General features: G+C 37.7%; 1 protein-coding gene across 1 annotated transcript; it reads right to left on the reverse strand.

Moving 5' to 3' along the window:
* Positions 1 to 19,366: 19,366 nt before the first annotated feature.
* GC (GC vitamin D binding protein) lies at positions 19,367 to 60,378 on the reverse strand. Its single transcript, XM_024754134.1, has 13 exons — positions 60,232 to 60,378; positions 41,724 to 41,793; positions 41,011 to 41,143; positions 38,708 to 38,919; positions 37,442 to 37,574; positions 37,046 to 37,140; positions 33,526 to 33,655; positions 32,302 to 32,504; positions 31,240 to 31,369; positions 30,715 to 30,812; positions 29,075 to 29,207; positions 23,738 to 23,793; positions 19,367 to 19,546 (listed from the first exon to the last, which is right to left on the reverse strand). Exons 1-12 carry the CDS (start codon positions 60,287 to 60,289, stop codon positions 23,761 to 23,763), a joined length of 1,428 nt encoding a protein of 475 aa, XP_024609902.1. The 5' UTR covers positions 60,290 to 60,378; the 3' UTR covers positions 19,367 to 19,546; positions 23,738 to 23,760.
* Between the last annotated feature and the right edge of the window lie 1,540 nt (positions 60,379 to 61,918).

The raw sequence follows: 61,918 nt of genomic DNA on the forward strand, positions 1-61,918 counted from the left end.
TATACTGGCAGCCTTGAAGGCCACATATTAAATGATTGGAGTTCTTTTCAACTCGGGGACACAGTTTACCATAAGACTCAGTGTCACAAGAGTGCCAACTGAGCATCATAGAATTCCACCTCCATTGCCCTATTTTTCCAGTCACTGATGGCTTCATTTGTCACATTTGCTAATTTTGTCATCATTTTCATGTGACATCTGTAGTAACCTTGAAGACCATTGCTTATAACAGTTCTAGGATAAAGTATAAGGATGCCTATATTTTTATAGCTTCACTTTAAGGTATTCAAAAACAATTGTTTTAGGTTGTTAGTTAACAAATTCAGGAGCATGTTGAAATGGTGAGAGTTCACACTGCTCTAAAGCACACAGAAAGATGATTACATGTAATTTGCTGGAATCCTCCTTGTGTTTATGTCATCAGTAAATCTCCTGTAAGCAGTTTAGTTGTTCACACACTGAAAAGTATGTGGATTAGGGAGAGTAAAAGACTGTGTGGGAATTTATAAAGATCAGGAACATTGGCTCACCCTGCTGAATCCAATTTTCTCTTCTTCATGGTCAGCTCAGAATCAGAATAATATTGCTGAAATGGACTATTATTGCTGAAATTAGACCGTTAGTTTAACATATGAAAAAATCCAATTAAATGGCTTGCTCCAGGTTACACAGCTGGTAGATGCCAAGACCAGGCACGGGTTATAGATCTTCTGACTTCCTGCCAATTGTACCATGTTTATGAAGCAATTCTAAAGAACTCACCATTAGCGGGGATGGCATTCAGAGTGCCAGAGGCCATCAACTGTACTAGGCATGCAGGGAGTTTACATCCTTTGGAAGCCTAGATCCTGGCTTTAGTTCTTGTTTGGGGTGGTTGAATTCTTTTGTACGCTTATGTATACGTTCAGCTTAAAAGTCAGGAAAGGGCTAAAGATCAGGGAGTTTATGACTCTGCACTTTAGTGTCTCAACAGGACATTATCACAAGCTTTTGCTTTCAGTATATACTCGGTTGTATCATCCACAACAACAGTAATGAAGGCAAACATTCACTGAGAGCACAGGTATGCCAAGCACCAGATTAGTCACCAGTGATAAAGCAGGTAAGCCAGGTTCAGTCTTTACCCTCAATGAGCTCAGTGCGGTATGGTCTGCATCTGCAGAATTTTTCCTGAGCTAAAAAGTATAATTGGAGGCCAACCTTTTCTCTTCTTTGCCTCTTCTTCTATTTTGTATTCATTACTCTTTCTAAATGTGAGATATGCATTTAAGAAATGTTTAGTCTTGCTTGCCTTTTTTGAAGGCCCTGAGGAGTCTACAGTGAATAAAGAACCAGTGTTGGAAGCAGATAGATTCTTAATACTGCCTCATTTAAGGGGTAACCGCAGGGTTTTTTTTTTCTGGTTTCTTCATCACCCCTGGCAGCCTCAGATCTTGGAGTTCTCCTAAGTCTTACGTTCTTGTCTCATCCCTGCCAGTATCTAAAGGGTGCTAGATATTTCTAGACCCAGCTCATCTCTGGTTCTGCTTTCTCATCACCTGTTCTGATCTTGAGTGGCTGTGCTACATCCTCCATGGCATTTGCCCGGCTAGGCCATGTTCTCTGGTTCATCACTCTTTGTTGGCACTGATATCTTGACTGGACTCACCCTGTTACACAGAACAAGTTATCAGCATACACCTATGTTTCTGCTAAATAAAATATGTGCTAAACACTGAATTATTAAAAAAAAAAAAAAGAAGAAAGAAAGAAAACCAGAGAAATCTGTTGCAGGCTTCTTTGGAAAAAGAGGTGGAGTAGGTAAAGGGATGGTTCGTACTAGGAAATAGTTTTTTCTCTGCTTTGCACTTTAATTCTGCTAGGTTATAACATCCAATATTTTCAGAGTGATGATAGCTAATGAGGTCAAAGAAGCACAGTGGCTCCTAGGGATTTTATTTGTTTCCATTGACTCGATACCTTTGGCCTTTTCACGTATTTCATGTCTTCAAGAATTTAAGATGGTAACTCTTGTCACACAATATGTAATACAATATTTTTATTTAGAAGCAATATAATTGATGATTGTGGTAAATAATCATCAGAGCCAGTTCAAGAAGGAACCAGATACACTGGCTTCTGCAATCTAGGTTAGGCATCTTTCAGAGTTACTAGTCTTTGTAGTGCTTTGCTAAGATTGGAAGTCCACCATGTTTACCTGGAGGCCTTCAGGTTGAGTCCCCATTCTTTAAAGGGGAATCCAAAAGACTACAGGCTACAACTCCAGACCTGAGGGCTCTTTCAAGGAGTTTTAGTGAGGATTGATTAAGGCAAAACACCTAGATTTCTTCAGGACTTACAGATCCAAGGCCTAGAACTATTTGCAGCAACTTAGACTGAAGAGGATTCCATGAGGTATCTCTGGACCCATGTGCTGTTCTGTGTAGACTCTGAACCTATAAATAAGAGTCAGCCTAAAGTCACTGGCTTATACCTTCAAATATCAGGAGAGAGGGGTGGTAGGAATAATGGTCTGAGGGAGTCCAAATGCCATGGAACAAAATCATAATAATTTAAAACATAATAATTAATAAACAGTAATTGCTAAAAATGACTGACATTTAGTATCTGCTTCACTTGTCATATCTGTTTACTCATTACAATATCCCTTAGAGATACTATTATTTTCTCTATTTTACAGACAAGCAAACAAAAATATTGTTAATTGCCCAAGGTCTCATGGATAGAAAATGGAATTTTTCTTTGTGTCAAATGCAAACTGTTTGAATGGCTCAAGGTAGAAAAAGAGGACATCACTGTTTAACATTATCTTGTTCTTGCTATGGTAAGGATATTCACATCACAGTTTTAGATCTGGAAGATGCCCTTTGATTTAATGGTTCGTAGTCAGAAACCCCAAAAGGCCCATTTGGCCAAGATCATAGTAATAAATGGCAGAGCTGAATAAAACTCAGTTTTTTGATGACCAAGGCAAAGTTCTCCCATTAACTCTTTGATATTAGAATTCACGGTGTTATGAAGGTTGAATTGGCTGCTACAATCATACCAGGAATCTGCTACCATCTAGTGGGTCAACTGAGTAATTTTTTCAAAAAGTTTCAGTTGCTGGGCATAGAGCAGCAACAAACACATACACAGTATACTGTTGTCAGAGAATATGGGGTGAATAAAGAATTATAGAGATTATATAGTCCATTGTCAACATTTTACAGATGGGAGTTTCGGGAGACTGAATGAAATCTGCAAGGTCACACAATATGACGGTGGCAAAACTAGGATAAAGCTCTGGTCTCTTCGCTTTCAATTTAGTGTTCTTTTTCTCTGGTACTCCACCAATGGGAAAGAAGGATTCCTTTCAATTCACAGAATACAGAATGAAAGTACTTGCCTGAAGTATTGTGAGGCTTTAAGTGCATATAATGTCATTCAACTTCCCATTTTGGCAGTCAGTTCTTAGTTATATTAATAGAAGGAAAAACTGGTGTATGTAATATGGATATTCATCTATATCTCCATATCTGTATATTTTATGGCTATGTCTGTACCTCCATCTGTATCTATAATCTGTTTTCTAAGGTTAACATTAGAATAAGTTTCCATTTCTTGGGGCCTTGATAACTTATAATCGCCTAGAAGTACGCTGGATGGCAGTAGACTGCCTGGTCAGTATTTTTAAAAGTTACTAAAATAAAAAAATGTTTAGTAAAGTACACATAATAGAGTATACAGCATACATTATATAAAATACACTTTATGCTATTGTAGTCATAGCAGAGAAGAGTTATGTAATAAGTTTCAATGATGCTTATTTCAAAAGCAGATTTTTATTTCTACTTTTGATAACTTAATTTTGCGTGTCAGATAGCATACAAGATCTACCGTGATAAACGTAAATATTTAAGAACCGGTTTGTTGTCTCTATGTTTGAAATGGACAGTAACTTAAAATGGCGGATTCTTCTCTCTTCCTCACATTTGCTAGTTTGTTTCTTCAATTCCTTTACCTCAAACAATGTATTGACTATCTGGAGGAGTTAAGAACTGTTTATTTAGTGGTGTTCTTTTGAAACACAGTGGAGCTAGGAGAGAGAGAAACACAGACTTCTACCAGGAAAAAGCATTTCTTGTGTTTTGGGGGATGATCTTGTCTATATGTGAAATATTGGAGATTTGACAAAAATTTTTACTTCTTTTCTAACTTCTCCAAGCCGTTCTCATAGGTGGAAGCCATTATCAAATGTCTTATTTGTTATCACCTTCAATTTTGCAGTATGCCAGACACATTAATAAAAATTCCACCGCATTTTCAGCAATTTTATAACGACAGAAGAAAGAGAGAGAGAGAAGGGTGGGAGGGGAAGAGGGACAGAGGAAAGAGGGAGGGAAGGAAGGAAAGAAAGAAGAAAGAAAAACAAAAACCTTTGGATCCAGACAAAAATATATTAAATGAGCCTGGCTATTAGAATATATAGGTAGAAAATGCCTTTCTGACCAAACCATGAACAACTTCTTCTATCATACCTTTGGGCATAATGTAGAGAATTTGGTCTTCCTAAACTACCAGACCGAGGGGGCAGAGACAGGGGTGTACAAGTTGAGTACATGGGCTCTGAGTCATATTACCCAGCTTTGAATCCCAGCTCCACCACAACTTACTAATGGGTAGCCTTCACCTAGTCACTTAATCTCCCTATGTGTCAGTTTTCTGATTTATAAAATTGGCATAATTATTGAACCTATCTCGTAGAGGTTTCTGTGTTTGTTTTGTGTGAGTGTGTGAATATGAGATAGCACAGTTAAAGTGTTTTGAACAATGCCTGGCATATAGTAAACAATAATTTTCAGCTATTAAAATAATTCTTATTAATGGACTCTAGTTAGAGATCTTGAAGTAACCTAAGTCTAGCTTAGCTCAGTGGGGTCATGACTCACGTAACATTTCTCTTGAACTAACCCCCATTCTAACCATTTAGAACTAATTCTGTTCCTTGGAGAATAGTTCTTCAGTGTCTTGTAAAGAACAGGGTTTTCTGTGAATGTGTTAAATTTGACTCTGCTCTGTACTATGCGGGGGCTAGGCTACCACAGCAGGAGGCAAATTAGTCTAATGCTGGAATGATTATTTCTTTTTTTTCCTCTGTAATTGTTTGAATTGCTTGACATCACAAGAGTAAATGACAATGTAGGCTACTCTTCAACAGCATACAGACAATGCTAAGTTCTGGCCTAATTCTTGGCTAACTGGTCCCTGGGCAGGAGACTACAGGCACAACTGGTGCCTGGGAATGATGTCTTAATGACAGGTTGGGCCTGACCCAGAAGACCTGGACGATTTACATTGGAGAATTCCTTGGGATACCACATCATATCCTCCCCATCTCCCTCAACTATTGTTATAGACCATGGGAGAGGCCTTGGAAAAAGCCAAAGACAGTGTTGACCTGAACTATACATCGTGTGTAGGATTGACAAAGCCCTGGTATAAGATTTTGAGATTTCAGACCTCATTTCCATATCTGAGCTAGAATATTTTTTCTTTCTTGTTGGATCTCAAGTGCAGAAGGTTAGTTAATATTAATCATACTCCTCAGTTAAAGCATGTTCTCTTCTTTGGTTCATGTAAGGCCCAGCTCTTATTTAATTTATCCCCATGCCTCATACCACATGTCCCTTTGCCTATAAGTAACCATTCTGTGTGCTTCCTATGTATACTTTCATTGTGTCTGTTCTTGTTAAATACAAAATTTTGTTTTGCATGTATGCATTTTAAATTTATGCAGATGGTAATGTGTAAAAATGTCATTGCATTTCTTGTATTTTTTGTCAGCACTATGATTTTAAGATCCACGCACATTGCTATATGTACATCTTCTGATGTTTCTAACATCTGTGTAATATTCCATGGTGTGCATCCCTCATGTTCTACCTGTTTATTCTTCTAGGCTAGGGCTGGATATCCAGTTTTTTTTTTACTGTTTCCACAGCAGTATCCTTCTACATATTCTCTTAGGCACCCATGTGAGATCTATCTATCTATTTTCTGGAACAGAATATGGAGTCAGAGTTTGTACCTGTATGTAAGTGACTAATGGCCTCTTAGAACACATACACCAGGCTGCACTCCAACCAGCAGTGCCCTGAGGGTTCCTTTATCTGCAAATCTCCAAAGACTGCATTATCCAGTTTTCCAAGTTCATTCAGTCTCACAGAGGTAAAGTGATATCTCACTAATGTTTTGATTAACATTTCTTTGATAACTAATGAGTTTGACTATCTCTTTACATGCTTGCAAGCCTTTTGGGCTTCCTCACCAATAAACCACACTTTTATTAATAGGCTTTATTCTTTAGAAGAGTTTTAGATTTAGAGAAAAATTAGGCCGATAGTATAGAGTTTCCGTATTCCCTCCCCCACCCCCATAAGGTTTCCCCTAATAACATCTTACATTAGTATGTTACAATTGTTGCAATTAATGAACCATAGTTTATTCAGACTTCCTTAGTTTTCACCTAACATACTTTTCCTGGTCCAGGATCCCGTACAGGGCACCACGTTACACTCCGTCTTTGTATCTCCATAGGCTGTGATGGTTTCTCAGACTTTTCTTGTTTTTGATGACCTTGAAAATTCTGAGGAGTACCGGTCCAGGTATTTTGTAGAATGTCCCTTAATTGGGACTTGTTTGATGTTTTTCTCATTAATAAATTGAGTTTATGGATTTTTAAGAGGAAGACACCAGAGGTAAAGTTTCATTTTCATTCCATCACATCGAGGGTACACACTGTCTACACAGTTTATCACGGTTGATGTTGACTTTGATCTCCTGGCTGAAGAGTGTTTTTCAGACTTCTCCACTGTGAAGTTTATTTTTCCCCTTCTTTTTCCATATTGTACTTTTTGGAAGGAATTCACTATGCAAAGTCCGCACTTAAGGAAGGAGCATCTACATAACTTATTTGAAATGCTTTTGCAGGGGAGTTTTAATTCTTCTCTCTTATTTATTAATTTATGCAATCATTTATTTATATTAGTATGGACTAATTTATGGACACTTATTTTACACTTTGGGTTATAATCCAATACCATTATATCTATTTTGTTCCAGACTTCACCACTGTAAGCTCTTTACATTGGCTCCTGTGTCCCTTTGACTTACCCCAACCTTTGTGTTCTTTCTTTTTTCCTTTTTTTGAGCACTTTCATTCTTCCTAGCACTACAGGGGTCTCCAGGCTGATTTTTAATATTTCCTCACCAGTCCTAGAATAGCCAAGTTCTCCAAGAATTCTGAGATCCCCTTATTGGAGAAAGGCATTAGAAACAAAGATCTGGGTGCTAGGTGTGTTCATTGCTCCTGGACTGTTGTTTCCTTTAGGCCTTCTCAGGTGACAGAGCAAGCAAATATACGTGTGTAAACTAACCCCTGTATAGACACACATGTATAAATATTTCTGTGTGTGGCCATCTGTATCTGCCTTAAATTAAACATGAGTCTTACTTGTATCTTCAATTCTAATCCATTACCGCACTGATCATTTCTGCCTCCCCCCTCACTTATTTGTAAACTTCCTCTCCAACAGTGAGAGACCTAGCTCCTACTAACCTTCATCCACTTAATTGTTCACTTCCAGAATACATGTATAGCAGTATCAGAATTGTTAACTTGTATCCCCATGGGAAATAACTTTATCAACTGGAGTACAGTGTTTATGTGCAATTCCTTTTGCCTTTAGTCCTACAGACTTCATTCATTTCTCAAGTTATGTAGGTTGATACCTTCTCCCTCTATCCCTTCAGTGAAGTTGTTTCATACATGTGTAATACGGTTAGATTCTCTTGTCTTAGTCTGTATTCTTTCCTGGGATCCTCGACCTTCTAGGTGAAGATTTAGAATTGCATACATTAAGGTTCACTATTTGTGTTTTGTACATTTTTATGGGTTTTGAAAAATGTATGTCATTTATTCACCACTACAGTATCATACAGAATAGTTTCACCACCCTAAAAATTCCCTGTGCTTCACTTGTTCACTTGATTGATGCATTTTTATTCTTTTCTTTGTGGATTTTGTCATATTTTCTAAATTGTAATGCCTTGCTGGTTTTAGATTTGCAAATATATTCTTTATCTGCGTATGGCTGTGAAATTTACCGTGGTATCCTTTGTTGAACAGAACTCTGTAACATCAACATTTTGCCTATGATTTGTCTTTTTTGAATTTTTATTAGGTAGTTCCTGATTCCATGTTACAAATATATTTACCTACATTTTCTATGTAGGTAATTATGTAGGTATTATGTAGAGAATTATCTTTTACTTTAAAGTCTCTAGTCCATTTGCACGTAGTCTACTTTGCATGTGCTGTTTGATAGGGTTTCAATTCAATTTTTCTACATAATTAAAAAATTCTACACCATCCAAAATAATCCAACCTTTTCACATTGATTTCTGGTGCCATTACTATCGTGTTTTAAGTTTCCATGTACATCTGGATTTCTATTTTATTCTGTTTAACTCTTTGTATGTTATTATACTGTTCATTATTTGTATTATGTCCTAATATCTGGTTATGCACATTCCCACACATTACACTTTCTTTTTTAGGCTTCTTTGTTGTAGACTTTATATTTCTACACCCATTTTCAAATAAAGATTTTGAGTGACTGATAAAAAATTCATCTGGAATTTTAATGGTGATTGCATTTAATTTATAGATAAATGTGGAGAGAATTGATATTTTTATGATAGCAAGTCATTCACTGCAGGAGCATAGACTGTCTTTTCACTTACTCAGGCTATCTTTTATGATTTTATTAGAGTTTTAAACTTTTCTGAGTGCATGAGCAGATTTTAGAAGCTTTCCTCCAGCTTCCTCTGCCCAAGGATGAATCCACTACAATTCAATGCCCCTCTCCACTATGTTGTCAAGTTCAAGATAGCCTTTAGGGGATCCTCCAGCCTTCAGACTCTCCAAGGATTCTCATAATTATTATTATTATGGTTCTTAGTTCCTCAAATCATGTTCGTTTTCTTTCACAGTTTCCAGACTTGATTCTGGAGAGAAGGCCAGCAGCTGCTTTAAGTCACCATCGTGATAAGCCTGGGTGCAGTTTGTTGTTGTTAAGCCTGTTTGGATGAGGCCGCTGAGTGTTGCTTTTGTGTGGGGGGAGGAAGAGAAGAAGTCACTTACTTGGTTCATTTTAGTACCTGCAAAACACAGACCTGACCTGAAACTGCAGGCCCAGGTGTAAGAGTCCGAATGGAGGTCCACACTGCATATGTCGAAATATTTGAAAATTTGAAATCAAGCTGACAAGCTGTTAAATAAATAAAGTATGTTGTATCCTCCTCACTTGGCAAATATACCTTCATAACAACCTGAAAATCTAGGTTTAAGTTTAAAATCTTTAGATGCCTCCAAACTCTGTACTAGAATTTGGCAGAATGCAGAAAGCCAGCCTCCAGCCCATGGCCTGTCCCTGTTTGCTTCCCAGTTCGAATCTGTCCAGCTCTCTGATGATCTCATTTACACGCACGTGCAGACCTTGGCCCACGTGTCTAAACCATGTCCGCATCTTCTGCAAACAGCTGCCTCTTGGCCTGCTGACAGTGTGGTCTGCCTGGAGACCTGTGCAGGTGCTGGAATTCTGCAAGGAATTCTGGCATCCTGGGTCCTAGAGTGAGGTCTGGAAGGAGGAGAAATGGATTATTGGGTGGGCGTATCCCTTTGGCCCCTTGGATGCCTGGCTCCATGGGGAGGGTCCTGGCTGGACGAAGGCTAGAACAGGACACCTTAAGGTGTGATGCTCAGAGCTGGCGCTTTGTATACCAGGTCTAAGGGAGGTCCTGGTCAAGAACTAGTGTTGCTTTCAGGCTTTGAAGAAAAAAGTAGAATTCCTTTCATTTAAATTCTAAAGAGGCATAGTTGTTGCTTCACACGGTATAGGGTAGAGCTTTCTGTCTGAGGAGTAAAATGAACTGTGTATGTTGAGAAGAAAGACATCTCCCTGCAAATGCCTTTTCTTTCTGTTCCACTTGATAGTGCAGATAAGAATCACAAGTTCCCTCTTTCTCAGCCCAGCTATTAAATGAGAATGGAATGACTTAAAACAAGGCTGGGAAGTATGTGGATGATGGCTGGGGAAACAGGCCACCTATTAACAAAACCTCACTAAGTGTGGATAGTACAGTTGTTTTGAAGTTGTGTTATGACCAGTTTTAAAATCAAATGATGTGTTTACTTATGGAAAAAAGTGCTCAATTCTGAAAATTCCACATCACTGATGTTCTTAACATTTTATTACATGGGTAAGATGAATCTTTCATTAAGGAGGGGATGGTGAAGAGGGCAAGGTATAGACCTTGTTCCTATATTGTAAAGATTATGCTCTGAACCAGCAGTTGCACAAATCAACCTCTGATTGGGAGGGGTCAACAGTACCGTATTTCATATAAAGTAGCAGAAAAGGCTCAAATCTCATAGGTACGCAAGTCAGACAGAGTGGAGTTCAAATGACTGGTCATTTATCATCCTTCCTGTGCTCAAATGCTTGTGAAATAGATGAATGGTGACTAGTGATGGCCTCATTGCACTTGGAGCACAAACGAAGGCACGGAGATCTTGTGGGTAATGTGCTCTGATAGCCTGAGTTTCTGGGTAGAAGTCTGGTCCTTTGTCTGGTGTTTCCTTTATACAATCCATCAATTTAAGCAGAGGGGTGGAGGCAGGGACTGGTTTCACGGACAGGTGCTCCTGAGAGAACAGTCTCTTTTTCTTAGTTAAGTATTTAAACCATAGCACACCCTGGCTTCATGGTTGTTTTTCAAAATTAGCTAAGAAATAGAAGAAAGCTCTGGAAGATCTATTTTCAGGAACAGTGATCAATGCTAAATTTTTGGCAATAACGGTGCTGTTTTATTTATTTTTAAATTTTTAAAAATTAATTAATTTATTTATCTTTGGCTGCGTTGGGTCTTCGTTGCTGCATGCGAGCTTTCTCTAGTTGCAACGAGCGGGGTCTACTCTTCGTCGCGGTGCGTGGGCTTCTTATTGTGGTGGCTTCTCTTGTTGTGGAGCGCAAACTCTAGACGCACGGTCTTCAGTAGCTGTGGCATATGGGCTCAGTAGTTGTGGCACACGGGCTTAGTTGTTCCGCGGCATGTGGGGCCTTCCTCTACCAGGGATCGAACCCGTGTCCCCTGCATTGGCAGGTGGATTCTTAACCACTGCACCACCAAGGAAGTCCCAACAGTGCTATTTAAAACTTTTTAACGTGTCAGAAAAAATTTCCTCAATGTTTGCATTATATAACGATGGAAATGCTTACAGCAATAGCAATTTAAAAATGCAGCTGTGCTAATGAAAAATTATATAATTGACTTTATAGAATTGCCAGCTGATGAGAGTATTGATTTTATTTGAATCAAAATTAATCACAGGTTTCATCATTGCTGTCTTTTGAGTTAATAAACTGATGATCCTTCACAATTTAATTCTCTGCCTTTTATATAGAAACAATCCATTAGAATTAGAGTAGCAGCTGAGTATAATTGTCGATTTAGCTCGAGTATGTTAGGTATCATAACCGGGAACATATGAATGACAGTGAGCTGTATATATGATAGACCGGATGAGAAAAACTTATTAGAGATTAGAACTCATTTTTTTTCCTTCTATGTTAAGTTTCTAGCACTTTTGGCCTTACTCTGGTGTTAAGTTTCTAGCACTTTTGGCCTTACTCTGAGTTTATATTAACTTATTTTCATCTGACTAATTTTATAATATCTAAATTTATTCTATGAATGACTTCTCAGATTATTGATATTGAAATTAATTTATTAAAATGTTGATAATTTTGTTTCTGCTCAACAAGTCTACATTTGACTTAGGCTTTTTACATTACTTCCCCAACCTTAGGAGTGTTTTGTTCTATTCTGCATGGCCACTGCCAATGACAGATATGTCGATCTTAGAATTTTCCAAATGAGTAAAATTTATCTTAGATTCTTTCACTCTATCTTTTGGTGCCCCTTCTCCTTCTCCAAGGTTTTTCCTAACTCCTTCAGCTATTCCATTCCTAAACAACTCAGCCATATTGGGGGGGGGGGTCCATCTGAATATTCCCTTGGGGAATATATAGATAGACACCCCCCCAACCCCATATGGCTGAGCCAGTTGCTGGTTGTTCATGGCCATGATCTGTTCTTACTGTTCAGTGTCCTGTTCTGATTAGTCAGGACCTATGCCATATCAATTGTTAAATATTTTGAGTCTCACCCCCATTAATGGCCTTTGGCCTCATTCCTTTCCTAACAGAATTTGTTTTTAACAAAGTATCTGTGGTCTCAGTTATTTACACATTTCTATGAATTTGGGTCAGTGTCTTACATTTTCCAGGGCACTGCACTGGAGCATAGCTGAGATGGTTTTGTTTAAGGCAGGGGTAATTTGGAAGAACGGGTAAGACCCCTATGGGGTTTGTTGGCCTCAAAAATGGACAGAGAAGACATGTCCTCATGCTGCGATCTGGTCTCCTGGAGAGTCTACTGTTCTAAAATATTTTCTCCCATCCATGTGTTTCTAAAAATTGAGTTATATATTGAGTCCTTTGGCTTCTAATTTCAGTCAGTATATTTCTTTAAGAAAACAAATGTTTCTGGGAAAGAAAATACTAAATTAAATCAACATAAGGTTTTTAGCCCAACTTGGAGACTGGGTAAACATATCAAATGTACTAATAAAAACACAAATGCATTGAAAATAGTCAAAAATATATAAACATAAGATGTTATTATCACTGTCATTAGGACACTGGAAACCTTGAGGAGAGTTTGAGTAAAAAGGGGAATTAAGTAAAAAGTAAAAAAGAAAGTCCAGAGCTGGATATTGAAGGACTTGGAAGACGTATTCTCTCTCCTCTTTATTTAACCAGGTGGGTTGTCTAGAGCCTTACTGTAGAGGTGACAGCATGGCTTATTTCTCTTTTAAGTTTTAATATTTTTTAAATTGAAGTATAGCTGATTTATAATATTGTGTTAATTTCTGCTGTACAGCAAAGTGATTCAGTTATACATATATATGTATAAATGCATATATATGTATGTGTATATATATATATGCATTCTTTTTTATATTCTTTTCCATTATGGTTTATCATAGGATGCTGAATATAGTTCTCTGTGCTATACAGTAGGACCTTGTTGTTTATCCATTATATATAAAAACTTACATTAACCCTAACTTCCCACTCCATTCCTCCCCCAACTCCCTCCCCCTTGGCAACCACCAGTCTGTTCTCTATGTCCATGATTCTGATTCTGTTTCATAGATAGGTTCATTTATGTCATATTTTTAGATTCCACGTATAAGTGATATCATGATCTTTTTCTTTCTCTGTCTGACTTACTTCACTTAGTATGATCATCTCTAGTTCCATCCATGTTGCTGCAAATGGCATCATTTCATTCTTTTTTATGGCTGAGTAGTATTCCATTGTATATATGTACTACATCTTTTTTTTTTAACATCTTTATTGGAGTATAATTGCTTTACATTGTTGTGTTAGTTGCTGCTGTATAACAAAGTGGATCAGCTATATGTATACATATCTCCATATCCCCTCCCTCTTGCGTCTCCCTCCCACCATCTCTATCCCCTAACTCACCCCTCTAGGTGGTCACAAAGCACTGAGCTGATCTCCCTGTGCTATGTGGCTGCTTCCCACTAGCTATCTATTTTACATCTGGTAGTGTATATATGCCCATGCCATGCTCGCACTTCATCCCAGCTTACCCTTCCCCCTCCCCATGTTCTCAAGTCCATTCTCTATGTCTGCGTCTTTATTCCTGTCCTGCCACTAGGTTTTTTAGAACCTTTTTTTTTTTAGTTCCATCTATATGTGTTAGCATACGGTATTTATTTTTCTCTTTCTGACTTACTTCACTCTGTATGACAGACTCTAAATCCATCCACCTCACTACAAATAACTCAATTTCATTCTTTTTATGGTTGAGTAATATTCCATTGTATATATGTGCCACATCTTCTTTATCCATTCATCTGATGATGGACACTTAGGTTGCTTCCATGTCCTGGCTATTGTAAATAGAGGTGCAATGAACATTTTGGTACATGGCTCTTTTTGAATTATGGTTTTCTCAGGGTATATGCTCAGGAGTGGGATTGTTGGGTCGTATGGTAGTTCTATTTGTAGTTTTTTAAGGAACCTCCATACTGTTCTCCATAGTGGCTGTATCAAAAAGGTAATGTATTCTGCAAAACATAGCCTGGCTAGATCTGATTTCCTTTTGGAGATGGGATAAAGAGAGGTATAAATATAGGGTTTTCCACTTTGTTTTAACCTGATAATTATAGTTGATAGTGAAATACTCAGTATTGCCAGTGTATGCCCAGCTACCAATTTCAATGTCAGTAGAGTATGTATATAGGTTAAGAGTATAGTGTCTGGAGTCAAACAATCTGGATTCCAGTTCTAACACTGTAAATTAGTTGTTGACCTTGGGAGGGTTATTTAACCACTTTGTGCCTCAACTTCTCCATCTGTAAAATGTGGATAATAGTAGTACCTACCTCATGGAGGTCGATGAAACTAACGTGTAGATGGTGGTTTTAAAATGCCTACAAATTATTTGATACTCCATTCATCTCACACACACACACACACAAAGATGCAGGCTATTTCACCTCCCATTGAAACTGGATGGATCTTTGCACTGCCTTTGAATAGAATGTGGTAGAAAGGATGCTGCCTGATTTCTGAGGGTTGATTAGATATGCCGTCATATTTTGGGAAACTCACTCTGGGAATCTTCAGCCACCACTTGCAAAGTCTGGCTGCCCTGAGGCTGCTGTATGGAGACCACTGGCCATCAGCTGCTGTATGCTGAATAGACCACTAGAGAGAGATGCCCAAGGAATCCCATTATTCCAGACCCCAGCTGTTTGATTCCTTCCAGCTCAGGCCAGCTTATGTGAATAAAAGATCTTTCAAGACGGTCCCAGCCCCAGCCATTGCCTGACTGTAACTATATGAGAAACTTTGAGTCCAGTCAATCCCCAGATTTTTAACCATATTTAATGATTTAATTATTGTTCTAAGCTGCTCTTTCAGGGTGGCACGTTACAAACAATAGATAAGTGGCACAATTACAGAACAGTATGTGCCCTACCTGATTTAAGGAAAGTGCTTAGTAAGTGTTCGTTATTGTTAGATCAGTGTTTGCTGTTAGCTTGTTATCAGTGTGCTCATCTCCCTGAGCCCATTTTATCTGTAAATTAGATGTATTAGGACCTGGATTATCTGCTTCATGTAATGGTGATGAAGATTAGATGAGATAATAAATGTAGGAAAGTCCTTTGAAAAGTAATACAGTATGTAAAAAGTGAAGTATTTTACTATTTTTAACATCTTTTAACCTAATCTTAGAAGGAGTTTAATATTGAGAAGATATACTTTATCACTACTGCTATCTTTTAAGAGATAAAACGGGTCTTTTTCTTCTCAAAATTTTAAACATTCTAAGGAGCTAAATGAAAAACTTAGGTGGATCATTTAGTGTGCATGCACGAAGTTGCCAAATTGACACGGTGAAAACCTCTGAGAATAAAAGTTGAAAATTCTGTATGTTGTTAGCTTGCCTCCAATGTTCATGTTGTTCTAAATAGAGCTGTAGCACAAAGTAAGCTTGTTTAAGGTGATTACATACTATCAATTTTATTAATATCTGATTTTAGAATAGATTTCTCCACAGCCATCTGCATTTATACCTGTTATCCACAAGGTGGCAGTAAAGATTCTGATTTGAAATGGCCATGCCCTCCTGAGGCTATTCATGGCGCAACATACGAGGGACAGAACAACGCGACCAAAAATAAATAAATAATTTAAAAAAAAAAAGATCTGTGCTTCTGATAATTGAAGAGTGAGGACACAGACACACGATTCATTGTTAGAAACTTTCTTGCTGGGGTAGAAGCAATATAGGAACCTCCAACCCCTGATCTATGGATGAGTAAGTAGGTCCTATCATTAAATGTAAACCAGAATTTGCGAAAAAAGCTTAAGTTATGAAACTAAGAGTCTTGTGGCGGTGTGGTGGAAAGAACAATTAGGTACTTTCTTGGACAAATGGGAAAAAGAGTACTTTAGATCCTGGAAGAAATGGACAAGGATGAAATCGCTTCTGGGAAAGGCCATCTTTTGACTTGATTATCTATGACTGGGCTTTCTATAATGAGAGACAAAAATTTCTTTCTATACTTGACAAGTTTCAAAATGCAACAGCAGATTGAGATAAGGCAGTGTTAGAAAATTTCCCTTCTCCAGTACAATCAGTCATTTAGCCAACTGGTACTTAACGGGTTGATCTCAGAAGCTTTCCTTTTTCTAAGTGGGGTGAGGTGCCACGCTTCTGGAGCAGTGATTTGCAGTCTTGGCTAGCAGCTTCCATCAAGACTGATTAAATCTGAATCTCAGAGAGGGGGGTCCTGGGCACCGTTCTGTTTTGTTTCCCTTCAGATGATCCCTTCTTCAGATGATTCTAATATGCAGCTAGGCTTGAGAATCACTGGTCTATGGATGGGTGGGGATGAGACGTCTGTGGTGGGGAGAGGTACACAAAAGGGAGACCAGAGGCCTAAAAAGACAACCTTCTGAGCCTTCTTGTTTATTTTTAGCTCTTTATCACTAAATGGAAATAAACAGTTAAGTTGAGTAAATTCTCACTTCATTAGAGCATATTACATACTGACATAAGAGAACAGCTTTTCCCTTATGTTTTAAAATTTAAATCTCCACGAAAAGAAACTTTGTTTTGCAAGAGTTTCCAGTTAGGTATTAATACACTACTCCTGTGTAGACCATTTAAGGAGATGGTTCCCAGGTGATGGTTTAAGAATCACCTGTGGGATGACTTAGGCATCCAGAAAAACACAGGATGTTAGTACTGCAACTTGAAAGACTTTAAACCTTGCAAAGGGCACGAAAATAACAGAAGGCTTGTGTGATGGTTAAATTTCAGGTGTCAACTTGGCTAGGCTATGGTGCCTTTTTGTTTAGTTATACATTAGTCTAGATGTTTCTGTAGGTATTTTGTAGATGTGATTAACTCTCCCACCAGCTGATTCCAAGTAAAAAAGATTATCCTTGATGATGTGCGTGGGCATCAGCCAATCAGGCAAAGGTCTTAAAAGCAAAGACTGAGGTTTCCCAGAGGAGAATTCTATGTCGAGACTGTAACGTGCGTGAGTCTCCAGGCTGTTGGCCTGCCTTACGGACTTTGGACTTCCCAGCTCCACAATTCTGTAAGTCAGTTTTAATAATAAATCAATCTCTCTATCTCCTATTATTTTCTTGGAGGAACTCTGACTGATGGAGTTTGTGGATTACATTCTTAGAAACAAAGTATTGTTTTCTTTGTTTCTCTCATGAGGACCAGTGTTTTTCGAGGAAGGTGATATGTAAGGTATAAAAAATTGAGGACAACTTATATAATAGACATTAACCGGTAAAGTCAGCTATGGTTGACAGTAGTAGGTGGAAATTCAGAAGTGTCTCTTTAATGTTGGGAAGCACTTAGGAAATAAGCATAAATTCTGGCAATGTCTTCTCAAAAAATCTCTGTTTCCTACCAAACGGAAGAAATGCAGGCATAATTATGGGTATAAAGTCTAAAATTAAGATTCTTGTACTAAAATGATGGAATATTTGGGTCAGTGATTCTCAATATTAAAAAATGGTGAAAGGTGTTCAGAGTTTGCTGGAAAATATATCCAGGGGAACCATGACAACACTACTTCAACCAATCATGTAATATTTATTGAATACTTAGTGATAAAAAAAAAAACACCCAGTTCTGCCTAGCCAGGTGTAAAAATACTTGACCAAAATGGACCAGTTTGTAAGCAGTTCATGAATAATTTGTAAATGTGACCTTTCAGATAAGAGCAGAGCAGAAGTTATCAAAATTAATTTCACAGAGCCATAATTCTGGGCCATATTGAAATGAAATGAGATCACTGGTTAAATGTAGACAGTAATAAGTTGTATATCGTAAGTTGTAACTCTTCAAGGAACATACACTACATTGTGATTCCAAAACTAATTTGATCAGTGAGCACATTCTTCAAGTATGCCTATGAGTCTTGACTGGTGTGCTAGAAATGAAAGCTAAGTCTTTGTTTTTTTACTAACTCTGCTACCTTGGGCCCTTCACCCACCTTTATGGAGTCTCGTTCCCCATATCTTTTATCAATGCTGTTTACTTCTCAGAGTTGGTTTTGAAGCTTCAGCAAGTTAATTTTAGAAATAAAAAATAGACTTTAAAAGGGCTAAAATGCTGCCTACAAGTGAAATGGGTAGGTTGTTGCTTTTTAACTTCATGGAATCACCTAAAGAACTTCCCGGTTTGAGGTTAATTTTCCCTCTTGGAATCTTCGTGGGAGGGTAGAACTGCACATTCTGCAGAAGCTGCAAGGAGCAGGCATTGGCTTTCCCAGTTCTTGGCAGCTGAAGTCTTGAGCACCTGATCTTGGTTTAGTTAATGAAATGCAACCTGCTGGGGCTTAGAATCTTGGGAGGGGACCAGGGATGATTTTGGTTAATATGACTCCAGTTATATTTGCTATAAAACATGCTTCGTCTCTACCATAAAACTCTACATCTACCATGAGGTGAATTTCAATTCCTTGAAAGAGTTAACGATATATATAGAAGGCTTTCCTTGGCTTGTATTGGTTTCAGAGGAGCATTTATTCTGAAAACATAATCTTTCTTTCAAAGCAAAATCTGTTGAGTTAGAACACCTTCAGTTTCCATGGGCAAATCAAGCACATAGAAATAATATCTTATAGTGTATATACGGTAAATCGAATTCAGCTGAAATCATTGTATTTAGAACTTTGACCCAATAAATTGCTCTGAGGACTCGTCTTCAGCAACAGTAAACTTGTTCAGGCTCCAAAGATTTTCTTTTTGCCAGGCAGATACTACCTAATTAATGGCGTACAACTTGCAGCTGGGAGCAAGAAGGTATCCCCAGGGAGGCTGCTGTTTCTTTAATTAAAAACAAAATTTTTCTTTAAGAAGTGAGCTATTCTGGGCTATTTCTGGTAGAAGGCTGTTAACTTTTTCTTAATGGTACGTATTAAGCCTGAGAAGCGATCAAGGCATGGAGCTCAGTGTGCTGGGAAGTGTAAAGTGGATGCTTACGCTGTGAATCTTTTAGGACACAGCAAATCTAGAAAAAAGCAGGGCCTTGTGAGGCAGAGGCTGCCTCCTGTAGTGTCTTGGTGAAGGTCACAGGAATAGTGCTGGAGATCAACATGGCAGCATCACGCTCGTAGCATTTATGGTTTGCATTGTAGTTCCATTTATTTTGTTAACAGATCATCGTACTTAACATTAACAATAGTACGAGGCTATTGCAGCTGATAACAAGCAGGGAGTATCCTAGTTGTCTCCCTAGGAGCTCTGGTTTTGCTTAGGTTAGGCCGTCAGATGTCATTCCCAGAGTGGTTCCAGCTCTAGGTCTGTGGGGATAATGGAAATAAATGTTAGAAAACCGGAGCTAATGGGCGACAATCATCCTGCAGTTCAACAGATGCATATAAGGTCAGGTTATTGTACATAAAGATAAACCTGTCTAGCGTGACCCGTGTATCCACTACAGCCCACCTGATGGGTCCAGGGTCAATGTAAGAAATTCCCAAGGCCTGAATATAAAGCCATCACTGTTATGCTAAGGTACATCATACAGTTTTTTTTTTTCTTTGAACTAATGGTGTATGTAAGTTTCTGATGTGTGAGTATGAATAATCACTGCCAGAGCGAAAAAAAACAACCAATGCACGTGAGGCCCCCTCAGTCATGGGACTGAGATAATAGTTCAGTTGTTATTTTAGTACCTCACTGAGTGTGAGGTTTTAATCAAATCACCTTCTACTTTGTAATGAAGCAAATGTGTCTCCCCCTTGTTTATTTTCTTTTCCAAGACACTACAGCAGAGTTGTATCATAATTGTGTTTGCACAGTACAAGAAATTCCATCTTTCACTGACCTCAATGAGTTTATGCCTTGGAGTGAGGATGAGAAAGGAGACACCTCCATGCTTCCCCCATATGTTTCTCTTGTGGTGTCAGCACCTAGTTGAGCTGGGTGTGATTCTAGTAGTATTTTCCCTCTGACTCGATTCTGCGGCTTGAGCTAACTCCTTTATCTGTTGGCAACCCAAGGAACACTAATCGTTTCCAAAGCTGAAGGCAAAAGATAACTGGCTTTGTGGGGTTTATTAAAAGACAGTAATTCCTTCTCCAATGGGGCATGCAAATGTGGTCACAATCAACTTGGGGGTTAGAAGAAATTGATCAAGGGGCCCAATAACTGTCAAGAGGACAAGTCGTTTTATAAAAAGACTTTAGTTAAGAATGAAATAGCATCAAGCTGTTGAGTGGAAGACATGAATTGTGGGTGTACCTAAGGATGGGAACACCCAAAGACAAAGGCTTCAGCTTCTACAAGCTGTTCAGACCTCTAGAGTGGGGTGGGCTTTCAGTGAAAAACACATAGCCAGCCAAAGTTAGTTTAATGGATGTAGGAACTGCTTCATGCTAAATAATGTGCCACTTCTGTCATCAAGAGCAGAATTGTTAGAGTAAGAAAAACCATAGAAGAACTTGGATATATTATACAGCAATTTAAGATATGAAGAAAAGGCTGGTCTATGGGGAGAGGCGGGAGGGAAGACAAGTGCTCACTACTTAGTTTGGAATCAAAGTCAAGTGCTGGATCCAGAGCAGCTCACAACTGCTCATAATTAAATGAATCCAGGATTGTCCTACAGAGCTCCAGAATTCTACCTGGAACCCAAGAATCATAATCTGCTGGCTGTGTTCTAGAAACCTAATAGAACTTTTAGGTTATGGCATCATTATTTCTAGACATCAAGTGCCCCAGTCCCACAACCTTGTGAACAAGGTATAATTTGCTCTTTCAAAGCCACATAACCGCTCCAAATAGAACAACCCTTTATAATTGCAGGTTGTGGTTATAATAAACAGGCAGCGGGTAAAATAGAGCTTGAAACCTATGGAAGGAATATGTGAGTGATTTTTAGGGCTTCCTTCTAGCTCATCAAAATGTGTTTGGGTGGCCAAAAATTGGGTGATGCAGAAATTGAAGGGCTAATTAAAGGCCATAGAAAAATAGCTCATCAAAATGTGTTTGGGTGGCCAAACAATTGGGTGATGCAGAAATTGAAGGGCTAATTAAAGGCCATAGAAAAATATTGACTAATGCGAGAGAAATGATAAAATATTTATAGAAGATAATGACTAGAACCAGAAGAATCAGTATATTAGAACCCTTCATTAATCTGTCACTGAAAAAAACAGTTTACCTGTTGATTTAGCCAGCATTAAATATTTCAGAAAGTTGTTAGGTTAAAAAAAAAACTCTACCAAATTAGTGTTACCTCTCCTTAAAATACCCTCTTTTTCAATTTGTGCTCCCAGGGACTGAAAGAGTATGAATATACATGAGACACCAAAAAATGCACTGAGTTCCTAGAGAATAACATAATCCGGTGAAAACAAATTCAAAGGAGAAGTTATATGGCTTTCCAAACAACCCGAATTCTTATTAAGCCTAGGGATACCTCAAAGGGTGGGAGGTGAGGTAACTTGTGTATTGGGATTTTAACTCTATATAGATTATATGTGGATTGAGATGAAGGGAAACTGAATTAATTTAAATGAGAGAAAACGATTAGTTTAGCAGCAACAGAGACCAGATACTATTTTTAACTCTAGAATAGTTATACTCAAAGTAACTTCGCTTTTAATTTTTTAATTGAGGGATAAGTGACATATTAGTTTCAGGTGTGCCCTTTAGCCTTTTTCTCCAGAAATAGTTCAGTGAACTTACTTTCCCTTTAAGACACAATGTTCATGTGCAAAAGCACAAGAATATACAGGCAGGGAAACTTGTTTTAGTTTAGACTCATACTGCAGACAAAGAATGTTGCCTGCCGTCAGACGCTGCAGCTGTCCTGACAGTGTGCCCTGAGGGGAATTCAGGATGGAGAAAAACAGAAAACTTTCTGTGCTCTGGATTCTGGCCCTACGCATATCTAAAGCAATAATTTCAATGACCCCAGATTCTTGCACCTTCCCATATAATAGAAAAGAACTAAAATCACTAACTTGAGATGTCTGTTCTTTGCGATTAGCAATCATCTTTGATGTTCAACTTCATGCTTGTTTTTTCAGCAAAAAAACACCTATATATCCTGGCCCCTCCCTTACCTCCTCAGAGCTCTCTGAGAGGCTGTCTCCTGGGCTATAGTCCTCAGTAAGGTCCCCAAATAAAACATAACTCACAACTTTCAGGTTGTATGTTTTTCTTTAGTCAACAGTTGTATCAGTAGTAGAAGCGGCAGCAGTAACAACTTCGCTAGTATTACTGCTACTATTTTCTAGGAATTTTATATGCATAATCATTTCACTTAATCATTACAACAACGTGAGAAGTAGATATTACAATTTTCTTCTTACAGAAAAGGGAACTGAGCTCTAGGCAGTATAATTTAAGTTTATAAAGGTAGACGGAGAGGGGATTCTAATCCAGATTGGGTGATTCCAGAAATGAGTTTCCTTGATCATCTCCATTGCAGTGCCTCTCAGAATGTTAATTTTCTTTTGCTGTTTCTAATGATTCATATTGTTGATAGTTGGAAGCTTGAATTTCATTAGTCAAAGGCTTTTGCTTTCATATCCGTTTTAGGAAAAGATACCAGTAAATCGGCAGTTAAAATTTTACATCATTGAAAAGCCTGTTTAAGATCTGAGATGATAAGCCAAAACCACTTTTTTAAATCATTTTTTTAAATTTCAGAAGCAATATCTTTCTTTTTTTTTTTTTTTTTTTTTTTTGCGGTACGCGGGCCTCTCACTGCTATGGCCTCTCCCGTTGCGGAGCACAGGCTCCGGACGCGCAGGCTCAGCGGCCGTGGCTCACGGGCCCAGCCACTCTGTGGCATGTGGGATCTTCCCGGACCGGGGCACGAACCCGTGTCCTCTGCATCGGCAGGCGGTCTCTCAACCACTGCGCCACCAGGGAAGCCCAGAAACAATATCTTTAAAATGAATACAATTAAATCTAGAGAGAAAATATTTTTGTAGAAATGTGCACAGTTGAGATCACCTTCAGTTTAAAGTATGGAGTTCTATCGAAATTATTTTATACTTTTAATATCTTTATCAGGCATTTCTTAATGGGTGAAAACGTAATATCTGAAAGAAGCAAGTGGTACTATTTCCAGTGTTGCTTTAATTTGAGGAATGACGCTTGCCTTCTGAGAATCCTGCCATGTTATCTTTAAGACTTGATGATCTCCGTCTTTGAACTCAGTTTTTTCTATTGAATGCATTAAAATCCCTGAAATGATCTCTATACTGTCATTATCTCAGATGTGAGGTTGAGATGGATATAGTACCAGGCTGGGGATCTGAATTCTAGCCCTAAATTTGTCAGAAGTTGGTCGTATATACTTGCGTAAGCTCCTTGACTTTTCCATATGCTTAATATTCTCATCTCATAAAATAGTCTCATAAAATGACTTTAAATCATTGTTAGAATAATTTGGACAAATAGTCTCCTTCCCATTATGATTTTAAAGATACATTGTACAAAGCTGGGTTCTTTGCTGCCTTTTAAAACTGTACTTACCAAAGACAGTACACATGCATCAGGACTGTAGGGTATTCATTTCAGCATCAATCTGAAATGAAAACAATTATTTAAATCATGGAGTGTTTTGTTTGTAGACTAGTAGGTCATTTCAAAAGGTATAATAGGGGCTTCCCTGGTGGCGCAGTGGTTGCGAGTCCGCCTGCCGATGCAGGGGACACGGGTTCGTGCCCCGGTCCGTGGAAGATCCCACATACCACAGAGCGGCTGGGCCTGTGAGCCATGGCCGCTGAGCCTGCGCGTCTGGAGCCTGTGCTCCGCAACGGGAGAGGCCACAACAGTGAGAGGCCCGCGTACCGAAATAAACAAACAAACAAAAACAAACAAACAAACAAAAGGTATAATAAATTTTTTTGAACCTTGTTTAGAGGAAAGGATTCTTGTCAAAATGCAGTTTTATATTGAACTTTTAATTGACCATCCTTATTTAGTTTTACAGTGTCCCTGCTCTTGAAGAGTTTACAGTATTCCAGGAAAAAAGACAAGGAACAAATGACAATAGTTAATAGGTGCTAATTATTGGGTGTGCACTGAATGTTAAAGCATAACAGCTTGGGTGCCAGGGAAGGATTCCCAGAGGAGGTGGTGTCTAAACTGAATCCAGAATCTTGATGAAAGATTGAGCCACGTTATAGGGTGCGAATAGGGCAATCTAGGATGAGTCATTAGGTGCAAAACCTTGAGGTAAGAGCAACTTTAATGTACTTGAAAAATTGCAAGCAGTTCAGGAGAACCAACACAAGAGGAGCAAGAAGTAATGATCAGTTTGGAGAGGAAACCAAGGGTCCAAATTCTTCGATTAAAAAAGAAAATTGAACCTCAATTTAGAAGCAACAGAGAGCAATTAGAATGTATTAACCATTTTGTGCTTTGCAAAGGTTATTTTGACCTCAGTATAGAGATGGAATTGGGTGTGAGGCACTGGAAGAAGACTGGAGATGGGAGACCAAGGGTGTAATCCCAGCAAAAGATTGCTGAAGAGTACTGATAATGTAGAAGAAGGTATCTACTGAGAGATATTGAAGAGTTAGAATTGATAGGATTTGGAATTTAGTTGAATGTATATAGAAGTCAAGGATTCCATTTTAGACAATGTGAATGGCGATAATATTTATACATTTAGGAAATAAGAGGGGCTTTTAGGGGAAAGACTTTGGGCATGTTGAGTTTGAATTTCTTGTGGGACAAGAGAGCCCCCATGGACAGTTGGATAAAAATGTTGGTGCTGAGGGGGGAGATTCTGGCTAGAGGTAGAGATTTGAAGTTTGGAGGCGTGTCCATGGATGGGAACACTCAGGGAAAATGTCATATCATGAAAAGTGAAGAAGATCAAGGAAAAACTCTGGAAAACATGGAAACTTAAGGGATAGGTAGAGAGGAAGACAATACTAAAGAGAGTAAGAAGGGAAGAGTCAGAAGGAAAAAGGTAGAATATGGTAATGCAGATGACAATTGTTTCAAGAAGAAAAATAATTGTGGGTATCAAGTGTTTTGCAGAGAAGGCTGGTAAGATAAGGACTGAAAAATGTTTATTAGATTTAGCAAGAAGATTTCAGTGTGACTTTGCCATCAGTGGTATGGTAGCATCAGAAGCTGTACTGCAAAGGGTAGAGGAATTAATAAGAGGTGTAAGGAATGAGAGTATATACTGTTCTTTCAAGAATCTTGGCTGTAAGAGAAGGAGAAAAAAAAGCTAGGGAGTAGTGTCTAAAGTATCTTAGTTTTTTAAGATCAGGAGATAAGTAACTTTAAATTAGAATCATTAAAAAGGTATTGTTGAAACAAAAGAGTGTAACTAATGAAAGAAGATTCCAAGGAAGTGGGATGAATGGAATTCAGAGTGATACTACTGACCTGGTATCATTTTTTCTATTTTAACAATAATTTTGGATTTTCAGTCAGTAATTAATAGTCTTCCGGTATCGGTAATTTGCCTTTGTCATTATTAGCTAAATTCCAGCTGAATTCTGACAATGACATGGAGTGACAGTAACAGACTCATGAAATAAACTTATGATTTTCCTTATATAATCTCTATATCTCACTCATCCGATGTGTAAAGGGGAATTATAATGTTACCTAACATTTAGAATTGTTTTAGATCATTCTATAAATACATGTAAAGCTATTAATATTCTGCTTAACAAATAGAAATGGTTTAATAATTGCTAGCTATGACACTGAGGATTATAAAATCTACTTATACTGAGAGATGTAACAATTTTTCCTGAAGTATGGGAGAGAAGAAAAGGGGAGAGCAGGAGGCGAAGGGGATGAGAGAGGAAGAGTCAGTCTCCTCTTTGCCCAGCTTCTCTTGGCTATTTGCATTTGACTGTCTTTGAAATTTTAATGATCAACTCCAGCACATAACAGTGGCTTTCTGAAAACTTTGGGAAATCTGTTGGGACATCTTAGGGATAGCATAGTAATGAGTTTTCAGAAGAATGAACAGGGATGCCTTGCCTGAATGATGGAGAGAAATAAAAATCAAGTCTAATTTTGCAGCGGTAAGTTTTTCTACAGTCAGTGGGCCTCTACGGAATATAAAAATGGACCAGTTCTGAGTGCCGTGGTAGAGCCGAAAGAAAGTTACACTGATGGTTCTGTTTCCTGTTCATTTCAAGATCAGGGTGAGGGTAGGTAGGGGTAGATGACCACGTAATGAAACACTGATTTAGTATGGTTCAGAGGCCCCTTCTGCCACTCTTCTATCAACTGTGCCAAGTATATTTAGAATGGCAGACAGAAATGGATCCCTGGATATAAATGACTTGGAGTGAATGTAGTAGATGGGCCCTACTTATAAGGAAAAGAAACTGTCAAGCATTTGGATGAGGAGATTAAATGATAAACTTAATGAGAAGTTATAATCCAAATTATAGGGTAAATGGGACAAATATTAACACTAAGCATTGAGAATTAAAGTGAATGCTGTTCTAGCAGATTGAAGTCAGAAAGCAGAGGTGAGCACACCTACCTCACAATGAGATTAACGTAGAAAGACAATCAAAAAGGCTAACAAACACCAGAGGGTCTAACGTCCTAGGGCTCTAAATAGTCAAATGTTCATGAGTATCTCAACTCCATTCCTCTCACTGTTCTTTAGCTATTACGGAAAGTCTGGCTACTCAGCAGCAGCGCTGCTATAAATTTACTGGTTATAAAGCAAGAAAATAGAACACTACCAAACTGCCTTCTCATCATGGTTGTTGAAAATAAAGTTTTAAAACGGCAATGTGTTATAATGAAAAATATAGTGAAAAGCAGATTAAAGAAATGAAAAGCAAGAAGCTTGAAGGAAGCATGTGCTTCGTGCATAAAGCTCAGTTTGTCTCGTATGAGGTCAAAAAATTTGTAGCTGGATGAACAGATGATGGGACTAGAGATGGGTTACAAAAGTGGTATTTTGACAGAATATAAGAAAAGGATTTAGGCTTTTTTTTCTTGATGACTGCATGAGGCCGTCAGAGCAAATTCTGCTGATAGAAAACACCTTTTAGGTAAGGTGACTTTTTTTTTCCCCCTTCTGGAAAAGGCAGCCTAAGCAGCTATTTATATTACCCAAAGCCAGTTTGTAGTCCAGGAAGGAACTGTTCTATTTACTTGCCTTATGCTAAGTGTTTTAATGCCGATAATGACCAAAATATCCTAATACTCCAAGTCTTTCAGTTTTTGTTTAGAATCTTACTTGTTTTGAATTTTAATGAAAGGTGAACATGATATATTTCTCAGCAGAATTTAAAGAACAGGCTTTTATTCTATTGTACCCTTTTCATCTGGAATTCTGACTTTACAAATTACAAACAAGGTTGGCAAATAGGTCTGGGATTGGAGTGTGTACATGGAAATTGGAGGAGAAATCAGAATCTTCAAGGGTATAGAGAAGAAAGACAAACAATGTGATGTAGCTTGATTTGTTAATTTAAGGCTTTGTTTGATAGTATACGGTGAAAAGCAAAACTTCCCTAAAACGTTAAGAGAATTGGGTACGTATAACCCCAAACTTAAAAGAACAAAAACAAAGGCACAAACAGCTTTTCACAGTCTGACTTTCCAAAAACCACTTCAAATATAAAAGAACCTCTACTGAGAAGAGAGAAAGACATTTTCTAGTTGGTAGAGAAAGCCACACTAGACTCAGTAGAAATTATGAGGAGAATATCATGGTTTAGTTTATAGAAAAATGTTCTCATAAATGAAGCCACTGGGCAGTGAAAATAGTCTACCTCTAAGAGAAAATAAATTGACTATATTTAAATGGAAGCTGAATGACCTGTGGAAGGGATTAACTGAGTAAAAAAGTACACTAAATGAGCTTTAAGGTTTTCTTCTGACACACAAACTTTTGTGATTTTTATTAAGTTTTAGGATATTATCAAATGTGCTCTGATAGAATAGTAATAGAAATAGAATAGAAAAATAATAGAATAATAAAATGAAACCAGCCTTTGTTGCTTTCATGGTTTAGATGAACAAAAATTCATGTAAGTTCTTGAAAAAATTCTTTAACTTATAGAAAGGGACTTCTGATTGGCATTAAATCACTGGCCTAAGTAGTATTAACTTTTTTTTTTAATTTATTTTCTTTTATTTTTTGGCGGTACGCGGGCCTCTCGCTGCTGTGGCCTCTCCCGTTGCGGAGCACAGGCTCCGGACGCGCATGCCCAGCGGCCATGGCTCATGGGCCCAGCCTCTCCGCGGCATGTGGGATCTTCCCGGACCGGGGCACGAACCTGTGTCCCCTGCGTCGGCAGGCGGACTGGCAACCACTGCGCCACCAGGGAAGCCCCATAGTATTAACTTTTACACTATAGTTAAATTACTTTTATGTAAAAGCAAAAATGATGGGTCCAAAATGGATCATAAATGTTTCCTTCCCAATAGACAACAAAACCAACAATAGTTAAATCCGGCCAAAAGGGATACAACTTAATATCATGAACTTTAGAAAGAGGTGAGCAAAGGAAGATACTATTTTGGTATGGCATAGAGTTGTTCTTAACCCTGCCTCTATACTGCAGAAATAGAATTGGTGAGACATCAAAATTCTTGGAATTGTCACTAATACCTCCAAATTAGCTGTAAAGTGAAATGGAGTGCTCTCTTTATCTTTTTTGACTATTCTAATATAGCACTCTGAAATGACTGCTGGAGAATAATGGGTCAAATGGAGGATGCAAACAAATGGATTACTGCATCTGAAAAGGCCAACAAAACATTTCTCCATCAGGCAATCAATAACAAATGAGTAAATCTTACTATATAAGTTCTTAATACTATGCAGTATTAAGTAGAGGGTTAAATTTTCTTACCTCTGAATTGCAGTAGAGAGGAGGTGAGTTTATAGAACAACACTTGGAGGCAAAGTCTGAGCGCTTGTCAACCAGCTCTTCGAGTTCTGTCTCTGTGGCATCAGGCAGTTTTCCTCTTAGCCTCTCTGCCAGTCTGAAAGGCCAATTTTATGTAGAGTTTTACTAGATGTGTTTTATAAACACATCTAGTGCAAAATGATAGCCACTTCAGATCTTTAGCAAAAAAAAAAGGAAAATATAGTTGCCCTTCTTAAGAAAACTTAATATCTGTGGAATGATTTTTAGTGCCTCAATTTGAGATTAGAAAGTGAAACCTGTCTCTTTAGATCATGAAAGTAAACATACAAACTGTTGCTGAATTTGAATTCCCGCCTTTCCCCTTTCATTCGCTCAGTTGCATCAATCAGCATGGATGACTTCCTCCTCTATCCTCCCTGACCTTTCATCTTCTCTCAAGTTCTAGATTTCAAACTCCTCAAAGAATACTTCCCTTAGAGGACTTTGTCACCTTCATGTATTCTCCCTCATTTTATGTAATTTTCCCTTCAGTTTGCCTACTTCTCAACTAGCTGTACTAGAAAACACAAAAAAGGTTAGAAACTTTGGCTCTTGCTTTTAGCTCTACTATTAACTAACTCTCTATCTCCCTTTCAAGACGGTGCTGGGATCTGAATTCTCTTGATTCTCTCCCAGTTTGATTGGTCTATGATCTTGGTAACTCTCTACCCTCATAATGGTTTATGACTCAGCCTGGTTTACGACTTTCTCCAAGAAATACTTGCCAGCCCACTCAGTAGTGGGATTGGGAAGTAGTAGAGACCCAAGTTTATCTGGAGTTGGGATTAGTAAAATGGTTACAGGGAAAGGACAAGAGGGTGAGGGTGACTAGCCTGCTTATAAAAGCGTAATTAAAAGGAGTTGGTTCCAGCTGGGAGGGAAAGCAAGTCAGACCAGAAGGAACTCTGGTAGGATAGGGAGAAAAAGGGCATGTATGGGATTGTAAATACCTAGACTCAATTGTTTCCATCTTCTCTACTTTCAAAACCCAAAATGTCAATTTTACTGCATTAACATTTTTAATGTATTGAGATTATATAAATTATCACTCAGTTGCCCCGTGTAATCCTGGAGTTCAAAACCGTTGGCAGAGAACTTAATCTTGCATTATCTGTAACATTCTATAACGCCTCCATAATCTATTAATTATGTAATTTCCTGTTAACTGGGAAATAACCATTTTGAACTTAAGGATTTCACAGCTTTTTTTTCTTTTAGAGCTTTGTTAAGGTAGACTTCATGGGGGTCACTGAAGAAGGTGTCATCCTTTTGGGATTCTTTATAAAGGTCTTTTTGTGGGGTTGTATTTGTGCTTGCTTGATCTGTTGTTCAAAATGATTTGAAATGAATCTAAGAAATTAATCAAGTTGAGAATGATATGATCTTCTCAACAGAGATTTTCCAGGAAGCCAGTAAAACTTTTTATTATTATGGCCTATTATTTTAGTGTTAACACTTATTTATAAAGAAATGCCTTCCTTTTTGACTTAGCACATCTAAAGTCTTCAACTCTTCTTCAAATAGTAGTACTGGGCTACTATTATTGATAAATTTGGAGGAATCAGCCAGAACAAGTCCCTTACTTTTTCTTGTACTCAGTAAATGTGTTTTCTGAATAATCGGCACACAGTTCTTGTCCCTTTTCAATGAAAGAAGATAGTTCTCTCGTCAATTGAGGACCCTGTAAGAAAACAGTTATTTGTCTTGAAACACTGTCCAGGGAGATGTTAAATCAGAACTCCATGCAATGTATCAAGATGAGTGTTTATTATCTATTATCAGATATTGGCTAACATTTTCTATGTAAGACCAGATTGTAAATATTTTAAGCTTTGTAAGTCCTATACAGTCTCTGCTGTACCTACTCAACTACCACCATGGCAAAACAGCCATAAACAATAAGTAGAGCTATATGCCAATGAAACTTTATGAACACTGATGTTGGAGTCTTATATAATTTTCATGTATAATATTATTATTTTTAGGGCATTTAAAAATGTAAGACCATTCTTAGATCACAGACACCAGGCCAGATTTGCCCTATGAGCTGCAGTTTGCCAACCCTTGATCTATAGCAAAGTTGATAAAGAAAATGTAGTACATTGTACCTTAGCATTGAAACAGGCAGTAGAGTCTTCAGAGTGGCAGCATTCATCAAGGCTTTTCAGGGTTGGCTTAAGTATTTTACTGAGGAATACTTCTGGAATATGAGTCTTCCTACTTAGATCAAACGTATACCTGGCATGAAAGAGAAAGGAGATAACACTCTTTAACAATGGGTAGATTTGTGTAGGCGTATCATGTTTTGAAATTTGACATCTATTAAGGCAGAATACCTGCCTTCTTAATTAAAAATAAGATTTAATTAAAATTGACTCCAAATCAACAGGTTTGAAGTTAAAATCAATATTCTCATTTGAATGCAAATTGTTAACAGTTGCTTTGAAGCTATTGTAACTAGTTAATTTAACTTAAGTAAAATGCTGTATGTACTACATATAAATTTGTTTATATATAAACAGATCTACTTCACATGCCTATGGAACTGTCCTTTATGCAACTATAATACAATGAACCCTATATAAAGCATCAAGTGAGTAACTTGGGTAGCTTTTCTGTGAAAGTAGTTTGTGTAAATTCTTCCATTGTTTATGCATTTATAAAAACAATGAGGGGCTTCCCTGGTGGCGCAGTGGTTGGGAGTCTGCCTGCCTATGCAGGGGACGCGGGTTCGTTCCCCGGTCTGGGAAGATCCCATATGCCGCGGAGCGGCTGGGCCCGTGAGCCATGGCCGCTGAGCCTGCGCGTCCAGAGCCTGTGCTCCGCAACGGGAGAGGCCACAGCAGTGAGAGGCCCGCGTACCGCAAAAAAAAAAAACAATGAGTACTTAGACAAATGTAAATTAGTTTCAATCCAAATTCAGTCTAAATCCTGCTCTCTAATACTGGTAATTGATTGTAGGGCCTGTTGACTTAATTAAGAAATATTTTTACACCTCAAGTATGCACGTACTCGTAGTTCATGCAACTCAGTATACGCAACCAATGGTTTATTTTAGTTCTTAGCTGGAGGAAAACAGATAAAGGCTTACTATTTCTTCCCATTTTAATTTCTTTGTCACTTAATGCTAGTGAATATCAATACTGGCAAATTAGATGAACCCTACTTACTGATCCAGGACTTTGGTGTTTCCTTTATCACACACATCTTTGTTTGTGGGCAACTTGACATCTGGTAGGTCGGGGTTTTGGGCAGCTGGCATGAAGTAAGTGCACACAAAAATGTCCATGGGTGTTTTTTCTTGACAACAGTCCTTAAACTTAGAATTCTTTGTGGATAAGTTGTCACAGATTTTTACTGTGTACTCAGGCAGCTACAAAAGCAATTGTGAGTTTGTGCATTGTTAGTTTCCTAGTTAGTATAATTAAAAATAAAGAAGGCTTACAAAAGTCAGTGTGAATGCTCTTTCAAGGTACATTGGTAGGACGTTTGCGGAGGGCAATTTGTCAATGTGTACTAAGAGCCTTAAAGTATACAATCTGATTTCCACGAATTTACTCTAAGAAAATAATTATGGGTGAAGGGAAGATTTAGCTATAAGGCTATTAAGGGCAGCATTGCTTAACATATTAAACTGAAACAACCTAAATCCAATAAAAGGGGACTGGTTAAATAAAAAGATGGCATATCTAGGTAGATTAATGTAGCATATGCAATACATACATAGAGTCCCACTTAGCCATTATAAGTCAGGTTATAGAAAAACATCTATGGACATAGACAGGTATCCTTAATGAAAAAAGGCCAGGTAACAAAGTATCTATCTCTAAAGAGGTCCACAGACACGTAGTGACTTTTATTTAAGTAACAGTTCAAATTTGTATCTGCTTGAAAGGATTATATAAATGGAAGGTGAGAAATTTGGATGACTATCAAATTTTAATAGACATAACAAAAACATTAGACACTTTAAATAATGGTTGTAGTGTTGTCTAATAGAACAGATGATGAATGATGAAATAATTTCTATCTGTACTGTGCAATACTGAGCATTTGAAAAGTGGCTAGTGTTACCAAAGTTGAAGTTTAAACTTGTTTAATTTAAACTTAACTATACATGACTAGTAGATCTGCATTGGGCTCTGTAGGTAGAGTAAGGTCTTGGGAATCAGAATCTTGTCCTTGTGTGTGGACTTTGCCGCTTGCTAGTTGTATGACTTCAAATTATTAAACCTTGCTAATCTTCTGTTTCCTCATCTGTAAAACTGAGTTAACAATATATTTAAATTTCATAGGATACATATGAGGATTCATTGAGATGATGCATATAAAAAGCAGCTTAGGAGAATGCCTGCCACTCAGTATGTGGCCCATGACGATGATGATTTTCTTACCTCCTTAGCCATGCAGTCCTCAGAGGCAGACTCACAGCACTTGGAGAGGATTGTGGTAATACCTTCAGCCAGTGGCAAAACATCCTCCAGATTTGCAGTAGGCACTTTTTGGGCAAATTTTATGAGATGGCTAAACAGTTAAAAATGAATTAGTAGTTTACCCATATTCTCAGTTTTTTTGGTTTCATTATGAACACAGAGTCGGGAGGAGTAATAGCATAATTTTAATTCCTCAACGGCTGCATAGAGCACAACTGCTATGTGATGGATCCTTTGTGCAGAAGTCACTATTCAGAATTCAGTCATCCCCAATGGATCTTCATATTTTCAGTACTGATACAGAGCTTCTACATGGCCAGATCTACGTAGTTGAAGCATGCCTTTAAAATGTTAGATCTAACGTATAGCTGATTCACTTTGTTATGCAGCAGAAACTAACACAACATTGTAAAGCAATTATACTCCAATAAAGATGTTAAAAAATAGTTGTGATAAAAAAATGTTAGATCTAAAACGGCAATAAATAAAGCACTAATGTCTGTTCATAAGGCCAGCGTTGTGTTTTTGTGACCCCTCATCGTGTTTAAAAGTTTTCATGAGTTCATTTAGAAACTACAGATAAAAGAAATACTGAAGACCTATAGCCCTAGACCACAGAGTTAATAAATGTTGATGTTTTGATGTATTACCCTGAAGTATTTTATAAGGCTTACAAGGTATTCTATAAGCGATTATGCTCTGCTATACCATTCACCTGTTTTCCTTTTTCACTTAATATATCAGGAATAGGTTCTATATCATTCTTTTTAAATTGCGGCAAAAAACATATAAAATTGGCCATCTTAACCATTTTTAAGTGTATAGTTCAGCAATGTTAAGTATATTTACTTTTATATAACAGATCTCTAGAAATTTATCTTGCAAAATTAAAGCTCGAAACCCATAAATACTGCCCCCTCCCCACTGATCCACCCTCAGCCTTTGGTGAGCTTCTACCTTTTTGCTTTCTTTTTCTATGGCTTTTATTACTTTAGATATTCTATATGAGTGAAATCATACAGTATTTGTCCTTTTGTGACTGCTTACTTTGCTTAGCCTAATGTCCTCAATGTTCATCCATGTTGTAGCATGTGACAGGAGTTTAAGACTATATAATATGTAATATAGGTATGTATTGTATGTATGTATCACACATTATCCATTCATCTGTCAGTGGATATTTGGGTTGCTTCTACCTCTTGACTATTGTGAATAATGCTACAGTTAACATGGGTGTGCAAATATCTCCTTGAGGTTCTGCTTTGAATTTCCCTGGATATATATGCAGAAGTGAGATTGATGGATCATATGGTGACTCTATTTTAAAATTTTTGAAAAACCTTCATACTGTCTTTCACAATGGCTGTACCATTTTGCATTCCCATCAGCAGTGCACAAGGATTCCAATTTCTCCATATCCTTGCCAACACTCATTTTCTGTTCTTTTGGTAGTGGCCATCCTAATAGGTGTGAGATGATATCTCATTGTGGCTTTGATTTGTATTTCTTTTATGATTAGTGATGTTGAATATCTTTCCACTTACATATCTCTTGTTGAATCATCTATTCAATTATTTTTAATCAAGTTATTTTTTGTTGAGCTGTAGAAGTTCCTTAAACATTCTAGATATTAAACCCTTACTAGATAGATGACTTGCAAATATTTTCTTCCATCCCATAGATTGCCTTTTCACTTGGTTTTTTCCTTTAAAGTGCAGTAGTTTAAGCTTGATGTAGTCCTGTGTATCTATTTTTGCTGTGACCTATGCTTTGTTGTCATTTCCAAGAAATTGCCAAATCCAATGGCCTGAAGTTTATTCCCTATGTTTTCTTCTAGGAGTTTTATAGATTTAGATCTTTAATCCATTTTGAATTAATTTTAATGCATGGTGTAAGGTAAGGGTTCAACTTCATTCTTTTGCAAGTGCGAATCCAAATTTTCCGCACCATTTGTTGAAGAGACTTTTTTCTCAGTCATGTAGTTTTGGCACCCTTGTGGAAAATCATTTGGCCATATATATATTAGGGTTTCTATGTGAGCGCTCTATTCTTTTCCACTGGTCTCTCTGTATTTTGTTATGCCCATACCACAGTGTCTTTATTACGGTTGCTTTGTAATATGTTTTGAAATGAAAGTGTGAGACCTCCAACTTTGTTGTTCTTTTTCCAGATTGTTTTGGCTATAAGGAGTCCCTTGATATTCCATATGAATTTTAGGGTGATTTTTTTTTCTGTTTCGGCAAAAAAAAAAAAAGTGCCATTGGGATATTGATAGAGATTACATTGAATCTGTAGATTGCTTTGGATAGTATGGATATTTTTACAACATTAATTCTTCCAATCCATAAGCATGAAATGTCTATTTGTAGTTTTGATTTCTTTTAGCAATACTTTGTTTTCAATAAATATTCTTTTAAAATATAATTATAACAAACTATGGCATTCTCTCATAAATGGGTATATCATGATTGATTTAAATATGCTGTATTAGGAAATATCTAAGTTTTTCATATTTAAAAAAAAATGTGGCAGCAATGTTTTTAGCTAAATCTTTGTCCACGCTCAGTGATAGTTCCTTGGAGTAAATTCCTAGACACTAATGCAAGTATAAATTTATGATTAAGACATATATGTATATTGTTATAGGGGGTTTTATACTATGAATTCCTATGCTCTGCATGCCAAATACTCTAAATGCAAGGAAAACTAAAGGGAAGTTTTAGAGAAGATGCCATTTAGTATTTCAGTAGTTCTAGTGGAAGATTATTTTTAAAGGACTTGTGAAAGTAGTTTCTATGCCCTTTGGGGGAACCTTAAGATCTGGTCCCAGCATGAATTCTTTCATTACCATTAGAGGAAAACACTTGTGGATCAGAGTAAAAGGAATTAAAGAGACTCTAAATACTGAAGATATAAAGCTGGCAAATCTAGATGCCTGAGAAGTTGAGGGAAGTGTAAACATAGCAACTGTCAAAATTGTGAAATTAACAATAGCCATACAAAAATCAAAGTGAAGCTTATAAACAAAGTAAGTAATTAGAATAAATTCATGAAGCTTAAGAGATGTACACTATAGAGCACAAAGCTTCATATAACAAGAATTCAGGAAGTTTTTTCCCAAGGAAAACATAGGCAAAGCAAGTAACACGTGATGAATAAAAACGATTGTTTTTGCTCATGTGTTTGTAATACATGCTAATATGAATACTGAGGAGATAATTTCTAGTGGTCTACCAGTCTTCCCATATGAGCATATGGAAAAGGTTGATTAAAATCAAATTATGTTTTAGAAAAGTTTTGTTCCTTATTCATATTTTGTGTAGAGAAAAGAAAAAATAACTGGGCCCTACTTGAGGATTATTGGAGCATAACACTATGGTCTGTATCTTCTATTACAAACATTTTCTTAGAGAATCCTAATATTATGGATCAATAGTGCAGAAACAAACAGCTATACATGCTGATGGTGCTAAATCTTTACCTGAGCCTTGATTTCTCCTTCCCATAAGCAGAGTATTGTGAACAGATTCTATTTGACATTGTGGTGAGAAGTGATAAATGTTTAAGCTGAAGTCTCTAGAAAATAAATGAGAGAATGTCATTAGATGGTCAGGATCCATTGAAAGCAGTGTGCAGGAATGGCCAAAAAGAGACCATTTGGACTCCTTTTGATGACTAGAAAACTGAATTCTGACCAACGGAACTTTTTCCCCAGAGGTGATTGTGTGTTTTTTTCCAATTAACAAAATACGAAAGAGGCATTTTAAAAACGTTTATGGATTCCAGAATCGGAATCTTTCTAACATTATTTGAAAGGAACGGCATTAATAGAAGAAGAAGAAAAAAGAACATAACTATGTAACAAAATGACACTTACCTCTTTCAAAAAGCATACTGTTGGGTTTGGTGAGGTACAGCACAACCCTACCATGGAGAGAGAACTCTTGGTGTAACTGACTAATAGTGTCAAAGGAGCTTGTCCATAATTAATGGAATATTCATACATAAATCTGTGGGGGAAAAATAGGATTGGTCAAAACATTTGTGGTAAACAGTCTTTTTCAGAAGTATTTTGATGGAAAAAGGGTGCATGTTAGTTGATAGTTATAATATCTAAAAAGCACTAGGGATTTAGAGAAAGGGTTATAATACTAGTCACTTTTAATCAATATCTCCATTTAAAAAATTGTTTCTAAATTTCCATGTAGATTACTTGGGAGGGGTCATTTATCCCTTTATTCCTTTAGCGTCTGCCATATGCGTGGCCTATGGTAGCTGCTTATTAACGTTGGTGGAAAAAATTGAAATGAAGGTAATGGAATGATCTTTCATTATCTGTTTATTCTAGACAATTGCTGTGTATAGGCTTGTTTGTTGAAATTACTTTAATTTTTGTGAGCATAAGCCACTAAGTGTCTAAAGAGACTGAGATCTTAGGCAAAATCCTCCCTGAATTTACAGGGATGGGCAAGCCAACCAACTTTTATGAAATCACGACCTAGGTTTCATACTTCTAAAGCCAGTTTGAATGATGTTGCTTTTGACTTCTGTGTGTGTATATATATTTTTTCTATTATCATAATTTTTTTCCAACTTTATGATCTTCTGAGAGTAAAGAATCAATATATAATCGGCTCTTCATGAATGTTAAACAAGGTAAAAGTAATATGTCCACTAATGTGGTACAACAAGTGTCATGTTCACAAGTGTTTCTGGGAATGTACTGTAAGAGTGAAAAACTGTTTATTTCTTATGCTCTACTGGAAATTAAATACTTGTACACAGCAATAAAATTCTATCAGATGGAGTATGCAAGGATCCCTAACATAAGAGGAATCACAACAGCTGCTGTCAAATATTTGAATGTGTTATGTGGGCAGGGGATCCAAGTGAGTCTGCTTCAGATACTGGAACTAGGATGAGAGAGGGTAGACGTTTGGGAAAGTTGACTTCATCTCCATCTGAGAAAGCTATTTGTAATAGGCACTGACAGAGATGGGATGTTGTGGGTGACAGTCAAGTTTTCGTTATTGGTAATTGTCCGGGTTGCCGTATAAGAGGTGTTTATATAGAATAGGGGGCTAGATTAGACATGTATGTTATTTTATGCCCTGAGGTTTTACATATGATGAAAGCAGCTTACTGATCAGCAAACCCCTTGGGATCTTTCCTGAATGCCTCACAGATCTCATCATTTGTTGGCTCTACGTAGGTAGGAAATTCTTGTGGCTGGTGCTTCAGGGCAGCCATACAGAGTTTCTTTTCAAGGCCCTCTTTGGTGCAGCACTCGGGAGTTCCTGGGTGCACTGGGAATGGAGAGTCACTTTCACAGGACTTAGCAGACAATGCTGAAGTCTAGAATGAGAAAAGAAAAGTAAACTCACATATGTGCAAGTTTCCAGGCTTATAGTTCTCCATTTAGTATAACATCTTAGTGTTAAATTTTAAAATTCTCATTAGTAACAAACTGGCCATGACAAGCTGCATTATTCTAGTTATAGGCTAGTACAGGGTCTTATGTTAAGACTCAGAGTAGGACCAAAAGAGAATCTTCATTAACAAGTTAACTGTACACGATTGCAGCTGTTAGAGGTTTGATCCTCTAGTACAGTGTTTATCCACAGGGATATTAACATCTCTAAGGATGAGGGAGGTCATTTGAAAAAGCTCCATTGATTCTGATGTGATCTCCTATCTGTATTCTGTTCTAAATACCACTAAGAATGGGGACCTCCCTCTTCCCTCCTCTCCTCCCTTTGTTAAATGAACAGGCTCTTAATCCTTGACTGCTTTTGTCTTCAACATTGATTTGCATTCTCCTACTCAATGGTTCTTTAGACTGCTTTTGCATCAGTGTATAAAAATAAGAAATGCCAAAAAAAAAAAAAAGAACAGAAAAAAAGAAATGCCTGGGCTACATAACACAGAAATTCTGATCAGTAGGTCAAAGATGAGGCCTGAGGGCCTGTTTTTTCCCCAAAGTCCCAAAGTTTATTCTCCTATGCATCATGGGTTGAAGCACTGGTACAACTTAATTTACTGCCTCAACAGTGGTACATAGATACGTGTGGGCGGACTAAGTCCATGGTAAGAGTACCACCAAAGCAGTTGTAGCAACAAAATGTTCTTTTTGGAAAGAATTTGATACCTGGAATAAAAATGTGGAATAGAAATAGTCCCATGGAAATAGAAATAAGTCCATGGAAAAAATTGGGGATTTACATGGGAAAATGATTTTGACATCTTTACAGTTATTTTATAAGATATCTTTTGAAGATAAAACTTCTAAAGATCTTTCCTATCGATGAAGGAAAGCAAAGCAACATGATGAATCATTTATGTAAACCAAAAGTAAACAGTGAATCTTTTCCCATTTCTTTCCCTGGCAACTTTCCTATTTTTCCTTTTTTATTACCTCCTTTCAAATAAAAAAAAAAGTTTACAAAGAAAGTAACATATTTGTAGGAAAAAATTGCTTTGTAAAGCAGGAAAGTGGTGTTATCCAAAAAATGTCAATGCTATCTCTGTTCTTATGATCTGTCTCTAACGATCTTGGATGGGTTATGAGCAAACGTTTCTGGTCAAGGGATGGGTTAGCAAATATGTAAAACAAAATGGAAATAAAAATGTGTTCTGTTTTTTTTTATTGTAGTTGGTAGTTTGCTTGTTTATTTTAAGATAGTGCAGAAGGTTGTGTTGAAATGACATATTATTTGTGGAGCTGTTGGTGGGAGAAAACGATAAAGTTCTTAGAATGTAGATAAGGTCCAGGTAAAGAAATTAATAGGTAAGAGTCATAGAATATATTCTAATTAGATCTTTGGAGCATTGTGTCTGTTGGCTAACTGTTGAAGTTTTGAGCAATGAGACATTCGTCTGTAGAGGCCTTTATCAAGATGCAGCTAAATGTCATTTTTATTCTTCCTGATGACAGTATCAGTAAATTGCTAGAAACGCCTGTAGTTTCACATTTTTCAGCTGTTGTCTATATTTTGAAAACTGTCATTTCAGCATCTTTTATTTCTGCGTGTATACTCTAAGGTAGAAAACGCAGAACTGTGTGTATATACAGGGCAATTTTTGAACCTCCAAATAACTTGAAACCAACACTAAGTTTTTCCAGGGCACTTGGTACCAGTCTTGGCATGATACAGGTATGAGTATTGGTAGGCTTCTAAGATACACAGAATATATTAGAATTATTTCAAGAGATCCATGAATTAATAAGACACACCCCAGTTTTCTCATTTGAACCTTGTAGGACTAATGGGCAGAATTGGTTCACTATACCAGAATAAATTTGGGCTCTAGGATAATAGACTTCGTATCTCCCTCAAACTTGGAGTAGGTGGGTTGCTGTCTAAAATTTCCCCAAGATATGATGTAAGGCCTGTCTTGACCCCCTTCTATGGGCCAGCATAGACATGGCCAACCACACAATCCTACCCTGTTGTCGTAACAGTCAGGGTCGGCCCCCTCAGCACAGCAGGCTTCTGTCAAGGAGACAACTTCATTCACAAGATGACTGATCTGTTCAAAGGTAGCACTGGGAAATTTTCTGCTGTATAGGACCATTGACCTGAGGAGAAATGGAAGTCAATGTATGCAGAATTTTTTAAAGTTTTCACATTTGCACATATTTTAATATGAAATCTATTCAATTTTTTAGTGGAATATTGCACCCATGTTCTTGACTAATGAAAATATGACATTGGCTTTAAAAATAAGTTTATCTGGAACAAAGATGCATCTTGTAACAGTAGAACTTGGGTTTGGGAGTTCCATCAAACCAGCCTCATGTTCTTTCCTCTCTCAAGCCTCCCCAAATGAACCTTTCCTTTACCTTGCTGCCTTTGTTTGCCAGCATCATAGCATGTACTATTTGCCTTTTAATTCACCTTAGAAAACTATGCTTACTTGTTTTCTCAACTCATTAGTATACTTGTAACAAATTCTTAGACCATATTAACAATAGTTCAGCTGGAATCTTTGGATGTCCTCCATTTGCCTGACATCTCTGCCCACTTTGACCCTGGGGCTCTATCCTCTTAATCTTAATGGAGATCAGTTCAGTCCCTGACACAGAACTGAAGATACCTCACACTTAGCTTCATTCAAGGTCAGGTAACTAGGAGAGTGAGCGAGTACCTCATACTTACAAAGATGTGAAGTCATCTTTTCCCAGGCTGGCGAGTTCCTTGCAGACTTTATCTTTCTCATAATCTCGACCTAGGAACCAGAAATATATATTTAAAAAGTATCTTTTTTCCTTTTAAATGAATGTTGCATTAAATGTATACATACAAAGGGATGTTCCACATGACTCTTCAATGGTGAAAGTAGCATTTTTCTCAATACCTATATGCAATTACACTTTTTGGTGCCTTTCTGTTTTATCACAATGGATCAAAATTTGATGGCATGCTATAAACTTTAATGAAAATTAAAGAAATAAAATAAGAAAAAGAATTAACTGTAGAGGGCAGACAACAGAAGCAAGAAGAACTACAATTCTGCAGCCTGTGGAAGGAAAACCACATTCACAGAAAGATAGACAAAATGAAAGGCAGAAGACTTCGTTCCAGATGAAGGAACAAGATAAAACCCCAGAAAAAACAACTAAATGAAGTGGAGATAGGCAACCTTCCAGAAAAAGAATTCAGAATAATGACAGTGAAGATGATCCAGGACCTCAGAAAAAGAATGGAGACAAAGATCGAGAAGATGCAAGAAATGTTTAACAAAGACCTAGAAGAATTAAGGAACAAACACCCAGCAGAATTAGAGAACAAACAGAGATGAACAGTAACTGAAATGAAAAATACACCAGAAGGAATCAATAGCAGAATAACTGAGGCAGAAGAATGGATAAGTGACCCGGAAGATAAAATAGTGGAAATAACGACTGCAGAGCAGAATAAAGAAAAAAGAATGAAACAAATTGAGGACAGTCTCACAGACCTCTGGGACAACATTAAATGCACCAACATTCACATTATAGGGGTCCCAGAAGGAGATGAGAGAAAGGACCCAAGAAAATATATGAAGAGATTATATTTGAAAACTTCCCTAACATGGGAAAGGAAATAGCCACCCAAGTCCAGGAAGCACAGAGAGTCCCAGGCAGGATAAACCCAAGGAGAAACATTGTAATCAAATTAGTAATAAACATAGTATAATAATAATAAAACATAGTAATCAAATTAATAAAAATTATTGAAAGCAACAAGGGAAATATGACAACATACAAGGGAACTCCCATAAGGTTAACAGCTGATTTCTCAGCAGAAAATCTACAAGCCAGAAGGGAGTGACATGATATGTTTAAAGTGATGAAAGGGAAGAACCTACAACCTTGCTGGATGTAATATCCAGCAAGGATCTCATTCAAATTTGACAGAGAAATCAAAAATTTTACACACAAGCAAAAGTTAAGAGAATTCAACACCACCAAACCAACACTACAACGAATGCTAAAGGAACTTCTCTAAGTGGGAAACACAAGAGGAGAAAAGGACCTACAAAAACAAACCCATAACAATTAAGAAAAGGGTAATAGGAACATACATATTGATAACTACCTTAAATGTGAATGGATTAGATGCTCCAACCAAAAGACACAGGCTTGCTGAATGGATACAAAAACAAGACCCATATAGGTGCTGTCTACAAGAGACCCACTTCATACCTAGGGACACACACAGACTAAAAGTGAAGGGATGGAAAAAGATATTCCATGCAAGTGGAAATCAAAAGAAAGCTGGAGTAGCAATACTCATATCAGATAAAATAGGCTTTAAAATAAAGACTATTACAAGAGACAAGGAAGGACACTACATGATGATCAATGGATCAATCCAAGAAGATATAAGAATTATAAATATATATGCACCCAACATAGGAGCACCTCAATACATAAGGCACTTGCTAACAGCTATAAAAGGAAACTGACAGTAACACAGTATTAGTGGGGGACTTTTAACACCTCACTTACCACAATGGACAGATCATCCAGACAGAAAATTAATAAGGAAACACAAGCTTTAAATGACACAATAGACTGGATAGAGTTAATTGATATTTATAGGACATTCCATCCAAAAACAGATTACAGTTTTTAAGTGCACATGGAACATTCTCCAGGATCACTTCTTGGGTCACAAATCAAGCCTTAGTAAGTTTAAGAAAATTGATATCATATCAAGCATCTTTTCTGACCACAATGCTATGAGATTAGAAATCAACTACAGGGAAAAAAACATAAAAAACACAAATACATGGAGGCTAAACAATACGTTACTAAATAACCAAGAGGTCCCGAAGAAATCAAAGAGGAAATCAAAAAATACCTAGAGACAAATTACAATGAAAACACGACAATCCAAGACCCTTGGGACACAGCAAAAGCAGTTCTAAGAGGGAAGTTTATAGCAATACAAACCTACCTCAAGAAACAAGAAAAATCTCAAACTATCTAACGTTACACCTCAAGGAACTAGAGAAAGAAGAATAAACAAAACCCAAAATTAGCAGAAGGAAAGAAATAAAAGATCAGAGCAAAAACAAATGAAATAGAAACAAAGAAAACAGTAGCAAAGATCAATAAAACTAAAAGCTGATCCTTTGAAGGTAAACAAAATTGATAAACCTTTAGCCAGACTCATCAAGGAAAAGAGGGAGAAGACTCAAATCAATAAAGTTAGAAATGAAAAGGAGAAGTAACAATGGATACCGTAGAAATACAAAGCATCGTAAGAGACTACTAAATGCAACTCTATGCCAATAAAATGGACAACCTGGAAGAAATGGACAAATTCTTAGAAAGGTATAAACTTCCAAGACTGAACCAGGAAGAAATAGAAAATATGAACAGACCAATCAAAAGTAATGAAATTGAAACTGTGACTAGAAATCCTCCGGGCTTCCCTAGTGGCGCAGTGGTTGAGAGTCCACCTGCTGATGCAGGGGACACGGGTTCGTGCCCCGGTCCGGGAAGATCCCACATGCCACAGAGTGGCTGGGCCCGTGAGCCATGACCGCTGAGCCTGCACGTCCAGAGCCTGTGCTCCGCAATGGGAGAGGCCACAACAGAGAGATGCCCATATACCGAAAAAAAAAAAAAATCTTCCAACAAACAAAAGTCCAGGACCAGATGGCTTCACAGGTGAATTCTATCAAACGTGGAGAAGAGCTAACACCCATCCTTCTCAAACTCTTCCAAAATATAGCAGAGGGAGGAACACTCAGAAATGAGGGAGGAACACTCCCTCAATCTATGAGGCCACCATCACCCTGATACCAAAACCAGACACAGATACTACAAAAAAAGAAAATTATAGACCAATATCACTGATGAATATAAATGCAAAAATCCTCAACAAAATACTAGCAAACAGAATCCACCAACACATTAAAAGGATCATACACCATGATCAAGTGGGATTTATCCCAGGGATCCAAGCATTCTTCAATATACACAAATCAATCAATGTGATTCACCTCATTAACAAATTGAAGGAAAACCATATGATCATCTCAATAGATGCAGAAAAAGCTTTTGACAAAATTCAACACCCATTTGTGATAACTCTCCAGAAAGTGGGCATAGAAGGAACCTACCTCAACATAATAAAGGCCATATATGAAAAACCCACAGCAAACATTCTCAATGGTGAAAAACTGAAAACATTTCCTCTAAGATCAGGAACAAGACAAGGATGTTCACTCTCACCACTATTATTCAACAAAGTTTTGGAAGTCCTAGCCACAGCAATCAGAAAAGAAAAAGAAATAAAAGGAATACAAAATGGAAAAGAATAAGGAAAATTGTCACTGTTTACAGATGACATGATACTATACATAGAGCATCCTAAAGATGCCACCAGAAAACTACTAGAGCTAATCAATGAATTTGGTAAAGTTGCAGGATACAAAAGTAATGCATAGAAATCTCTTGCATTCTTATACACTAATAATGAAAGATCAGAAAAAGAAATTAAGGAAACAATCCCATTCACCATTGCAACAAAAAGAATAAAATACCTAGGAATAAACCTACCTAAGGAGACTAAAGACCTGTATGCAGAAAACTATAAGACACTAATGAAAGAAATTAAAGATGATACCAACAGATGGAGAGATACACCATGTTCTTGGATTGGAAGAATCTACATTATGAAAATGACTGTACTAACCAAAGCAATCTACAAATTCAATTCAATCCCTATCAAATTACCAATGGCAATTTTTACAGAACTAGAACAAAAAAAATCTTAAAATTTGTATGGAGACACAGAAGACCCCGAATAGCCAAAGCAGTCTTGCAGGAAAAAAATGGAGCTGGAGGAATCAGACTCCCTAACTTCAGACTATGCTACAAATCTACAGTAATCAGGAAAATATGGTACTGGCACAAAAACAGAAATATAGGTCTGTGGAACAGGATAGAAAGCCCAGAGATAAACCCACACACCTGTGGTCAACTAATCTATGACAAAGGAGGCAAGGATATACAATGGAGAAAAGACTGCCTCTTCAATAAGTGGTGCTGGCAAAACTGGACAGCTACATGTAAAAGAATGAAATTAGAACACTCCCTAACACCATACCCAAAAATAAGCTCAAAATGGATTAGAGACCTAAATGTAAGATCGGACACTGTAAAGCTCTTGGAAACATAGGCAGAACACTCTTTGACATAAATCACAGCAAGATCTTTTTTGACCCACCTCCTAGAGTAATGGAAATAAAAACAAAAATAAACAAATGGGACCTAATGAAACTTAAAAGCTTTTGCACAGTGGAGGAAACCATTTTCTCTCTGAATGGGAGAAAATATTTGCAAATGAATCAACGAACAAAGGTTTAATCTCTAAAATATATAAACAGCTTACGCAGCTCAATATTAAAAAACAAACAACCTGATCCAAAAATGGGCAGGAGACCTAAATAGACATTTCTCCAAAGAAGACATACAGATGGCCGAGAAGCACATGAAAGGCTGCTCAACATCACTATCAGAGAAATGCAAATCAAAACTACAATGAGGTATCATCTTACACCAGTTAGAATGGGCGTCATCAGAAAATGTACAGACAACAAATGCTGGAGAGGGTGTGGAGAAAAGAGAACACTCTTGCACTGTTGGTGGGAATGTAAATTGATACAGCCACTATGGAGAACAGTATGGAGGTTCCTTAAAAAACTACAAATAGAATTACCGTATGACCCAGCAATCCCACTAATGGGCATATACGCTGAGAAAACCATAATTCAAAAAGACACTTGCACCCCAATGTTCATTGCAGCAGTATTTACAATAGACAGGTCATGGAAACAACCTAAGTGCCCATCGAGAGATGAATGGATAAAGAAGTTGTGGCACATATATACAATGGAATATTACTCAGCCATAAAAAGAAAAGAAATTGAGTTATTTGTAGAGAGGTGGATGGACCTAGAGTCTGTCATACAGTGAAGTAAGTCAGAAAGAGAAAAACAAATATTGTATATCAACACATATATGTGGAACCTAGAAAAATGGTACAGATGAACCGGTTTGCAGGGCAGAAATAGAGACACAGATGTAGAGAACAAACGTATGGACACCAAGGGGGGAAAGTGTAGGGAGGTGGTGGTGTGATGAATTGGGAGATTGGGATTGACATGTGTACCCTAATATTTATGAAATAGACAACTAAGAAGAACTTGCTGTATAAAAAATACAATTTAAAAATTAAAAAAATATTGTCTATATCAAAAAAAATTAAAAATCAACAAAATGAAAACAAACTCAGATACAAATGGTTGTTCCTTGCTGGTACTGGGGGTGTGGGTAAAATTGGTGAAAGAGATTAAGAGATAGAGCCCTTCAGTTATAAAATAAGCCATGAGGATGTAATATACAGCATAAGGAATATGGTCAATAATATTTCATAGCTTTGGGGACAGACGATTATTAGACTTACTGTGGTGATCATTTCATAATGTATGCAAATGTCAAATCACTATGTACTACACCTGAAACTAACATAATATTGTATGTCAACTATATTTCAATAAATTAAAAAAAAGAATGAACTAATACTGAAAGCACGTAAGTCAAAATATGTATGCCAACTAGTGAGTCAGAACCTACTGATATAGCTGTCATTCTTAGGTCCCATCTTTATAATAACGCTCAAATAAATAAAGCTTTTTATTCCTCCTTCCTTTCTTTGCCTCAGTTTCACCCAAGGCCTCAAAAGAACCAAGAACAAAAAAATAAAAAAATAAATGGAGAATATATCTACCTTCCGAAGTGAAGAGCTAGGCCCAGTAATGCGGGCCTTTAAAAGGGGGGTGTGAGCACTGGTGTTGCCTCCCTTGCTTCATTACCCACCTCCAGACTTTCTAAGGGAAGCTTAGGAATTCAGCCGAGGAAAAAGATGGAAATTAGGCAAAATAAATTTTGGAGAAAGTTGTCAATGTGGTGGGTTTGGGAGAGTGGTGTAAGAGCGCATCTCCTTACTTCAGGCATAGTAAGAAGGGCTTCAAAGAAAACACTCAGACCTTGATAGGTGACCCTTGGAAGGTGGGGTACAATGGACAGGTGTCTCATTCAGACTGGAGAAATCTATGAGGTTAGAAAGGCTGGTTAAGTGGCCTGAGGCAACAAAGGAGAGGGTTGTGAGTGGGAAGTTCTGCTGTGGCCTGTGTATCTGATATAGATCGAGCAGGAGAACAAACTGTCCTGGAATCTTCCTATCTTTTTTTTTTTTTTTAAGGTAGGGAGATATTTATCTAGAAGACAGCAGGCTACCAAAAGTAGGACGCCTCTGTGGAGATGCAGATAACTTGAAAATCAAAGGGAGGTCTTAAGGTGCCAGCTGGATGGAGAGATGCCCAGGGATGTTGGGGAAAGAGATCTCTAAAGAACCCATGAAGAGAAAATATCAACTCTGAACATCTCCTGTAACCAGAGAAAACACCACTATCTCACCAAGCTGCCCATTTGAATGAGTGTTTGCTGCTGCTTACCTTTCCTACTAGCTTTTCTTTTCCCTGTGTTAACCCTGGAGGAACTAAAAGCAGCCTAGAGAGTAGCAGGAAGGAGAAGAGAACAGGCAGAGGAAAGTATGCATCCCTTTGCCACTAAATGCAATAGGACTGAAACATGCCTGATCTGGGGGAGTAGCTTCAATTTTAAATGAATTTACAAATTTTTGACTTTAACCAGACAGTCCCATGACTGTTAACAGGTGGTTATTTTGATGTTCAAAAGGACCAGAGGACCTTATATGAGTGATCAGAAAAATCATAGAACCTACTCTTAAGTCCATTCGGGTGGTTGGGAAGAGCTAGTTTGCACAGGGGATGAGTTCTTTATTGATGGTGAGACCCACTTGTTCAACACACCTGTTACATATACAATAGGTGGACGCATGGAAAGCAGCCAGTGTTTTTCTTCCCCGATTCATCATTTATGCAAGAAAGTCTAGGAAATTTGCTAACATTTTGATGCTATATCTTTCCAAAAAAATGTAAGAAGTATAGAAATGGCCCAGTTCCTGTTCTAAATGGTTTTAACATTTAGTAACTTATCCTCCTGGATTTAAATATTGGGAAATCCATCTTGGATGATATGATGGCAATTACTGGTATGCATTTTACCCCCTAAATGTGCTCACCTCAGCTCCATGGATGAATGAATATACATAAGGCAGAGTAGGAATTCTTTTTTTTTTTAATTGGAGTATAGTTGATTTAAAATATTGTGTTTCGGGTGTACAGCAAAGTGATTCTGTTATACATATATCCACTCTTTTTAAGATTCTTTTCCCATGTAGGCCATTACAGAGTACTGAGTAGAGTTTCCTGTGCTATACAGTAGGTCTTTATTAGTCGTCTATTTTATATCATATGATATTGCTTATATGTAGAAATTCTTGTTTTATGGTTTGGAGTGGAGGTGGTAGTGGCTGGATACTGGCTGGGGAAGATTTTGTTTTGGTTTTTTTTTTCCTTTTAAAAAGATCCTCGGGACTTCCCTTGTGGCGCAGTGGTTAAGAAATCCACCTGCCAGTGCAGGGGACATGGGTTCGATCCCTGGTCCGGGAAGATCCCACATGCCATGGAGCAACAAAGCCTGTGCGCCACAACTACTGAGCCTGCGCTCTAGAGTGCCCGTGAGCCACAACTACTGAAGCCCACATGCCTAGAGCCCGTGCTCCGCAGCAAGAGAAGCCACCACAGTGAGAAACCCGCACACCGCAATGAAGCGTAGCCTCCTGCAACTAGAGAAAGTCTGCGTGCAGCAAAGAAGACCCAACACAGCCAAAAAAAAATTAAAAATATAAAAAGATTCTCTTTGGGATTTGTTAGAATTCATGTTAAAAATGCCTGATTTCAGTGAAAATTGCCTGTAGAGGAAGCTGTTGTACCCTACGTCTTTCAGGTGGACTGTTCAATGCATATAACTAAGGTGAGAAGTCAGAATTGAGGGACAAAGACCTTTCTAAGTGGCATTTTCTAATAAGGGACCAACTCAAATACCATCAAAATCACAAAGAAGGTGGATAAACCTGCATGATCAAATCTCACATTATCTTGGAAACTAGGACAAGACAGTAGGATTGATAGTGGCTTTTTATACTCTATTGACTGAGAAACCTTCATATCTAGTACATTTTCTGTAATTTATTGACTTGTTTACAAGGTTGGATATTGTCACAGTTTCAGAAGGTCAAAATAAGGCAGAAATTTTCTGTTAATCATTAATGGTATTCAGTGGGACTGAAGATTAGGGCACAGGGAAAAAATTTAGGGTAGAGCTGTCTTCCTGTAGTGAGAAGATGTAGTATTAGGATGTCAGTGGAGTTTTATGTTGCTCCTGGATAGAACCGGGGAGAATGGCTGGCAGTAGATTTTAGTTCAGTGTGAGAGAACTTTATAACTGTGGCTAATTAATAACTGAAATGATGAATAGCTTTTTTTTTTTTTTTTTTGCGGTACGCGGGCCTCTCACTGTTGTGGCCTCTCCTGTTGCGGAGCGCAGGCTCAGCGGCCATGGCTCACAGGCCCAGCCGCTCCGCGGCATGTGGGATCTTCCCGGACCGGGGCACGAACCCGTGTCCCCTGCATTGGCAGGCGGACTCTCAACCACTGCGCCACCAGGGAAGCCCTGAACAGCTTTTTGAAGTGAGTTTGTTTTGTCCTTAAAATATTCAAATGGAGTTTAAATAACGGTATGTATTAGATTCCTGAATTTAGTACACAGTCGTATCCTCATGATCTTTGAGATCACTTCTAAAAGCTTACAAATTCACCCCTTTTAGAAACAGTAAGAAATTATACAGAATCTTTTTTCTCCCAAAGCTTATGGTTTCAAGCCACAAAAAATACTCAAATAAGAACTCCTTTGTTCTTAATGCAAAGGAAATAACTTTGCTTAATAAACTCTCCCTATAAAACTGCAGAGGTCACTTTTGTTTTATTGTCACCATGCAAAATGAGAGACTGCATTCAATGGGGGCACCTCTGAACATTTAAAAAAATATTTTGTTTCTAACTTTCCAGATTTCTCACTTCATTAAGAAAGTAGAGTTTCATTCAGTGTGCTGAGAACGTGAGTGCATGTGAATATAGTATAAGTGGAGACTACAGTTTATCTCCTGATTTAATTAAAGCTATATAAACAACTGAGATTGCACAGAAACACATTGGAATCCATGGGTGTTATGTGCTGCTTTAGTTAGAATGCAGTGACAGAAAACTGGGAAACTAGATCAACTACACAAGACTTAAAATGGTTTTGGAACCGTTTTTGCTGGAATATTCAGTCTTGGGCAAAACAGAAGCAAGGGAAAAAGCCCAAATAGGCATTGAAGAAATTCAGAATTAAAATATGAGGCTAAAACTGCTCTTACAAAAGTAACCTTAGAGGAAGCCGTTGCACCATGTATTTTTCAGGTGGATTACTTGAAATATTTCTGATTAAAAAAAATTCATCTGTTCATTTATTCAAAGAGAAGACCTGGAGCTGAACTGGTTAAGCGAGTATGTTAATCACTTTCTCATCTTCCAAACATAACAAATACTGAACTTAATTTGCCATGAGATTGTTCTAAATCAATTCCCTATTCCATGGAGTATTGCTTAATGTTTTCACACCAGTTGAGCTCACTTTCATTTATATAATTAAATCCTATATCAAATGAATTGTAAATGACTTACTCTGTTCTTTAATGTGCCATGTGGTTATGAAGAGGGCAATCTGGACTTTGATACGGCACTAGTAAATATTGGCATAATCCTAGTGACACTGGCGAAATCATTTTCACATTGTGACCCCTAAACACTCAATGTTTACAAATGTCGTTAACAGAATTGTTGCTTTTTGCAATAGCATGTCCCTTTTCTGTCTGTATTGTGAAACATTCTGGTAAATTGTGCCTAACTCTGGACTTTTGAAAACATTTGGTTTACTTTTGGGAAATCTTTACTGCTTCATGCATCTCTCCTCTCCCAACACAGCTGACGATACTCATTCATATATGCAACGGACATGTCTTGAAGACTTACTCTGTGCCAGGCATTGGGTTCAGTATTGAATATACAATAAAGAGCAAAATCGACACATCCTTGCCCTTATGGAACTTTTAATCTAGTGGGGATAGACAATATGATACTCATTGTTATGGTACAAACTTTACTAAAAATGGTATTTTGAATGCTTTAACTATTATTATAATCATTCTCTAAAACAAGTTTGGTCCTCTAGAAAAGCTGTTTGTATACCGGGAGCAATGGTTGGAGCCTATATATGTTGTGTTGAATAGAAACGCTTATATAGGATGCTAGGAACTGTCTTACGTTGCTATTTTCCTATTCTGGAGAATCATGGGCTTTCAGAACTGTTGGGCATTTATATTTTTGAAATTTTATTCCTTTGACATTTTTATTTCCATTCTGCACTGACAGACTCATCTATGTCAGAAAAGGTCAGTGTATTAGTGCGTTTTTTTTTTTTTTAACTTAAAGAATATGGTTTGTAGTATTCGTTCGAACTAGGTGGGCTACATATTCAGAGTGGTGGTTTTAGTTGAGAAATTAAATATTGTTGGGCTGGTTTAGGAAGTTGCCCTGATTATTGGAACTAAAGAAAACTGCCGATATGTCATTAAAAACATTGTCAACGAAGAAGTGGTATTCAAATTAGTACTTTTATTTCATTTTTCAGGCTTTTTGGGTCTCATTTCCGTTGACATTTTAAATCACTATTAAATAAAGCATTGATCTGGTTTCATATTGATATTTGCAAGCAGGGGTGCAGTTTTGAGCTTAAGTCAATAGAAAGTAGACCTAGAGTTCTGCATGACATCTATAGATTAACTATCTAGAGGAAATTAACTGTACCTCTTAGGATGCCATCAGTGGAACATTTCAGATGTTGAAAATTCAAAATCAGTAGAAGATATAGGGGCAATGGGTCAGTTGCCCCAATACTAAAATTGCCATGGAGGATGGCCTCATAGACTCACTCAAATTTGATGCCTTTGGTTTCAACACAGGTGGTAGCCCATATAGGTGCTACACTCACCAAAGTCCCAGAGGAGGCATTCTTCCTCCACACATCTCATTCCACCTCGCTTTTCCTTCACAAGTTGAGCCACCCTGTCATCAACAAATGCTTTTGCAGAGGTGAAGATAAGGGAGCAAGTTTCCCTCTCCCACCTTTGGCATGAATGAGGGTGGTGTCTTTGGTATCCTGAATTGGAAACTTAGAATGCATTACAGGGCTTAGTTTTTAAAACAATATAAGAACAAATAACATGATAAAGCACATACAAGAAACTTGAAAGCCACCAATACTTAAGGAACTGAGGTCTGATATTAGAGATAAGAATAAGAATACAACACCAATAGCAGCATGGAAGAGATTGAAACAAAGCATATGAACCCATGGAATGGAAGAGAGCTTTTAGAAAACCTCATGAAAGGAACTATTACTTGAAGTGGACCATGAATGATGGGCAGGATTTTAACAGGAATAAGTGAACTGGGAGAGGAATTTTAAGTGGAGAGAACATGAAGAAATATCTGAAGTTAGAAAATCTCCAGTCATATCTGGAGAATGAGTAATCCAATAAAACTGAAGCAGTGGAATTAAATACTAGAAAACTGGAACACCAAAGTTTTACTTACTTTTTAAGGTAATGGGGTATCTACTGAAATACATTCATGGAGAGAAATGACCAACTCAGAGCTGTACTCAAGGAAGAGTAATCTTGGGATCTAAGCGAAATAGTACCTTGTTACTAAGGCTGTTCTGTGAAATATGCTAGTCTATGTAAAAATGCCTAGCACATCTCCTGCCTAACGTGGTAAAAACACAATGAATGTTAGCACCTCTTCTTATAGTAAAATCCAGTGATGATACCTATATGCCCTTGTGATAAGGATCCCTTGTGGCTTGCTCTGGTCCTTCTCTCAGATGGTAGACTAAATTACTTTCTGGTCAGAAGGAAATGGAAGAGAATAGAAAACTCCCGGGAAGCACGGAAATGAGTTAACATGTACGCCAGTTATCTCCTGGCCAATTCTCCCTGGATCTGACCAATGAGATTATAGTCTATCAACAGTGAGATGCTTTCACTCAATGATCCTTTCCTTGGGGAAGTCCCAGCCTGTCACAGAACCCAGAAACCTACAGTATTAGGTTTCTATTGCTACTGTAACACATTACCACAAATTCAGTGGCTTAAACTTACTGCTTTCCATTTCTACTGGGTAGACTGACACAGGTCTCACTGGGCTAAAATCAAGGTGTCAGCAGGATTGTGCTCTCTCTGGATGCTCTAGGGGAGAATCCACTTCCTTGCCTACTCCAACTTCTAGAGGTGGCCTAGGATTCTAGGCTCAAGGCCTCCTTCCTCCAACTTCAAAGCTGGCAACTTTGTGTCTCTTTGTGCCTTTTCTCTTCAGTGACATCATCCTCTGACTGATTCTGTTTTGCTCCCTTTTTTTGATTACTTTGGCCTCACTCAGATAATCCAGCATTGTTTTTCTACTTTAAGTTCTGCTGACTAGCAACCTTTATTCTGTCTGAAACCTTAATTCCCCTTTGTGATGTGAGCTAACCTCTTAGCCCGTTCCAGGCATTAGAATGTCAACATTTTTGGAGGATGTTCATTCTGCCTAACATACACATTACTATTTAAGCCTGAGGTTGTACCCACCGTCACATGACTCCAAACAGAGACCAGAATTGGGGTGGGTTTGTATCAGACAGTCTGATAGCTAGAATCCCACCAGTCAGCTATACATGTTCACCCCTAGCATTTCATTTACCTTCCCAACAGTGACCCTAATTTTTATGTATTTCATTTTTGGACTCTACTTACCAGATTATGTCAGGTTTTGCATTGTGTTTTAATATGAATTGATTGGGGAAGGGATGGGAGGTAGGGATTTTGTTAGGGAAGCCACTACAATAGCTGGGTGAAGGTTAATAAGGGCCTGCGCAAGGACAGTATAAGAAAGTGGAAATGTAGTAGAAAAAAGCCAGTGTTCCCAGGCTTTGAGAACTAGATCTATGCAGGGGGTAAAGGAGACAGACAAAAAGACCACTGAGGAGTTTTGGTACAAGGCTGACATATTTTAGGGCTGAAATTTATAGAATATAGAAATGATTGGATACTGATAACAAAAGTGTATAAAATAAAATCCAACAGTGCTCTACAGGATTGAACATAAATGATTTAGAGGTGATAGTGCCAGGAAAACAGGAAGTTAGAAGACAGAGCTAGTTTCATGGAATAGGGATGAACTGGGATTTGGATCAGCTGTGGATGACCGTGGTGGACAGAATGAATTTCACTTACTTCCCCCTAAATTGGTGTCAATGATTGGCAGTCTCTTACACTTATTCTAAGATTAGTGAAAGTATTTCAGGTATGTGTCTCATGAGAGGCAGCAAAGCAGTGATTTTGAGTGACTGTAAACCCAGTGAATTGATGTAAGATTCTGATCCTGACACTTAACTAGCTCAGTTACTTTGGATAAGTTACTTAACCCCTCTCTTCCTCAGTTTTCCCCATTTATAAAATGGGGATAATAGTACTGAGCTCATCATGGTGTTGAAAGGATGAAATAAATCTATCTGAAAGATTTTAAACATGTTAACATATTGTAAATAAACTATTAGCTATTTTATTCAATGGATAAAATCTAGTGCCAATGCTTCACAGTGGATGCTATATATAAAACTTATAATGAAAATAACAAAAGACTTAAAGTTTACTCCTTCCAGGATATATATTATGTGTCCTAGCTGATATTTAATTTTCCTTAAATACTCAAAACTACCTTATGAGGTAGGTACTCTAATAACCTTAGTTTTGTGATTTTACACACAAAAAACTGCTACACATAATATATGGCAAGTAGTGTTCTAAAACTGAGAATTCCAGCAAGGAACAAAAAGCCCTTGATTTCATGGAGCTTACATTCTACATCTTACTTTCATTACAATAAACAAATGAACAGCTGGTAATAAGGTGATGAGTGCTCAAAATAAAACAACAAAAACAGGGTAGGGGAATAGAGAAAAATGGAGTAGTAGGTGCTATTTGAGGTAGATTGGTCAGGGAAGTCTTCTCTATATGTGAACTTGGAGCAGACAGAGGGGATCCATGTTCTAAGATGAGTGAGGTGCTAAGGCAGATCCCTGGGGTGCAGAATACAGAGAGTGGGAGCTAGTGGAGGCCAGTGTGGCTGAAACAGAGTGAACTGCGGGGAAATAGAGAGGAGGGTAGCAGTGGGCAGAATAAAGAAGTTAAGTGACCACAGATACTAGGGGGAGGGTAATCAGTTCCTTTTAAGGATTTCTTCATCTTCTTTCTGTATAGATCAACCTTGTGGCCTGTTAAAGTATGCTTACTCATCCCCATACCCCATACATGATGGTGAATTCATACTGGTATTGCACCTCATAGCAATGAAGCATAATTTTGCTATTAGGTTAACATTGCTTTTTTTTTTTTTGCGGTACGCAGGCCTCTCACTGTTGTGGCCTCTCCCGCTGCGGAGCACAGGCTCCGGACGCACAGGCTCGGTGGCCATGGCTACGGGCCTAGCCACTCCATGGCATGTGGGATCTTCCCAGATCGGGGCACGAACCTGTGTCCCCTGCATCGGCGGGCGGACTCTCAACCACTGCGCCACCAGGGAAGCCCTAACACTGAAGGTTCTTCATGACACTTTTTTTTTCTTCTTAAATTCCATATATATGTGTTAGCATACGGTATTTGTCTTTTTCTTTCTGACTTACTTCACTCTGTATGACAGACTCTAGGTCCATCCACCTCATTACAAATAGCTCAATTTTGTTTCTTTTTATGGCTGAGTAATATTCCATTGTATATATGTGCCACATCTTCTTTATCCATTCATCCGATGATGGGCACTTAGGTTGTTTCCATCTCCGGGCTATTGTAAATAGAGCTGCAATGAACATCTTGGTACATGACTCTTTTTGAATTACGGTTTTCTCAGGGTATATGCCCAGTAGTGGGATTGCTGGGTCATATGGTAGTTCTATTTGTAGTTTTTTAAGGAACCTCCATACTGTGCTCCATAGTGGCTGAACCAATTCACATTCCCACCAGCAGTGCAAGAGTGTTCCCTTTTCTCCACACCCTCTCCAGCATTTATTGTTTCTAGATTTTTTGATGATGGCCGTTCTGACTGGTGTGAGATGATATCTCATTGTAGTTTTGATTTGCATTTCTCTAATGATTCCTAACATTGCTTTTGATGATGAAGTTAGCTACCTCTTTGACTTCAGCTCTTCCTCCTTTCCTTCTTTCCCTTCTCAGCTAAGCCTCTTTAATGCTTTTACTCTGGGTGCTTTGTGAACTTGGATCAGGCCGTATTTGTTCCTAGCTCAGGACATTTGCCCCTGAGTTCGTCAGCTTGAAACATACTTCTAGATATTTGCACGGCTGTCTTCTTTTCATCATGTAGATCTCAAATCCTATGTTGCCTCCTCAGTCACTTGAGGAGGTAACTAAGCACCAAAATAAGCATAAAATTATGCTTATTTTGCAGAGAGCATATACAGACATATCTGGGAAATTATCAATAGAATATCTTCTTATTCGAAATTACTTCTCTTTAGCATTCTGTACAGCTATGTTCTTGAATCAAACTGAGGGCAATTTTGTTTTTCACATGGCTCCTGATGAAGGGGTGGCAACTTGTAGAAAAGAGAAACAGTGATTCAGTGGTGGTTTGGAAGATTGGGATGAAACACATTGTCTCAGGGCTGTTTCGACAGGTAAGTGGGAGAAGGACAAATACAGCTTCCCCCTCACCTCAAGGGGAATTGACTTTCTTCTTGCTATTTGAGCCCATGTTTAATAAAATTATGCTGAGAATGAAATGCTTAAAGCAAGAGGAAAATGTTCTTGCCAATAGCTCTTATAAACAGCAGTGCTTTGCTTCCTGTAGCATTATTTCTTTGGTAATTGTGTAGCAATTGTGTAGTAATTGTGTAGCCTTGTTTCTTGGGAAGAGGGAAAGATATGATTTAGATTAGTGCTTTATCCATTTCAGTTTTGAGTAAAGAGGCCAAGTGGAGGCAATTGGCAAACATAACTTTCTTGCCTCTCACAGGGTAGCTAAAGTGGATATTATAATATCATTTAGATTTGGCATATTTGGTAAGCCCTTCTCTCTCAAGATGTACCCAAGGGCTTGTGCACTGAATCCGCAATGCCATTTGATAGAAGAGGATGGGCCTGACTGGAGCTAACGTTCATATTATATCCACTTTAGAACTGAGGTTTTCCAAAGACTGCTTCCATGGGATATAGGCATTTTAGGAAAGAGCCCATGTGTTTGGGAAACTTTATTGTTTTGAATAAAGTTAAATTATCTTGTTTTGATTTCTCAGAGCTCTTAGGACAACAAAAACATTGATTATGAACCAACCAAGAAAGACTAATGTCTGGCTTATTTCTTAAATATGTTTGGCCATAGAAACATATTTCCAAAATGAGTCTTGAAGGAAATACACCTTGGAAAAGAGGTTCTAGACAAATGCTGTGGGTGATTGGTCAGCTCTGTAGAACTAGGCAGAGAACTGCAACCCAAACCAATCCTCCAGCATCCAAAGTTCCTCTCAACTCCTTCAATCTGTACACTTCCTGCCAGGATTGAGCACACCTAGCTTCCAGGTAAAACACTGACTTGGTATTTGGGTTATGCTCAGGTTTTACAGAACAGAGGACTGATGGGTCAGGACTACTGTCCCCAAATATTGGACATTTATTATGTAGGTAATTGTACTTTATGTCTCAGGAGTCATGATCTGACCTATGGCACATAGGTAATCGAGTTCATTGTGAAGTTCAGACCTTCAAGGGAGCTTACTTGAAGTTTTCAGCATCTGTTTCATCAGAGGCTGAGTGAATACTAAAGGATATTGAAATAGAGGTTGCAGAATACTGTTATTCTCCAAAGCACTGTAATTCTTTGTAGTGAAGCCAATGTACATTTATTGAGTCAGTAGTTCAAAATGGCACATTATGGCATCCACATGTAATCCCAGGACATAACCATTATTGGACTTTCTGTGTTTTGAAAATCCAGATCTGAACCTACTTCAGGAGGACTTTTCAGGTTCAGATCTGCCTCAGGGAAACCATGGGTGAAGGAGTACGCTTTCAGGGTTCCTTGGGACCTGGGCTATTCAGAAGTCTTGTAAGGGACATGAATAAGACAAAATTTAAAATAATTTAATGACAAAAATGAGGTTTTTTTAAAAAAATGTAAAAATAAGGTCAGGAATAAGGTTATTCCTGTCATAATTAATAACTTGATTCCTGGGATACATGCATTTTATTCCGCTGGTTAAATGTTATTAATATGACTTGGGTAAAGCGGTTAACTGGAAGCACTACATGAAAATTTTAATTTTTTGAAGCCGGATGAATGCAGATTCCTTTTATAAGCATTAAGGAATCAGCCAGAAAGTAAATTGGAACTGATCATGAATTTTGCAGCTTGGGAACTTATAAAGTTGTATATTGCTCAAAGACGAAGACACCATGTGGTGAACGAACTTAATGAAAAATATAGCTCAGAGACCTTGATAGTCATATTTCTTAGCTAATGAATTCTTTTATGTGAGATATTTTAGAAACTATAATGCGTTTTCAAATATTACATATAGAGGATTCCTTGAAGAAGATCAAAGAAATCTGTTGACTTCGTCATTGATATGGTATATTGTACTCTCACTGGCAATGAATATTTGAAGTCTGAAAGACAAAGCTCAGTGATGGATCACAGCCTCCATTTGCGTTATCCTTGAACAAATTAAAAAATTCTAATTTTGAACCATTTTTTTAAGATCTTAGTTATCAAGAAAACAGGGAAAGATAAGTGACAAATCATATAGTTTTTCTTTCTTTCATGAGATTCTTATCGTGAGTTCTTCGCTATTCTAATTGAACACTCTGTGACATTTGAGCTCAGATTAACCCCCCTTTGATTCCTCCCTCTCTCCCCAACATATTCACTGCTTCTTCTGTTTTTCACCTTGTGTATAATTTTTAAAATGGTAACAAAATTAGACTAGTTGAGAGTTCTTGTAAATGGTCACAGCACTGGAAGTCTTACCTCTCTCTAGAGCATGCACAAATGCTACAGCAAGCAGGAAAACCAGGATCCTCTTCATTTTCCTGCCGGCAAGTCCTGTAGCACCCCTGTCTCCTGTATGTTACCCAGTTAAAAAAAAAAAATGGCATCCAAAAGTAACCAATTCCCTTTTACTAATAAGATTCCTGACTGTGAGCTAATCAATTATTAATCTCTACATGGAAGGAAGGGCAGTCATCCTTGGGCCACAAGAGATAAAATATCATCAGTCAAGGCAAATAGACAACCTGGGGAAAAAGTAGTGGAAAATCTAGGAGATTTTAATCATTAACTTTGTCAAACTGCAAAAGAGTCAGGGTATATATAGATTTTCTCCCCCCACTTCTGCTTTTTGCTAAAGCTTATCTAATGTATTTATGGGCACATTTTCCCTCCCTCTTTCTGTGTTGTCTTTGGACATTCCCTACCCTTCTCATGTGTATAAATGGAAACTTGGAGGTGTCTCTTTGTTTAAACCTACTACAAATAAAGATTATCTTAAAATATCGCAGACTAGATGTTTAATAAGGGCAAAAAAAGTGAGAACCCAATTTATCACAATTGCTCAAATCCATAATTTTAATGCTATATATTTTATTGAAGATGATTGGGATAGTACTTTATATGTATGTGCTATATTACACAAATATATTTCTAAAGCACTGACATACATATTAGAAATAACCCTTGAAATCACAAAAATTAGTGGCAAATCTTGGACTCCCCATAGCTCATTTAAAGTTCTTTTTACTAGTACTATACAACTAGTGTATTTTAGGATAATATAACTTGAGAGTACACAGTTGGCCTTGTAGAATGCAGAATCCACCATCTTCATTTTACAGAAGAAGGAACTAAACCCCAGAGATTCTGTGGCTTGCCCAGAAAGGCACAGGTAGTTGTCATTCATTCCATCACTGGAAACAGGTCAGCATCTTGTTCTTGCAGTAGTCATCTTTTCAGGAAACAGGGTCAGATAAGGGTTGGGTACACCAGCTCTGGAATCAAATTCCTACTCAGCTCTTATCGGCTATATAACCTTGGAAAATCATCTCTCTAAGCCTCATCTCTCTCCTATGCAAAATGATGATAACTTCTAGTACTTTTGTTACAAGTGTTGTGAGCTTCATTAAGATACTGTGCAAGGTTTACCATAATAACAAACACATGGTAGCATGCATTAATGTTAACTGTTGCTCTCATTCTAGTTATTGCCCCCTCTTTTCACTGGCTCTCCAAATTTATAATATCTGAGAAGGTTATTGAAGCTAATGAGGCCTAGAACTCAGTGGAAGATCTTGAAGCCAGCCTGTATTATGAGTTTAGGACCATCACAGATAAGTGGTAAAGAATTCTGATATCAGTTTAGTAGCTAAGGGTTAACTGCATGGTCAGATTCCATCAAAATCTCAAATTGCGGGCTTCCCTGGTGGCGCAGTGGTTGAGAGTCTGCCTGCCGATGCAGAGGATACGGGTTCGTGCCCCGGTCCGGGAGGATCCCACATGCCGCGGAGCGGCTGGGCCCGTGAGCCATGGCCGCTGAGCCTGCGCGTCCGAAGCCTGTGCTCTGCAGCGGGAGAGGCCACAACAGTGAGAGGTCCGCGTACTGCAAAAAAAAAAAAAAAAAAAAAAAAAAAAATTCCAAATTTTGAAAGCATTTTATTTTTTT

The sequence above is a fragment of the Neophocaena asiaeorientalis genome, unplaced genomic scaffold (genome assembly GCF_003031525.2).
Source record: "Neophocaena asiaeorientalis asiaeorientalis breed wild unplaced genomic scaffold, Neophocaena_asiaeorientalis_V1.1 scaffold148, whole genome shotgun sequence".
Classification (NCBI taxonomy): Eukaryota; Metazoa; Chordata; class Mammalia; order Artiodactyla; family Phocoenidae; genus Neophocaena; species Neophocaena asiaeorientalis.

Coding starts and splice junctions, on each gene's coding strand:
- GC (XM_024754134.1), bottom strand. CDS start 60,289: ATGAAGAGGATCCTGGTTTTCCTGCTTGCTGTAGCATTTGTGCATGCT. Junction 41,144..41,723: donor AAAGATGACTTCACATCTTT/GTAAGTATGAGG, acceptor ATTTCTCCTCAG/GTCAATGGTCCTATACAGCA. Junction 23,794..29,074: donor CTCTCTACTGCAATTCAGAG/GTAAGAAAATTT, acceptor TTTTCATTTCAG/ATTGATGCTGAAATGAATAC.